The following is a 60,340-nucleotide window of genomic DNA, read 5'->3' as shown; positions in this document are numbered from 1 at the left end:
ATAGGTGGATAAATTGATCAAGTGTCAATTTTGTCTATAAATCGAAAGTAAAACAACTACACAATGTCAATTTCATTGTTATTTTTTTTTCAAGTAAATAAATTAAATGTTTAGATGATCAAGTAGAATGATTAAGGCCCAATTATTTGACTTTTTGTTTTTTTTTTTTTTTTGAAAATTAAGTTTCTTTTATATATCTATTTTTACAACGATTTGCATCTTTTATAAATATAATGGTTAAATTTTTAATCAAATTCCTAAAAAAAACAACTTTTTGAAACTATTTATTTAGTTCTCAAAATTTGGCTTGGTTTTTTTAAACCATTAGTGAAAAGTAGATAATAATGAAAGAAATTTGGAGGTAGAAGCAATGTACATAGGCTTAATTTTAAAAAATAAACTAATTATCAAACGGGACCTAAATTATTACAAGTTTTAAAGTATATAAACTAAATTGTTGCTATAGAAACAAAGATCTTTTTTTTAAAAAAAAAATTATGCATATAAACACTCACCCCGTTCCTAAAATATTGTTTTTGTTTTAGAAATTTTACTGGGAATTTTATCCTTGTATTTAAGAAATATACAAATTATTTAAGAAAGATATAGGAAATAGAATTAATCCAAAAAATCAAAAACAAAAAATAAAATGGTTACCAAATATCTAAATTACTGGGTAATTATTTTAAATGATAAAAATACTGAAAATATTTTAACTTTCATCATTGAGTAATAGAAGTCTATGATACTATTACTAATAGATAATAACATTTGACTATATTCATAAATAAGTTAGATTCGTTTTTTTTTTTTAATGGGAGAATGACTATAAATTGTTAGGCAAAATGGTTTTTAACTAAATTGAAGACGCATAAAAAGAAAAGATAAAAGCGTAGGGATAGGAAGGCATTGGCGATGGGGTTTGGTGGCTCGAAAAAGAGGACACAATTTGGTATTGGTATTGGCTTTTTCTTTCTCACAAACAAAAGATCAGAGAAACGAAAACGACATTCCATCCTTTAAAATCTCTACTCTCTGAATTACTGATTACCTTTCATAATTTTCTACAAACATCCAAATAAATGCAATTTTGTTGTAATTTTATTGTATTCAGATTTGAGAGATCAGCTTAGAATCGAAAACGAAATGAAGAAGGAATAATGTTACAGATATATACATATATATATATATATAGAGAGAGAGAGAGAGAGAGATTCAGACAAGTGTAATTAGGGTTTCTGAATATATTCTGAGCTGAGATTTATAATAATAATAATCATCATTCACAAAAAGCCTTCTTCAAAGCTCACACACTGCTGGAATTCAATTCACAGGCTTTCTCTGCTCCACCCCAACATGCAGCAGTTGAACCAGAACGCTTCCGCTGCCGCCTGCCGCCTACATTATCCGATGCCCACGGCGGATTAACCTGGAGATATGCGATTTTGGATTTAATTAAAAATCGAAGCGAAATTTTGGGATTTGAGGGATGTGGAGCCCTTTTTGTGAAGGGTTAATTAGGGTTTCAAAAAGTAAGCACGTGGTAGGCACGTGGAGTGTGTGAGACGCTGAGATGTCATTTTCTATCCTCTGCTTTACTCTACTCTACTATTCTTTCCCCATTAGCCTCCAACCATAACCTCCTCACTAATTATTACTCTTTTTACTTTGCTCTTTCTTCCGCTCTTTATCATTATTTGTTTTTTTCACCCAACTGGTGATGTATTTTAAAATTAAATCGTAATGTTTCATATTTATGGTATAAATCATATTCATATATAAAAATATACATCACTTCGACTCGAATAATTATAACAAAGTAAATGATGTGATTTTCCGTTTTAATAATTATAACAAAGTAAATGATGTGATTTTCCGTTTTAACATCTTTCTAGATTATGATATTTTTATATCCAAATCATGCACCCCTTATATGAAAGAATATAATACTTCAACCTGAATAGTTGTTGCGAGACAAATGATGTAACCATCATTTCAAAAATATTTCCACCATTAGATCATAATATTTTATATATTTATAGTTTAGATCACACCCGTATACAAAAAATACATCACCACCAGTTGTAATAAATGATAAAATAAGTATTTGTTAAAAAATGTAAGAACAAAAAATATATATATACATTTCTGTGGAGTTACCGTAGTTTACAAATAATGTATGTGCGTGAAATTTTCAGTCACGAAATAGCATGCATGTGACTACCTTTATGATTTTTGGTCGTTGAACTCCTCTTCATTATTTATTATTATTATTATTTACATCCTTTAAGTTTAGGCCTTCACATTTCGCTATCAGTTGTATTGTATGTAATTTTTTATTAAAAAATATTTAATTTACGTGCCTTCAGAATCGAGTAAATATATGTAGTTTCTGATTATTAGGAAAAAAAAAATTATGACTTTAGTCATCTTCGGCACCTTTGAAACCGTTTGTTCGCACGAAGCTTTTAGAATAACATATTCCGTGGTGTTGAATTTTAGTTTAGGTTGATTTATGCGGACCTATTTCAATTTATAATACTCGAACATCGGATTCCCTCTATTGAATGTACATACTTAATTTGAGAAGCGAAACGTAAGACTAATATCTTTAACAAGTGTTCATCTTCTTATTGTTAGAAAAATTCTGTCTAAATTATTTGGAGCCTTAAGTTTCTAAACCTTTCAAATATTTGTAGAATTCTCGTATGAACATGACCTTTGGGCCCAACTAATTGAATTTTGGGTTTGGTTGCATATAAGCTAGATGAAGTCTATTTGGGCTCAATTGAACTTATACCTAAATATTTGACAAAATTAGTTTATTCAATCTAATTGTCATGAAGAAAACATGCAGGGACTTTATCAACTCGTGGCTTCAATTTCAAATTGGGACTTACATCCACTTTTAATTAATCTCAATTTTGATAATTTATAATTTGGTTATCAATGACAATTTGTAGTTAGTCTAAAATTTTTCGAATAGAATCATAAACATTAAAAGTTGTCTAACAAATTTTTAAATTTTTAAATGTGTTTTTAATAGATTCCAAATTTAAAAGTAGACCTAAAACTTACAAATGTTTATTGTTTAATAAGTTTTTACATTTTTAAATTCATGACTCATAAGTCTTGAACCTATTTTGAGATTTTTTTTTTTAAAAAAATGTTCACTATTGATTTCTTGTTCGAGATCATGTTTTAAATTATTCATTAAGGAAGTATTTAACCCCCAACTACAAGTAAGTTAGTTATAATAGTTGGTATTTCTAGTTGTTATTACCTACGGTAACCTACAATATCACTATTTCAATTTGTTTTTGTTACAATATTTACTATTTTCTACTCATTCCCGTTAGAAATTAATAAGCTAGATACATTATGGATAACACATTCTTAGATACATTTCTAATTTCAAGATACATGCATTTCTAGATACATGTAATTGTTCAAGTACATGAATGGTTTGTATACACGTACTTCATTTATTTTGTGTCTTTTAGGAAGTGTCTCTTGAGTACTATATAAAGAGTTCATTTCCCACATTTGTATGCAAGAGAAAAGAATCAAAATCAATAGAAGCAAATTGAAGTTTATAAAGAAACTGAGTTTTAAGAGAACAATATTCTTCTCTTGTGCATTCTTGAATTTTGTAAGAGAACAAGTTTCTTCTCTTAAAAGTTTGTGAAATTTAGAGTGAATTTAGAGTGGGCTCGTCAATGCTTTCAACAAAGTGGTGTCAGAGCAAAAGGATTGAAAGATGTCATATAACATGTTGCAGCCTCAACTTCCTCACTTTGAGGTAGAGACGATGGAGCCAACAAATGAAGGTTCTTTATGGATCTCAAGATCTTTGGGATATTGTTGACAGAGGATATTCAGAGTCAGAAAGTGAGGATGGTCTTTCACCACAACAACTCGATGAGTTGAGAGATACTAGAAAAAAGATAAGAAGACATTATTTTTCATCTACCAAGTCGTGGATGAAAATATTTTTGAAAGAATATCAGGAGTCTCTACTGCTAAAGCAGCATAGGATGCATTGCAAAATTTGTACGAAGGAGAAGAAAAGGTAAAATTGGTTTGATTGCAAACACTTCGAGCTGAATTTGATACCATTCGAATGAAAGATGCTGAAACTATTGAAGATTTTTTCAACCGTGTTCTACTAATTGTTAATCAATTGAGATCAAATGGAGAAACAATCAAAAATCAAAGGGTGGTTGAAAAGATCCTTAGAAGCATGACTAGAAGATATGAGCATATTGTTGTAGCAATTGAAGAATCCAAAGATTTGTCAACTCTATCTATCAATAGCTTAGTGGGATCTCTTCAATCTCATGAGCTCAGATTGAAGTTGTTTGATTCTACTCCTTCAGAATAAGCTTTTCATATGCAATCCTCCTCTAGAGGGCGATCTGGTGGAAGAAAAGGTGGATGTGGCGATAAAGGCAATGGATGAGCCAACGTCGTAACAAATTTAGAGTCAGAGAGTAGAGACAATCAATCTTTTTCAAATAGAGGAAGAAGAAGAAGTTCAAATAGAGGAAGAAGCAAAAGTGGTGGTCATGGATATTTTCTCACATACAATGTTTCAATTGTAGACGTTATAGACATTTTCAAGCAGACTGATGATCTAAGAAGGCTAATTCTAATCAAACAAAAACCACTCTAATGCATGAGCAATAGGATAATGATCAAGGTCTTCTCTTCCTCGCATTCAACGTCCAAGAAACAAGCACTGAAGAAATATGGTATCTTGATAATAGTTGCTGTAACCACATGACAGGGAAAAAGGATATTTTTATATCTTTAGATGAATCTCATCAAAATGTAGTGAAGACTGGTGACAATAGGAAGCTTGAGGTCAAAGTCAAAGGAGATATTCTTGTCAAGATAAAAAGGGAGCAAAAAGAATTACCGATGTGTATTATGTTTCAGGTCTCAAACACAATCTTTTAAGTGTTGGGAAACTTCTCCTAAGAGGACATGATGTTATCTTTAAAGATAACATATGTGAGATTATAACCAAGAATGGAGGTCTCTTTAAAGATAACATATACGCATGACTTACAACAAAATGTTTCCAATTAAAATATGTTATGAGAAACCTGTTTGTTTTGAGAGTTTAGTAAATGACTCTTCATGGTTGTGGCATTGTCGATTCGGACACCTAAATTTTGACACTTTGTCTCACATGTGTCAACAACATATGGTGAGAGGAATGCTAAATATTAAAAAGGAAGATGAACTTTGTGAAGCATGTGTTTTCGGAAAGCATCATCGAACTTCATTGCCGACAGGAGATTCTTGGAGAGCACCAAAACCTCTTGAACTTGTCCAACAGACTTGTGTGGACCCATGAGAACCACTACACATGGAGGTAACCGTTATTTTCTCACATTTATTGATGACTACAGTCGAAAAACGTGGATTTATCTGCTAAAAGAAAAGAGCTTTACTTTCGAATGTTTCAAGATATTCAAAGCAATGGTGGAAAATGAAAGTAACTTGAAATTGAAAGTATTGTGTTCGGATCATGGAGAAGAATATATAGTCTTTGCAGACTTCTTGAAGGAAAATGGAATCAAGCATCAGAAGACTGTTTGAAGAACTCCTCAACAAAATGGAGTTGCATAGAGGAAAAACAAAATAATAATGGAAATTGCAAGAAGTATGTTGAAGGCCAAGAAGCTTCCAGATCAATTTTGGGGAGATGTTGTAACTTGTGCTGTTTATCTCCTAAATCGAGCTTCAACTAAAAGTGTGCAAGGTGTTACTCCTCAAGAAGCACGGAGCGGATTGAAACCGTATGTTAGTCACCTAAGAATGTTTGGGTGTATTGCTTACTCTCATATTTCATATGAGAAAAGAGGTAAACTAGATGTAAATTAGAAAAATGCATTTTTGTTGGGTACAGTGAGAACTCCAAGTCTTACAGATTATACAACCCTGTAAGTAAGAAAGTTATTATTAGTCGAGATGTTAAGTTCGATGAAACAAAATTCTGGCAATGGGATGCATCAAATAAAGACCAGAATCCATTACTTGTTGACATGAATGACAAAGAAGATGCTCGAGACTTGGAGCTTGAAGAGATTCAACCATTGACTTCACCTTCTTTATCACATTCTACAAGTGATAAAGAAACTACTCCAAGGAAGACAAGAAATATTCAAGAGATCTATAATACTTAAAGAAGAATACAAGATGATGAACATGCTGATTTTGCTTTATTTACATATGTTGATCCTATATACTTTGAAGAGGCAATTCAAGATGAGAAATGGAAAGATTCAATGGATCAAGAGATTGATGCAATCAGAAGAAACGAGACATGGGAGTTAGTCAAATTACCAGAGAATAGAAAAGCTCTTGGAGTCAAAAGAATCTATAGAACAAAACTGAAGCAAAATGGAGAAGTGCAAAAATACAAGGCCAAACTTGTAGTAAAAGGTTACAAACAAAAGTTTGGTGTGGATTATGAAGAAGGTTTTGCACCAGTAACTCGCTCAGAGACCGTTCGTTTGATGCCAGCCCTTGCAGCACGAGATAACTGGAAAGTTTATCAAATGGATGTCAAGTCAGCATTTCTAAATGGGTATTTAGAGGACAAAATTTATGTTGAGCAGCCCCTTGGTTATGCCAAAATTGGAGAAGAAAATAAGGTGTGTCGATTGAAGAAAGCATTGTATGGGCTAAAGCAAGTACCAAGAGCCTGGTACAAACGTATCGATGATTTTCTCTTGAAGGATGGTTTCAGAAGATGTCCATATGAACATGCTCTCTACACCAAAAAAGATGAAAATGGTAATTTCTTGATGATTTGTCTATATGTTGATGATTTAAATCTTTACGGAAAATTCAAACATGATGATTGACGAGTTCAAAGAGAAGTTCAAAATAGAGAATGTTTATCCTGTTAGTACTCCTATGGACGTAGGTTTAAAGTTAAGCAAGCATGATGATAGTGAAGCTTTTGATGCCACCATCTATAGAAGTCTTGTTGGAAGTTTAATGTATTTAACTACAACTAGACCTGATCTTATGTTCTCAATAAGTTTGTTGAGTAGATTTATGGCATCACCAAAGAGAAGTCATTGGGACGTTGGAAAGATAGTTCTTAGATATATTCTTGGAACTGTTGATCATGGAATCCACTATAAAAGGAATGTGGATAATGTTCTTGTTAGCTACAGTGATAGTGATTAGGGAGGAAATATTGATGATTTCAAAAGTACTTCTGGGTATGTATTTAATATTGGTTTTGGAGCAGTTTCGTGGGTTCAAAGAAACAGGATATTGTAGCATTGTCAACAATGGAAGCTGAATGCATTTCTTTGTTTGCAGCTAGTTGTCAAGCACTTTGGCTTAGAAAGGTACTACATGAATTGAAGTGTCCTCAAGAGAAAGGGACTGTCATGTTCTGTGATAATAAATCATCTATTTCACTTTCGAAGAATCCAGTTTTTTATGAAAGAAGCAAACACATACAGATCAAGTATCATTTCATCAGATAATTGATCAAAGATGGTGAAGTATATATCAAGTATTGCAAGACACAAGATCAAGTTGTAGACATGGTCATAAATGCGTTAAAGACAGACTTATTCTTGAAAATGAAAGAGAAGCTCGGAGTCAGGGAAGTCTAGCTTAAGGGGGCATGTTAGAAATTAATAAGCTAGATACATTATGGATAACACATTCCTAGATACACTTCCAATTTCAAGATACATGCATTTATAGATACATGTAATTGTTCAAGTACATAAATGGTATGTATACATGTACTTCATTTATTTTGTGTCTTTTAGGAAGTGTCTCTTGAGTACTATATAAAGAGTTCATTTCCCTCATTTGTATGCAAGAGAAGAGAATCAGAATCAATAGAAGCAAACTGAAGTTTATAAAGAAACTGAGTTTTAAGAGAACAATATTCTTCTCTTGTGCATTCTTGAGTTTTGTAAGAGAACAAGTTTCTTCTCTTAAAAGTTTGTGAAATTTAGGTTAATGCTTTCAACAATTCTCTCATTCTCTTTTTGTTGCAATGTTTACTATTTTCCACCAAGACTAAAATAGTTTGCATCTTAAAGACAGACTATTATAACCTAAACTAAAGTAGTTTGCATCCTAAACACATACTATCATAACCTAAACTAAAGTAGTTTGCATCCTAAACACATACTATTATAACATAGAAACTACTATTTTTTCTTTTTTGAAAAATATACGAATGTGTATCAGTAGTTACACCGAGATATCTCAACTAGGTTAACACATTATTAGCAATCTCATCATATCCCACTGTCATTCCTATTAATAATTAATAAGTACAAAAGGCAAAACTAGGCCAATGCAAAGCAAGAAAGGGAGCTAGAGAGAAGCCCAACAACAAAAGGCAAAATCGAATATTGCATAAAAGCCGATAAATTAAGGGAGATGGTGGCAGGTTGTAGTCTTTGAAGAGCTTCAATCGATTAGACCAACAGCCCCTCAAGTAGCAAATATTTTCCAAATTTTGGCAGTACTTTTTGATGTGTTGTTAAAAGTGCAATTTTTCCTCTCTAACCAAATAGACCAACTAATGACAATAGAGGAGTTGAATATGGTCATGTTTTTGCAAGTTGGAGAGCTCATTCTGCAAAAGCTTTTGCAATGTGTGGCAATGTCCGAATCGTTACTAAGGATGGTCTCCAACATACAATATAATGTCCTTCAAAGCAATATAGCCAAATTGCATCGCAAAAAGAGATGATCCATGGTTTCCTCGGGATAATGACAATTAGGGCACCCGTTTGGATTTAGGGTAATCTTTGGCAATCTTTTCCGTAGAATGTCGACACTATTGAAGCTTTTGTGGAGATGAAAGCCCTCTATGATGGTGGAGATGTGGAAAGAGGCATTGGTGCTTAGTTTCCATCTAGGTTGATCTTTTCCCCTATCAGCTCATAAGGAACCTCCCCATACTATAATAACCTAAGACTATTATAAGTCACATACTATGATAACAATTGATTATAATAACAAACTTAGCGTCCCAAACACCCTTTAAATTTTATATCACACTAAAGATGTCCATGGAGTTGGGTGGGATTGGGATGGCTTCCTCGACCCAATCTTCGTGAAATTCTCCATAGGGTCAGGTTGGGAATTCCCATGGGAATTTTTTCCTTGTTTTTTAAATAATTAACTCAAATTACTATGACTTTTTTATTATTATTAAATAGTTAAATTTCTCATGACAAAAATATAATTGAAATGTTTAATTTTCAAAATATCTAAAAATTAAAATGGAAAATTTTTACTGTTAGAAAAAAATGTAAAACTATTTACAGAAATTATATAAAAAAAAAAACATTGATAGTAAATTTCTCTTCTATCCGCCTCTGTAAAAAAGAATTAAATTATACTATTTTGTATAAATAATTTTTCTTTTTCTATTTTTAAAAATCTTCCCATTAAAACTTAAATATTACAACATTTTATAGTCTTGACTGAATATATTTATAAACTAATAGTGAGTTATATAACTCACATAAACTCTTACCGCGAGTATGAGTTTGATATATAAACTCCATGTGTTATATATAAAAACTCACAGTGGATGCATATATATAGGACGTGGATCGAGGCAGGAAATATAATCTTCATTATCATCTCCGTTTAGTCAATGAGAAAAGAATATTCCTTCTTCTTCCCCTATTTCTCATCTAATCGGAGATAGGAGTGTTCAAAAAAATCAATTACCCAAAAAACTCAATCAACCCAACCCAATTTATACAATTCGGATCGGGTTGGATTCAAATAAATGAAATATTACGGGTTGGTTTGGTTCATAGGTTCATTTAAGATAACCTGAACCAACTCGAGTTTAGTATTAATTTCAAAAAAATATGTTTTTTTTTTTTTTTACTTCTGATACGATTAATTTTATTTCATGATTTTTTTAAATCCATTCTCCAACAACTTCTAAAATTAATTTTTTAACACTATAAAAAGAAAACTTTCATAATGTAAATGAAATTGAGTTGTTAGTCTTAATTCAATAGATTAAAATAATTAAATAAATTTTTTATGAATTAATATTTTACTTCTTTTTAGAACACAAATTTAATTAAATGACTCGAATAACCTAAACCAATCCAACCTAATTGTTTTGTAGTTGAGTTGGGTTGGGTCCATTATTTAACAAATGTTATTTGGATTAAAGAAACTTACAACCCAAACAATTGTGTTGGGCTTAAAAGATGCTTCAACCCAAATCAACCCAACTTACAAATGCTCCTAATCGGAGATTGAGATTCATTCTGATCGTGGAAGGCCACTAAATAGACATTTTTAGATCACACCATTATGAACCTAACTATCTACTAACATAATATGCATCCATTAAAAGATTGACACAAAGGACTGACTTCAAACTAGTGGGACTGAATCAAAATAATAACTATAAGCCTCTTGGTTGTTGATAGGGATTTGGCTTTTTTAAAAAATCAAGATTACAAAATATGATTTCTCTCCTTTTCTTTTTTTTTTTTTTTATTCACTTTTCGTTAATATTTTCAAAAATCAAGTCAAATATTAAAAAAGCTACCATTTGTTTTTAAAATTTCACTAAAATTTTAGATGTTTATATAAGAAGTGTGAGAATTGTAATAAAGAAATTGAGAGAGAATAAACTTAAATTAAAACAAAAATAAAAACGAAAACTAAGTATTATTTAATTTTTAATGGATATATAGGTTTCTAGTGTTGGTCAAAAGATACATTGATGTAAAAGCTAGAATTAGGATTCACATTAACGGAGACATACTCAATTTAAACTATTTGTTGGTAATTTGTAACTATTTTAATTTGATTTTTTAAAATCAACTTAGATCGTAATAATAAAATTATTTATCCTAAAATCTTAAAAAACTAGCAAAGTAAAAACTAATTACATGATCCTTTATAAACGAGTCAGGAAAATAGGAGAAGATAAGAAGATGATTGACCATTCATATTAGTGAAAAACTGGTTCTATTCTTTCGATTCGAGCCATTTTTTTATAATATAATATTATATTAATCTATACATTTAAATAGGTCTTATACACGTGTAAAAATCATGTGTATTAACGAGGTTAAAACATATCTTCTAAAAGATAATTCAAAACGGAATTTAGAAGCTAATTGATTGATCCATTTGTAATATATTAGAATTTTAATACAAATATTTTGGGTGATACACCCGAAATTTAAATTGACATTCATCTAAAATTGTAAAATGATAGTGATTAGGTCAGACAAATTTATACTCTAAATATTAGAGTATAATATCCTAATAAAGTTAACACTTTCGGCTAATCATATGCAATAATACAAATACTTGTTTAAAACTTATTGATGCATATCTTGTTTAGGCACAATTAGAAATGACAATAATTCCAAACAAAAACATAACTCAACCGATTAAACTGGCACATAAATGGGTCTTTATTATCGATGGAAGAATATATATAGATACGTAAATTCAAAATGACATCGACTTTTAACCAAAACATAACTCAACTAATTAAATTAATATTATTATTTATTATTAACTATCAAATGTTATTTGAATTCCCATTTGTTAAACGAGAAATTTTGGATCAATCGCAAATTGTCACGTCATTTATTAATTAATGACGAAATTCCAAATAATTGAATTTGAGACTAATTAGAAGTTTACATGTATCCCAAATTGAGGTTGAAGACATAAATTGGTGAATTCCGATAATGCCACGTGTTTTTCTTTGGAATGAATAAAATTAATTTGGTCCAAATTTGATATTATTATTTGGGTTAAAGTCCAATTGAGTCCAAAAATAGGTTTAATATTACCAAATATCGAATAAGGTCCAAATCCATTTAGTTGGGCCTAAAGGCTAGGTTCATGAACTAATCAAGCCAAGCCCAAGCCCATGAAACTCACCTGAGAATTCAGGAGTTCTCTCCATTTGCGGGGGTCAACAATTCTACCCTGCAGATAACTCAAAAGGAATTCTCTACCATCACAAAACTCCCTGAAGCTGACCATGCTTGAAGACTAAAATCCTTTGGAGATACAAGCATTCTGAAGACCGAAGTCCCTTGAAGATACAAGTATTCTAACCACGCTTGAAGACTGAAGTCCTTTGAAGATATAGACATTTTGAAGACGGAAGTCCTTTGAAGATAGAAGCATTCTGGCCACAATTGAAGACTGAAGTATTTTGAAGATACAAGCATTCTTCCAAGACCCCAAGCTCAAGAATATCCACATGCTCTGCTTCTATACATCAAGTGTACACATTTAACCGAGAGATCGAACCACATCTTATCAAATCAACATCAACATCAACACCAACTGAGATCAACAAACCCAAAGGCCGATCGTCCAAGAAAATCAACAAGCCTAAAGGCCGATTGTCCAAGAAGATCAACAAGCCCAGAGTTCGATCGTCCAAGAAGATCATCAAGCCCAGAGGTCGATAAGATCATTGAGCCCAGAGGCCGATCATCCAAGAAGATCATCGAGTCTAGAGACGATCGTCCAAGAAGATCAACAAGCCCAAAGGTTGATCATCTAAGAAGATCAACCAACTTAAAGACTATAATTTATATTGAAAGCATAAAAAATATTATGTATTAGATATTATACTCACTTTCCATAAAATTAATACAAATACAAAGTTCAAGTTTCTCAGGAAACCTCGTGCAAACTTCATTCTCCATATCGTGTCGAACTAAAGAAAAGAAGGAAAAAATACACTGAATGTATAAAGTTAAGAATGATCACATGTTTGAAATTTCATTCTGGATTTGTTTATATACTTTTTATAATTTACGAAGTTAAAAAATAAGCAAAAATAAACATAGTTGAATTGGTAGTGATAACTTTATCCATGCCCAAATGTGTTTTTTGTCTCTTCAATTTATTAAAAATTTACTTCTCTATTTACTGGACTTTGAAGCTTACGTCCAATTAGTGCATAAACCTTTAATTTAATATCTAAGATATCACAATAAATTAAAAACTTTTAAAACATTAATTGATTAATTATATATAAGTTTAAATTCGATGTAAGATAATTTGAAACTTTCAATTTTGCATTTAGTAAATAAATTAGTTTTAAAGAAAATAAGATGTTTAGATCCCATTTAGTTACCTTTTTTGTTTTTGAAAATTAAGCTTATTTTCTCTTCATTTTATTACCATGATTTACATATTTCTTAAATATAATAGTTGGATTATTAGTTACATTAAAAAAACAAAAAAAATTTTTAAAAGCTATTTTTTAAAATTTTCAAAGTTTCTCGAAATTTTTTAAATTATCAGTAAAAACTAAATAACAAAGGAAGAAATTTGAATGTGAAAATCTATATATTTAATTGAAAGGAAAAAAAATCGAAATAATTAACCAATCAAATCTTAAAAGATTAAAATTATAATTTAAAAAATTTAAGGACTATGTAGTTGAAAAAGTTAATCGACTAAAATTATAATTTAACGGAAAAGAATTGGATAAGTGTGGCGATAGCGATGGCGAGGCCATTTGGGTTATCCACAGATACATTCCACGGCGATTGGAGCAGTTTCTTAGACAGTTTTCTGTAGTCGCGAATGATTTTTGTATAATAAAACTCACACGCATCACAAGAAGAAGCGCTTTTCTTCAATTTCCTGCTACTTTCGCTTGACAAGTCGCTCCACATAACCCCACCTTCTCAATCACAGCTTCCCCAACCAAAACCCTACTCTCTTTTTCCCTCAGATTTGTTTCTGGGTCGGAGGTTATGGCTTCCGAGAGTAGTTCCAGATCCAGTTCAGCGGCCGATTCATATATTGGAAGCTTGATAAGCTTAACTTCCAAGAGTGAGATTAGATATGAAGGTGTTCTTTACAACATCAACACCGAAGAGTCCAGTATCGGACTGAGAAATGGTAACTTTCTCTTCTGGGCTCTCTAATTTTCCTTTTTTTCTCTTTCTGGGCAGACGAGGGTTTCATTTGTTTCCCATCGAATCCAATCCCTCTTTGTTAGCTGGGCCTGATGTTTTTTATTAGATCGGTGAAGTTTTTTGACGAATCCTAGGTTTAGACTTTTGGTTTCTGATTATGAATTTCGACTCTTTTCACTTGTTAGTTGGCGATTCCGACTCCTGAGACCACATCCTGGCTGGTAAACGCCCTCCTGTTATTGCGAACTCGAATTGCCCGTAGAGTTTGCCGATGGCAGTGCCACATTTGTTTGCCCTTTCTCCATTCTGCGTCTTCTGTTTAATGTCTTGTGTCATTTTTAACTCTTTGGTTGCTGAAACTTGGTTTGTAACCTGGGGTTACATATGGAGCACTGCTCACTATTTGGCTGGCAACCCCTTTGCTCAACGCTTTTGAAGTTGGAAGAATTTTTACGCGTTTGTTTCCACCAAATATTCTCGTCTGCCTCTCAGTGTCAACTATATAAGTACTTCGCGTTCTTTATTATGTAGGGTTCATTAGGATTTTTATTAGGTCGTTTTAGGAAGATTACGATGAATGGAGTTTTAGCCTCTGTGCTTGTTTCAAAGTTAGCCGGAGAGCTTTTTGTATTTGCAATTCATTAGAGTTGCATGCCAAGAACGTTCAAGTGGGATTGATCATCCTTCTATTCGAATCTTGGACTAGGGAACTTGTTCTTTGTTTTAAGATATTTGATCTTAAGGCAATTCGTGTCTAATCCAATCCTTAGGGTTGAAGTCATATTGATTTGATGGTTTTAATGATTGAAAATTAGGGGTTCTCGTCCAAAAGAGTTTCTAATTCCAATTCGCTAGGGATTTCGTATCATATCCGTATCTGATATCGATTCGTTGCACAATTAGAATTATCTGTGCTTCCTAGATCTTGAATATGGTGGGGTGTTATTCATGTTGTTAAATAGTTTTTACATTGGGTTACGCATCTCTTCTTTGGTGGTGGGGGATCAAAAGGGAAATAATGGCTTCATTTAGCTGCTAAATTGAACGGATTAAACTTTTTAGGTCCATTAACTATTAGCATGGGTGGAAATTTTATGACATGTTCAGGGGAATAGGAATGTTGCCTTTGTGCTGTGGATCATAATGAATTACTCGGTGGGTTAAGGTCGGCATTGTATTAACTTACCTTGGCCCATAATTGTGAAGTTATAGGTTGGGCTTGAGGTAGGTTTTGTCCTGAAATCTTTTCAAATGCTGACTCCGTATCCTCATGTTTGTAGAAGTCATCATCTGCATCCATGGGGTGACAAACAGTTGTTGAAATTCTCATTGTATTGCATTAAGCCATTTTCAAGGTGCCAGGGAATTCATGCTAATGTGATATTCTTATATTTCTCTTCAGTACGTTCATTTGGAACAGAAGGGAGAAAGAAGGATGGACCGCAAGTCCCACCAAGTGACAAAGTTTTTGAATACATCTTGTTCCGTGGAAGTGATATCAAGGTAACTTTGCTAGAGATTTTGACTTTATAATGTGGTAGTGGCAGTATGCTGAATTACATGATTATTGATTACTATGTGACAGCAAGATACCCTACGTGTGGATACCAATGAACCTTGTGGCGTACTTGGCATTTTGTAAATTATAACATAGCTTCTATATTTGGTTGTATTAGTTAATGCATGCAATTTTTTTTTTTTATTAATATAAAAATTCCATTTGAAGTAGTATCGCTCTTTTCTTATTTTATTTTTGATGTAATACAGCTTTTATAATGCTTGAAAAACATAAATTTTAATAACAACATGAATATGACTACTAATAACAATATCCGTAACTTAGTTTTGAGTAAAAACAACTTAATTTATTAATCTAAATAAATTTTAAAAATTTCGTAACTTACAGAAATATTCATTGATATCGATATATCCTTAAAATTGGAATATAGATATCGATCTCGAGATCGGTATTTTACTCCTTGGTCATGATATTGCAGTCTGAGGGAGGACTGCTGCAATTGCCGATCTTCAGTTTCATGATGTTATGGTGTTTAAATTAAACCACCACTATATATATATATATATGTATGTATGTATATTTATAACTGATCTATTGAGTAGATCAGTAGATGGCGTGCATTGAGGATATATATAATTAGTTTTGTTTTGTTGGTGCTTTCTGCAGGATCTACAGGTAAAATCTTCTCCACCTGTTCAGACTACATCCTTGATAAACAATGATCCAGCTATTATTCAGGTAAAATGAAATCCTACCCTTGCCCCTCTTCCCGTCCTTCCCAATTTATTATTGCATAAAATGAAGGTGAACTTACAATGTATTTGGTGAAATTTCTCTTGCAGTCTCACTATCCTCGTCCAGCATCGACTTCTTCCAGCTTACCTCCTCCTGTTAGTGGGCCTCTGCCTGATATTAATTCTCAGGCCATGCCAATGGGAATTCCTGGATCTAATTTCCAGGGTGGGTTGCCTTTGTATCAACCTGGAGGAAATGTTGGATCTTGGGGAGCTTCTCCTACGCCACCTCCCCCAAATCCAAGTGGTGGTGGGCTTGCTTTGCCAGTGTACTGGCAAGGGTACTATGGCCCTCCTAATGGACTTACTCACATGCATCAACAATCATTACTTCGTCCACCACCTGGTCTGTCATTGCCTTCATCCTTGCAGCAGCCACTGCAATATCCTAATCTTAATGCTTCTTTACCCACTGGCGCACCAAATTTATTAGAAGTTCCATCTTCTTTATTTTCTGCTAATCCTACCACTCCTAGTTTATCATCCACAGCAATGCCACCTGTAACTGTATCTTCAACACTTCCATCTGTGCTTTCGGCTCCACAGACCTCTGAGATAGCATCAAGCTCAATGGCCAACAAGACAGTAAATTCTGCTCTTCCTCAAGCTCCTCTAAGTACCAACTTGCCATCGCTCTCTCCTTTGACGGCAAGTTCAGATGTCAGTCCTGTTGTGCCTCCAACTACTAACAAAACTACTACAGTTTCTGGTCCAGCATTGTCTTATCAAACTGTCTCTCAATCTACATCCTCTGTTGTTGGAACATCGAACTCTGTTCTCACAGGTGCACCTACACCTACTCTTGTGACACCAGGCCAGCTGTTGCAAACTTCTGTAGCCTCTTCATCTTTGCAAACAGTTCAAAAGGACGTTGAAGTGGTTCAAACATCTTCCTCATTAGCAGCTGAACAAACTGTTCCAGCAGCAGATACTCAGCCACCATTATTACCATTACCGGCGTCTTCACAAGCTATCCATAAGGTGCTCTCTCACGGCCACATGTACTATATATACTTATGCAATCTTTGTTTGGTTTGGGGAAGTTCATATTGGTGACAATACGGTTATATGTCCTTATAGGAATAAATATTCTGGCCTTTTTTCTGGGGCAACATTTAGGTTGTCCTGAGGAAGTTATGATCTTGTTAGAAGCTGATTGCTATTACTTGTGGGTAGAAATTAGAGTCATTTGCATATTTTTCATATCTCATGTGCAAGGAATAGACTATTTGTTTGCCTTATGTACTTTTTGTGCTGTCAAGGGTTCTGACATTTTAACATCTTGTATTTTCTACAGCCAAATGGTTCAACTTCACAAACTCGGTACATCTACAGGGGACGTGGTAGAGGAAAACGATTTGGGGTAATGTGTACAGAACTTAGGTTGTTTAATAAATAGGAATGCCTCCGGTACCTATTGTATGGTAATAGGAGGTTCGGGATCAAACTACACTGGGTTTTGATAACCTATGTAGTAAATTCCACATTTACTGTTCCGATCCTTCATTTTGCCTCAATATGAGCTTGATGGGATTCTAAAATAAACATGTGTGCTAGTTTTTTGTGAATTAAATATTTTTAGTGCCTTAGATGACTCTATACATGGTTCCGTATTCCAAAAGAATAACAATATCCTCAGTGATCATTTATGATTTTCTGTTTGCAGAACTCGCATCAAACAGAAAGATTTACAGAAGATTTTGACTTCATGGCAATGAATGAGAAATTTAACAAGGATGAAGTCTGGGGTCATCTTGGCAAGAATACCAAATCTCATCCAAAGTACAGTGACGGGGATGAAAAGTTCAGTGATGAAGATGATGTCTATGATGAAGATGATGGTGAATCGTCGAAGTTAGAGATCAAGGTCTCAGATACTTTCAATGCCATACACTAGAAGATTTGTATTTTAAAGAAATTCTTGTTTACCTGCCCACATATAAAACTGATTCACTTTATATCTACAGCCTGTGTACAATAAGGACGACTTTTTTGATACTCTCTCGTGCAACAATCATCCTGACAATGAAGCTCAAAATGGGAGGAGGACCAGATACTACGAACAAATCAAGTTGGACACTGAGGTACGTTATGCGAGTTGGTTATTTTGTTTGTCTTTTTATAACTGTTTGTCATTGTATTGGATGTTTGCCAATGCAGACATTTGGCGAATTTGCAAGATTCCGAGGTGGTCGTGGTGGTTATGCTTCTGGACGTGGTGGCCGTCGTGGTGGTTATTATGGGAGAGGATATAGCCACGTTGGAAGGGGTCGAGGCCGGGGAATGCATAACTATAATCCGTAGGTACCTGTGAGTAAGTTCGAATGTTATAGACAAATGAGAGCAACTAAATCTCCCGATGATCTGCTATAACTTTTCTTTTTTGAGTTTTATACTGTTGTGCAGAAAATAAATAGTAGAATATGTGGGTTCTCATTTTACGTCAGAGGCTTTGTTTTGGGCTTTTCTTTGTTATAAAAGTGCAGACGTAGTTTTAAGAAGAATTGGTGCTGTAGGCTCTCTGTCGACCCATAAGATGTACTAAAGGAGTTCTAGTCCTTTAAGTCATCCTTGGTACTTTTCTCTTTTGTAATTAACTGTCAACCTGCGTCATATTCCATACTTGGCTTTTGAGGCCTGACTGGTAATATCATTATTTATCACTTTATGTTTTGTTAACTTTGGTGTTTTCTTGTCATATCGTTACTTTTCATTTTAGGGTATAAGTTTTCCAATTAATTTAAACAAACAATAAAACCGATGCACTTTTTTGCCCATTTATTGTCCTTTTTATGATGGGAGGGAGGGAGAACTCGAAGGAAAGTGAGAAACATTTGAGGAAAGAATCTCATATTTATAAGAAGTAAAAGGTAATATCTTTATTCAGACTTTGGAATATTCCATCAATATCAAGACTTGAAAATGACTTGTAGAACTCTGTAATTCTTGATTAAGATGGTTTTCCATGACTTGTTCCACTTCGCATAACTTATAATCTGAGGAACTACCACTACCCTTTTCTAAACTTCTTTTGCTCGATATACAGGGTTGACAACGGGGCGGGGTCGGGGATACACCTCCCGTCCTTGTCTTCGTGGGGATTTGTAGTCCCTTTCCCCGCCTCATTTCCCGTTTTGGGGAGTTGGGGTCGTCGTTCGGGGATCGGGTTCTTGCGGAAAAAAATTCTTCGTTTATATTTTATATATTTAATTATTTATTTATCTAAAATTAATTAAATTTTGATCTTTATATTGAAATTGTAAATATTTTAGATAATAAAGTATTATTATTATTATTTTATTTATTTAAATAACTAATTAAAAATAGTTTTTTTAATTGTAAATTTAATATAAAGTTAAAAGTTAATTATATTATAAAGTAAAAAAATAAAATAAAATAAAACAGTTGCTAGCTACCGCTTTCTTTTATATATATATACATATAAGTTAATTACGTTATATATATTAAAAAAAAATAAAAAGTAATATATATGTGTATTTTTAAAATTATTAATAAAATATATTTGGGGTAAGGTCAGGGAGGGTATCCTCGCTCCATTTCCGATTGGGGATCCGATTTGTATCCCCAATGACTTTGGTCAACCCTATTGATATAGCACAATGGATTGGAGAAAATTTCATATTCTTCCTTTGTTGAGCCTTGTATCAGGAGGAGGCAAGGGGAATGTGCGTCTCAAAAGGGAAAAGTTAGCATTTCGAGACTTGGCCGACCAGTTGAGCTGATAAATATGTATCAATCGAGAAATAGTTGAGTTGTGTTCGGTTTGACACGTTGTAACATCGATATGGAAAAAAAACCTAGCATCACACGCTTGAACTATACAAGCATCACACGCTTGAACTATACAAGCATCACACGCTTGAGCTATACACTTCTTATTAAGAGTGTACATAAGTTGGGTTAAGGGTATTTTTTGGACCTACCAAAAAATTCTGGTTTGTTGAGTTGGCAGCCCAAAAAACCCGAATAAAATCTCCAACCCAATCCAACCTAACTCTTAAAATTTGGGTTGAATTGGGTTGTGAATTATAACTTGTTTTTTCTTTTTAATTAAAAATATGTAAATTTATATATAACACAAGATTAATAACAAGAATCCATAAAATTCAAATGCTAATTGTCAAATATCTATGATATTTATTGCAAACTTCAAACAAAGACAAATATCATAACAATTTTAAAAGAAAAATATTAAAAATTCACAAATTAATCAATATATATATATATATATATTACAAACATATATAAAATTCGGGTTGAGTCTGGTCAACCCAATTTTTTTTTTTGCTAATTCACGACTCAATCTAACCCAAGAACACAACTAGCCCGACCCCAATCCTTACATTTTTGGTTGAGTAGTCAAAGTTTTTCGCATTGTCGGGTTATTTGAACACCCCTACTTCTTGTATTTAGGGGTCTCGTAGTGTGTTAAAGTTTGACACCACTTCAGTGCGAGAATTTCTTACACCAGTCAGTTCGAAAAGGGAGAATAGATCGAAAGAAGTGGGCCGAAGGTCAAGTACATGAGAGGGCTGTAACAATAGTGGACATAGATGAAACTGAGTGCCAACACCGTTTCAAATTTTCCTTTGAAATTTAGGTCATGTTTACCCCACTGAAAAACATAATAGACAATGAGAATAAAAAAAAAGTGGGCCCCATTTGATTAGTTTTGGTGTTGTTTAATTGTGCTCTATATTTGTAGAGACACATGGATCCACGTCTAAATCTGTAATGAAATAATGCAATTTGATTGATGAATAAAGAATACTCAATCCGATTGCATACGAGAATTATGTCATATTGTTACCGTTATCGCTATAGTTACCGTTGCAGCTACCATTATTGTTACCGTTATAGCTAAAAATTTATCAATTTTAACATATTTACGGTTACCGTTTTTGTTACGCTTGACCCTCAAAGATAGAGGTGGAGGTAGAGACAGCTATAATAGTAAATTTAATAAAATTCACAATTTTAAGTAAATGCGATCAAAATCAATCAAATTACAGTTATATCCATTCTCATTACAGGTTTGTTAAAGGTGATCTTAGTATAGGGATATTTTATTCTTTCGTTGACTTCATCTAAAGCCCATTAACTCCTCCAACCTCATGTACATCCGTGCAACTTCCATACGTATTTCCTCAAAATCAATGGTTGAAACTTTAAAAATTAAAACGATATGATTTTGTGAAGTCCCAGATGAAAAAGATTGATTCTTTTTTCTCTAAAATTGGCTCCAACAACAGTTCCCCAGATAAGTTTCCAGTTTTGGTTTTCATTTTCTAATGCAATTCCGTGTACTCAACAGCAGAGGCACAGCCACAAATTAAAGTAGACCCACAGTTTCATTGTCGGCGGTTTTCACAGCCTCCCTACCACTGTACTCTTGCCCGAGCCAAGATCGTTTAGCTGCAGGCCGCCTTTCTCTGTCCCATGGCCGCAGCATTGCCCTCATTGACCCCATTACTCATCTTTGCCAGAATCTTCGGTCTGCTTGTTGCCGTTCTGGTCTTCGTTTGGGCTTTTGTATTCAGTTCCAGCTTCGGTCATCGCTCCCCTGCCCGTGATGACCATCTCTTCGACGTACTGCACTTTCCCTTTTGCATTTTTTATTTCGTTCGGACCCATTTACTTATCGATGCAAGATCTATTTTCTGCGTGTTAAAGGATTTTGGGTTTTGCTTTGCAGGTTCTGCATCCTTTATTCATGGTAATCGGTCTCATTCTCCTCAGCGGAGAAGGTGAGTTGGAACCAAAATGCTGATGCAGTATGTTGATTTGTGTGATGGGCATCATGTATTTGTTCTTTTGTTGTGATTTTCAGCAATTTTGGTCCACAGCTGGTTGCCTGGTTCGAGAAATTTGAGGAAATCTGTTCATCTGAGTCTTCAAGGGCTGGCTTTGGCTTCTGGGATTTCCGGAATTTGGACCAAGTTTCATTGGGATCGTGGCTTTTTGGCTAATTTCCACAGTTTACATTCTTGGATGGGTTTGATTGTTGTCACTTTGTTCGGAGCTCAGGTTTTCTTTTCACTTCACCCCTTTTACTCTTCTCTTTCATACCTTATCAAAACGTTAATCACCTTCAAAACTAAATTTGATGAATGGAACTGAGAGTTAGAAAGATCCTTGTAGAATGTTATGTTGCAGAACCAGAATCCTTATTCATTTTCACTTTTCAGATGCCTCATTCTAGAGAAATGCTTGGAATTAATGCCATGTGAATTCTTCTTGAGATCTGACATTGACAAATTTCTCGAATATATTGAATCTATGGTGGTCATCTACCTATGATTTAACATCCAACGAATTTCTTTGATACTCAAATGTTGTAGGGTCAAACGGGTTGTCCTATGAGATTAGTCGACAGCGAGTAAGCTAGCTTGAATACTCATATATATATATATATATATATAAACATATTGAATAGTCCACACAATCACTGTCAGACCAAATAGTGGTATTGAAGTATCACAACCAACCCTTTTACTCTTTCAGTATTTAGGAATCCCTTTGCCCATCTTAATGGGCACTGTCAAGGAGTCATCTATTGCTGGTTTCTTATATTCCAACTTGGCTGTGATCCTCTACCCTTCATTTATTATTGTAGTCTTGTAAGATATTCAATGCCCAAGTTCAAATTGATCATATTGTAAAAATTTTGAAACCAAAACCAGTTTCACTTCTTATGACATAAAAACATTCTAATTGAACGAACGAAAGATTAAACATGTGGTGTTTGAATGCAGTGGATGATGGGGTTTCTGAGCTTCTGGCATTGGAGGGAGGTAAGGGCAACAAGAGAAAGAGTGCTGCCATGGCATGTATTCCTTGGGTTATACAGTTATGCATTAGCAATGGTAACAGCAGAAACAGGGCTTCTTGAGAAGTTGACATTATTGCAAACCAAGAGAAATGTCCCTAGGAAGGGTCATGAAGCCATGGTTGTAAACAGTCTAGGCTTGGCACTGGCTTTGCTTACTGGAGTTGTGATGCTCACTGCTATATCTCCTAAATATCCTCCTTCCCTCCCTACCACGAAACAACAACCATTTTTCTCTAATCCAAAGCCCTTATCTTCTTAACATTGTTGCCCCTTCTGCCATTTTTCTCCTTGTGCATTAGCTAAACCTTGTTTGTTTGTAGGCTCTCTCTTTGAATGGTGTGTAGTAAAGTAAATAAGATTTCTCTCCTTTTCTCCCTTCATGGTGAGTGGTGTATAAGAAATGATTTCTCTTAGTATTGAAGGCCTGTTTATGAGAAATTTTTCCAGAGGACTAGAACATTATGGCTAGCAGTTAATCAGTTATATAATAGTGAGATCTAGGTTAAATTATGTAATGAAGGGTTTATAAGGAAACAATTTTATCAAAATGCCAACGAAATTATTGATGTCAATGATATTTCTTGAAAAATGATAAATATAAATAATTCCAAAAAAAAAAAAAAAACAATTTAAATCAACAAGCAAACATTTTACTCTTTTTAAATAGATTTAAATGTTTATTGTTTATATTTTATTCACATTAGTGATATATTTTTGTTTATGTTTTATGTTTCATGAATTTTTTCATGATATGATAGAAATGTTGATTCATTATTCATATTGATGTTGAACCTTTTATGTAATGTGAAAATATAGATGAAAATATCAATATGTCAAAAATAAATAAATTAATATCTTAATTATAAGTACAAACCAAAATGTTCATAAATTATATATTTTTAGATGTGTAACAATTTAATACTTGAGCTAGTATTCAACAATCTAATCCATATATCCTAAAACTTGTAAAAAATCAGTTCTATCATGATAAATCTCATCAAAATTAAGTGTCAATTTTTAGTTTCATCAATTTTATGGTATACATACGTAAAAGTTTTTAGGCACAATAGAGAATAAATTGTAATTTAAAGAAAAAGATTTTTTCGTTGCAACTGAAAGTTTAGAGAACTAACTTATTACTTTTATGAAAATTTATGTTTTTTTTAACAAATTTATAAGTAATCAACTAGAGTGTATCTTTATTTTAGTACAATGGAGTAGGAGAATTTAAACTATAGATTTTTTTTAATCGTTACTATATTTATATCCTAATTAAACTATCCGATTCAAATTACAAACTTTCTTGATTACTAACATGGGTGGGACATTTAAGTCAAAAGAGTCAAAGTACTAAAGTAAGTTAATTTTCTCCAATAAATAAATAAATTAAAATCCTAAAATATGGAATAAGGATTTAAAAAAATATATAAAGCAAAGGGAAAATTCCTGGTAAAAAAAGTTCTCACCTTTCACGCTGCCAGTTCCACAGCGGTCCACTGGTGAGGTAGACCTCATCTTTGCATCAACGCTGCGCGCTCTGCCTCTGCCTCTGCCTCTGGGATTCTACAGTCGTCAATCATACTCTCTGGAAAAACCCTAACTTTCTTAGTAATGTGCTCTTCTTCTTCTTTTGCATCTACCTTCTCTTTATTCCTTACCAAGTCGCCGTCGATTTCACGACGACGGAATGTCATTTCCCCCAATTCGCATCTATTCCTCGGCCATCTCAGGCCCACTAACTCTACATTTCGTATTACTGCCTCAATTACTGAAAGAGACCTTGAGCTCTCGTCTTGGTTTAATCCCGACCAACCCAACGGCGATGACACCTATGGTGGCTGGATATTTCTCAACTCTCCCACCAGCGTCGCAAAAACTGAGAAACAAGGTCAATTTTACTCCATTGTCATAATTTTCCCTTGATTATCTATAATTGGGTTTGTATTTACGGTATTGTCTTTTGCAGGGCTGCCTCGTTTTTTAATAGGGGTGGTTGGGACCTCGCTTGTTGTTTTGTTCGCCGTTATTGCTCAGATTTCACTATCTAGAAGAGGTCGGTTTGATATCTTAATTCCGTTTTCACAGAATTGGGAATCTTATATTAACTAGTGATTATATTTTTGTAATTGTTGGTTGAACTTTTCTTTCATTTCTCTTGAGTATGAGTTACAAGTCGGGGTTTTGTTAATGCATTATAATTGCATGTAGAAAATTGAAAAAATTGTTTATTTTGGTAGAGTATGTTTCATTTTACAGGGTTTAAGTTTCAGTGGCGTCGTACTCCCTTGAGATCATTAGAAGGGGTATTTAGTCGTATGGAAAATGTAAGTGATGAAGGAAAAACAGTGGAGGATACTTTAACCAATGACGACCTACCGATTGAATCTGGTGCTGAGTCTATACCTGATTCTAAGATTGATGACTCTGTTACTTCAGGTATGCAATTCGAATATTGATTTTTAAAATTTAAAATTTTAATTTTTATAATTATTATTTTAATGAAATCCTTGATCAGGACGTATAATTACATTAATCTGCTTCTTACTACTGGAATTTGAGTTGGGTTCTTCTCTTTTAAGCTTGAAGATGGGAAGATGTTAATCATGTAGAGTAGAATTTTACCTCTCAGTACTATTATATTTAATCTTGTAAAAGCTGATCATGAACAATAGTTTCTCTCTTTTTGAACTTTGTTATACTCCTTCACCTTATGCAAGAAAGTGTGTCTTGGTACATAGTAATGTTTGGTTGCATGGTGTAATTTAAAATGAAAAAAGTTTTGAAGTTGTGCATTTGGGGTTCCGCGAGTGCATAGTGAGATGCAAAATCCCATTCCCGTGCCTGATAAGGAGGTTTTTTGGATGGAAGAATGAAACTGAACATACATAATATGCACAGCTTCCATAGACTCGTCCGCTGCTCTGAAAGAATTACCTTCACATCACAAGATACAGTCTGTGATTATGTTAATAAGTAATAAGTAATAAGTAAGTCCCTGATATGAAAAGCGAGATTGGTGCACTCAATACCTTCAACTTCTCATTTTACCCTTTTCTAACTAGCATTAAGATCATGGGAAGTCAAAGGGGTTGGAATGGCTAAGAGTTCATGTTGTCTTCCCCGCACTAAGATGGAATATTGCAAGTAACTCCCCAGCATAATACTTCTCATTCTCTTGATTTTTTCATCGATAAAGCTTATGATTTGTTTGGTATTTATTGAATAATTATTCTTGATAGCTGTTGATATTTGGAGTGTATTGTCAATATATATCTATTTGTGGTGACTGTCAATGATTCATATCTCGTCCTTGCGCGGTTTAGATATCTCAATTTCATACAACCAAGATGATCATACATTTCCCTCTTATTTTTATGTATTTCAGATTCTGGGAATAAGCTTGAACGAGTTATACTCACCGTTCCTGTCGATTCTGCTCAAGACGAAGCTTTATCAATTTTGAAGAAACTTAAGGTCTGCTCAGGAAAAAAGTTTTTGTAGATTTGTAAGAAACACAAGTTTGATCAAATATGAGACAACTCTTAAGTTGGACCATGACATGAATCTTTTGGAACTTAAGTTTTACTTCCAACTATGTGTTGTAGATGCCTACATGTTGCTAAAGATTTCTACCACTTTTTGGAATTTAATTCTAAAATGATAACTTTTGAGAATTTCTTAAAATTTTGTTTATTTATAATGCCCATGATGAACAATTACGGAATGGACTGATGACATTGATTCTCATCAAGCATACATGTTTCAAAACCCATCCTTTTCTTATTCAAGCGAACTGTTGAGTACAGATTCCCCAATATTCTTATTTTCATATTCATATTCTGGTGTCTGGTTTTGTATTGTTTCCAGATTATTTATCCTCAAGTTCATTGAGAAATTAGATTTTAGGTACAAATGCGAGCATGAACATCTCAAAGACTTAGGATATGTATGCAGGTTATGGAAGATGATATTAATGCTGGAGAGTTGTGTAGTAGAAGGGAATATGCAAGGTGGCTAGTTCGTATGTATTCGTCATTGGAAAGGTAGAAATTAGCAAAGTTCCTTTATGAGTTAACACTTAACACATTCACTTTTTTTTAAACCTTTTCCCCCATTCTCCAATATAGGAATCCAAAACACCATATTATTCCATCTGTTTCGCTTTCTGGGTCAACAGTTGCTGCTTTTGATGATATAAGTTTTGAAGATCCTGATTTTGAGTCCATTCAAGGTTGAGGTTTTCTCATATTATTTCTTGTTTTAGAGAAGGTGTTTAATCGGTTGTAGCATTATATGTATTAGTCCTGGATTTTTTTTTCAGCTCTAGCAGAAGCGGGTATCGTACCCAGCAAGTTATCACCAAACTATGGATATGATGGCTTGGGTGATCGAGAGAAAACTTATTTTTTTCCTGAGAGGTATGGCATGTGCATAAAATTTTGGATCTATTTGAATTCCATTGATTGTATCTGTAATGCTGCAGATTTGTATCTCGCCAGACTTTAATAGACTGGAAAGCTCAGTTAGATTACGAGTTTGCTTCTGGAATGCTAGAACAGGTACAGAATTTCTTATTTAATCCATTATTGTTCAATTGATTTGGAATTGTTTCCTCTTTAAACTACATATAACCAATGATTATCAGTGTGTCATTGCTTTTGACTTTTTCTACAGTCCAGATATCAAGTACAAAGGTGGATTTTATGGACTTGAAGGAGATCAGTTCAGAAGCATCGCCACAACTGTTCATGGATATTTTAGCTGGGGAGAGAAGCATTCTCAGAAAAGTTTTTGGTATTCCTTTTATCCTAGTTATTTTGTGTCTACTCAAGAAGTTATTAGTAGATAAACTAAAAGTCCTTTAGGTTTTATTTATTTTATTTTATAATAATGTCTCATATGGAAAATGTACAAAGGTGGGGGGAAAAACTGACAGTTATGTACATTTAATATTGGCTCTAAAAATTTATATCTGCTGTTCACAGGTCGAATCAAACGGTTTCAACCAAACAAGCCTTCAACAAAAGCACAAGTAGCAGTCACACTGGCAAGTGGCAGAATGACAGAAGCAATCTCTGCTGAATTATCAAGACTGGAATCCGAGAGTTCTGCTAGAAAAGCTGAGATAGAAGATATCAAGTTGGAATTGGTAGAAAGAGGAGACATACAAAGGTATTGGGATAAGAAGCTAACTGAGGAGAAAAAACGCCTTATGAAGGTGGAGGAACTTTATCTTGCTGCTGTCAATGATTTGGGAGAGGAGAAGATAGTTCAAGAGAAGTTCTTTTCCGAGTATTTAAAGGAGAAGACATCTATAGACTGTCAGAGGCAATTGCTTCTCAGCCTCAAGGAAGAGGTTGATGGGATGACAGAAAAGCTTCTTTCTGAGAGATCTGTATGTGAGACAGAGCAGAGTGACCTACACAATATGCACGCCGATTTACAGAACCAGCTTGAAGGGATGCTTGATACGAAAGCTGTGCTTGAAGCTGAGAAAGAAGCTCTCCGTATTCTTAGGTAATTAACTTAAAGCTCATCATGTCCCAGCTTCTTTCTTTTCGATTTATGAAATACTTCTGTTTGCTGTTGTTTAATTTTTTTTTTCCTGTATTAGTTATTCCACGTGTAGAATAATGTTGCAAGAGATCCTCTATGTATGGCTCTATAATTGTCACCAAAAAAAGAAAAACCTCTGGCTCTATTATTGAATTTATATACTACTGGTAGTCATGATTATTGAACTATTTTTTAATCTTTTACTCAAACTATATACCTTTTGGATAAGTCTTAACTGACGGTAAAAAATATCTTTCGATGTATAAATTGATCCAGCTAAAACCAATCACTTGTGTCCTCAAATTCTAACGTGGTCTTGAAATGAAAATTTCATGCCGTTGAGTTTGAATAGTTTCCTTCGGTGTAGTATGTCGTGAGCAATGGTGTATTTTTAATGCATCGAACCTAGTAATAAGGAAAAAAGATGTTAGAATGGATAAAACGAGAAGTTGTGCAAGTGGCAAGTCTGCTGGCTCTTTAGGAACCTGAACCTGCAAATACCTTGACCAATATCCTTCATTAAATGGTCAATAGTATAAATTATATTTGCTTGTATATTCTATAAGTCGTTGTAGCCTTCTGGTTTTCAATATGAAATTGTTTATTTAGTGCGACATTGAAAAATAACCTATATCTGTATGCTAAAGGCCAGGTTGGAAACTCAGCAATCTTTTATTTCTGTAAACGTTGAATGCAGATCTTGGGTAGAAGATGAAGCAAGGAAAAGCCAAGCTCGTGCTAAGGTTCTTGAGGAGGTTGGACGAAGGTGGAAATGGGATGATCAAGCTTGAATTTTTCCCAAACACTGCGATGTAAAGTTGCCCCCAAGTTCATTCATAAATTATCAACTTGAGGTATCGGCAGTAAGAAGAGTTCATGATGTATTTTTGCAAATATAATTGCAAGTCGAATCAAAGGATTTCATTACAATATCTTGCTGTCGTAACAGACTTGATCAGAAATTAATCCAGATTGAGAATTCAAGCTTTAACTTTATTTTCACCGAGAATGTAAAAATTTTGCTTATACTGTTGAATCTATTGCTCCTCGATTTGATCCCAGGTCTTGTATATATCAAGCCATTCTTTTTCCTATCTTTGATCGTAACTTCTAGGCACGATCTTGACCAATTTCAGCCTGCAATCTTATGCAACGTTTTTAATGATTAAAGCTGAAATTTACTGGGAAACATGCGTTGTTCTCTCTACTACTGCCAATGCCGGCCAAACTTCCACGGGGACCAACAAGGTCCATGTCCACAAATACAGCGCTCTTGGATGACATATATTGGCTGCTACTGTCTTGTCCGGGTTCTCGTATTTATGGTTCCGAAAGCAACCTCTCCCAGCATTCTCAAAGTTTGGCTCACTAATATTCTCAAGTTACCGAAACCTCAGTTCTCAAATTTCTCATCCAAGTGCGACCTTTCCGAAGTTGAAGAACACTTTTTTTTTGCGTATTTAGAAGTCTTTCCAAATCGACTTTAGTTTACATTTAAGTCAAAACCGTTTAATATGGGCTTAAAATTTTACACACTAAAGTTTTTGAACGATGAAAGCGGCTGACAGAAGAAAACAAGAAGTCCGAGAGACATGCCAAAAAGAGTAAAGGTCATTTGTTGGGCGCTTGACAGCATGGTTCCACATGCACCGGTCCATTGCAGCAAACCGGCTAAGAATTAAATTTTCAGCCTTTCTTTTGCTTCACAAACCTACCCTTTTACGCATCGTGTCCATCTTCTTTCACACTCGTTCTGTGGTAAGCTTTAACTCACCATTTCTTAATCTAATTTAAGCTTAGGCCCAACCACCCTTGTGAATAGTTTCCTCTAGATGGTGCGTATCGATGTCAAAAAAACAATTTGAACCTTTCCTCTACCCCCATATTGTCTGCCCTTTTCCTCTTCTGCTTCTGTTTCTGTTTTGTCTTAATCTTTTGGGTTTTCTCTGTGCAGGGTGGTAGCTTTTGAGCTTAGTGATTTTCTCTTGTTAACAACTCTAAGCAGGGGATTATTAGAGACCCATTAACTCATCTAAATACTGGATGACTTTGGTTCATTGATTAGGCTGGAAGCTGTCGAAACTAAAGAGTGACAAATACCCACCAATTAGGTAGCCAAAAGCCAGCAGGAACATTTGTATTTATTGGGACAAGTGAAAGTTTGTTATCTTCTTTGCTCGCAATTTTTCTTTTAATTTATAGATATATACATTACTCGGATAAGAAAGGGAGTTCACCGGTCGGAAGTTTTCCTTCAAATTTAACAGTCACCACGGTCTCTTTCAGCTTTGTTTTTTGGTGTTATTACTGTTTGCTCAATCCTTTGAACGAGTGGTGTAACTTGTTAAATGCCCACAAATTCATGGGACGTAATCCTTTAGGAGAAAGGTTGGCCACTAGTTATTGGTGGTTACCATGGCTCTTAGCAAGTTAGCATCAGAATTTGTCTTAAACTTCTAGTCGTTGAAAATTCTCTGCATACAAAGCTAAGTCTGCTATTTGTAGGATCCAAAAACGTGAGAAGATGATAAGGGTGATGGCTCTAAGAATGTTGATGGAAGTATGGCCACTGAAATTGCGCATTAATTGAAAAAACCAGCCTGGTTTCTGGTTAGAATCTTCATTAGGATTGTATTTTTTCAATTCGTTCAGCTTGTTCTGCATTTTAGAAGCTCCCCAATGGTTTGAAATGATAGTCATGGAGGTGGGGAGGAATGGACAATACAGTTTTGAAGAACGGGGTTATCTCAAATGGGAAGTTGAAATCTCTATGGAAGTTTTTGCTTGATGGTACTCAGGCTAGGGCTTGTGGTTGCTGCTTCAATTGCAGCCTATGCAGTAAGGCAGCTCAATGTTAAAAACTCAAACTCCGTCGCCTCCGTCGACAAGCTCACCGGTATTCATATATTTGAACAACAGTTGTTTAGCGTTCAACTCTTCTTTGATAATTTTGTCATATACCTTGTTTCTACCTTCTATTTTTTTATCAGTTTGATGTAGAAAAAATTCTCGTTGATTTTTTCTTCAGCTTTTATCTCATTTATATTGCTGGATAAGTTTTATTATATTGTCTGATATCTTGAAATTATTCCTTTTTGTTACTTAGAAAATGGTGAAGAGAAGGAGGAGGTTAAACATTCTAACCATGACTTCAAAGATAATTATGTAAGTAGATGTTCAGAACATTCCAGAATTTGTAAGTTTTCTAATATTGAAATCATATTTTTTAATTTAAAGAGCTTTCTTTTATTTTAGGGGGAGGAAGAGGAGGAAGAAGAAGTCAAATTAATTAGTAGCGTATTCGATCAAGTTCCTGTTTATATAACTGAAGATGAAGACATTTTACCTGAATTTGAAGACCTTCTATCTGGGGAGATCGAATTCCCATTACCTGAAATTGATGACAGTAAAGCTGAGAAGGATAGAGTATATGAAACTGAGATGGCAAACAATGCAAGTGAACTGGAGAGATTGCGCAACTTAGTAAAGGAATTGGAGGAGAGGGAAGTAAAGCTTGAAGGTGAATTGCTTGAATACTATGGATTGAAAGAACAGGAATCTGACATTGTAGAGTTACAGAGGCAGCTCAAGATCAAGGCAGTAGAGATTGATATGCTTAATATTACCATCAGCTCTTTGCAGGCGGAAAGGAAGAAGCTTCAAGAAGAGATTGCACAAGATGCTGCAGTGAAGAAGGAGTTGGAATTTGCAAGGAATAAGATCAAAGAGCTGCAGAGGCAGATTCAGCTTGATGCTAACCAAACAAAAGGCCAGCTATTATTACTCAAGCAACAGGTTTCTGGTCTACAGGCAAAGGAGCAGGAAACTATAAAGAAAGATGCTGAACTAGAAAAGAAGTTGAAAGCTGTAAGGGAACTGGAGGTTGAAGTTATGGAACTCAAGCGGAAGAACAAAGAGCTTCAAATTGAAAAGCGGGAGTTGACTATTAAACTGGATGCTGCTGAAAATAAAATCTCGACTCTGTCCAACATGACAGAAGTAAGAATTAGAAATAGCTCTTGCAAATCCTTCTTCTTTATCCAGTTCTACTTTTTTTTTCTTAAATTTAATTTTTATTTAACCAAAAGTATAGGATAAAGATAATAAGTTAAGGGCTGTTGGGTGTTATTCTACATATTTTTTTTTTCCGATATTGTTTTCAAAACTAAATTCTACTTGCAGGCCCTTGATTTTGGAGTTAGAATAATGCTGAAAAACATTATTTTATCTTATTTCTCTTAGGAGGAAAGAGTTTCTTAAATAGAAGAAATATCCAATTACAAATAAGAAAAGAATAAAAAACAGCAAATATAATACAATAAATACAATAGAGAATTTTACAATAAAGGAAATAATTGACACTCCCCCTCAAGCTGGTTTGAAGATATCATTCATGGTCAGCTTGTCAATCAACTTGTTGAATTGCCATTTTGGAAGACCTTTAATTAACACATTTGCAATTTGCTCTATTGTCGGAAGAAAGGGAATGCATATTATTCCTGCATCAATCTTCTCCTTTATGAAGTGTTTATCAACTTCAATATGTTCAGTCCTATCATAAAGGACTGAGTTATGAGCAATGGAAATTACTGACTTGTTATCACAATAAATGCATATGGGCATTGTCTGAGAGAGATTCCATTCTTCCAATAGTCTTCTTATCCATATGCCCTCACAAATACCATGGGCTAATACCCTAAATTCTGCTTCAGAACTATTTCTTCCAACCATACTTTGTTTCTTACTTCGCCAAGTAACCAAATTTTTCCAACAGAAGAGCAATAACCCGAAGTGGATCTTCTATTAGTCGTGCTACCTACCCAATCAGCATCAGTGTAAATCTCAACATTTGGGTGGTCAAGCTTTTTGAATAATATACCTTTTCCTGGAGTAGCTTTCAAATATCTCAAGATTCTATAAACGGCTTCAAAGTGAACTGACCCAGGAGCATGCATGAACTGACTTACCACACTAACCGTGAAAGCAGTATCAGGAATGTTGATGGGAATTTCGCTCACCTTGCTTAGAACTTTTCCAATTTGCAAGTTTTCCATGAGGTTTCCAACAAGTTTCACGTGTATGTCGAGGTTTATTACAATGGTTGCACCAGACACGAGACTTTTCATCTGGCTTGTTGGATTGATCAGAAGCCTTCATTGCAGTTTTTTTCAGTCACCAATGCAAAACATTCAATTGAATCAATAGGTTTCTTGCAAATCATAACACATTCCTGCGACTTTCTTCCTTGCGAACTTCAGAAAAAACATCATTAATAGTTGGAAGAGTAGTTTTTCCAAGTATTCTACCTCTAACTTCATCAAACTCAACATTGAGGCCGACAAGGAATTTATAAATACGGCCATCTTCAACAGTTTTCCTATAGTGCTTTTGGTCCTCTGTAGATTTCTACTCATACATATCAAAAAGGTCGAGGGTCTTGCCAAATCCTTTTTAAGGAGTGAAAGTATTGTGTAACTGAGTTAGTTCCTTGTCGTATATCACTCAATTTCAAGTTCAACTCAAACACTTGTGACGGGTTACCAAATCAGAATAGAGTTACACTATCCCATAATTCCTTGGCAGTAGAGTAACACATGTAGTTACAATCGATGTATTCAACCATGGAATTGACAAGCCCAGTCATAGCCATGGAGTTTTCAGCGTCCCACCTAGCGAATGAAGGGTCATTTGGACTAGGGACGGTTTTTTCTCCCGTGATGTAACTAATCTTCCCTTGTCCACGAATATACATTCGAACACTTTGAGACCAATGAAGAAAATTATCCCCATTAAGTCGAATGGTAGTTATTTGGACAGTGGGACCGGTTGAATGGACACGATTGTTACAAACTCGAGTGATGGGTGCCTTAGTGTTCAACATATCGTTGAGAAACAAAGACCCAAAAAATAAAACCAATAGATATGGAAAAAAAAAAAAAAAACCAAACAGAGGCTTGAACAAACTTGCAACTTGATGAGACAACCGGCAGACTGGCGACAAGCAGCAATGAGCAGTAAAACGGCGGTCGGCTACGTAGACAAGGTCGTACGGCGAAGACAACCAACAGATGAGCGTTAAAACTGAAAAAACGGGACAAAGAATGCAACCAAAAAACGCGACCAAAGCACGTTCGGTGAAGATGCGATGTTCAGTGGCAATGCTTCAGGTGACCAACGGCGGCGGCGGCGACAGAAAGTAGGGGTTTTTTTAGGTTTTTAAATAAAATTAGCGTTTTTTGGGTTTTTAGGGTTTCAAAACCTTTGAAGCTCTGATACCATGCTGAAAAATATTATTTCTCTTAGGAGGAAAGGGTTTCTTAAATAAAAGAAATACCCAATTACAAATAAGGAAGGAATAAAAAACAGAAAATATAATACAATAAATACAATAGAGAATTTCACAATAAAGGAAATAATCAACAAATAACTTAAGTTGTTCGAATAAATAAATCCCCATGTTGAAGATATCTTTTTAGAAAAGAGTGACTCAAATATGTTGTCACCGAATTTTCTTCCCTAAAATTCAAATAATTCTTTCCATCTGTTTAAATAAGCCAGTCGTGTGGGATAGCAGTTAGTGTAAACTGGGAACGTCAAGCAATATAATCTGATGGTCTTGTCTGATGGGACAAAGTATGATGCAAGTGAAATACTAATACAAAGATATAATGTATGTTTTTGCATTCATGTTCTTTAGATATTAGCTCAAGGAAGTGTGGTGTATATTAAAAAACCAGAGGATAGAAATGCTATTAGTTTCATCTCATGAAGTTTTGATTTTGTATTGGCAAAAGTTCTTCCACAAGCATGCATAAATAGTTTTTGATTTTGTATGGGAAAATAGGAAAATTTTCATATGTAATTCATCTACAAAGATAAGACATTAATGATGAACCAAATCAAGTGTCCAGTTACAAATAGTTTTTGGTATGATCAAAACAGGCAAGTAATTAATGTTTGAAAAATGTCCGTGTACCTGAATGCTTATTTTTCTTACTGCACCTTACTCTGTGGCAGAGTGAATTGGTATCCCAGACTAGAGAGCAAGTCAATAATTTAAGGCATGCAAATGAGGACTTAATAAAGCAAGTTGAAGGACTTCAGATGAACAGGTTCAGTGAAGTTGAAGAATTAGTATACCTTCGATGGGTCAATGCATGCTTAAGATACGAACTTCGCAATTACCAGGCTCCTACAGGAAAAGTATCAGCTCGTGATCTCAACAAGAATTTGAGCCCAAAATCCCAAGAGAAAGCTAAGCAACTCATGTTGGAGTATGCAGGATCGGAACGTGGACAAGGGGACACAGATCTTGAAAGCAACTACTCCCAGCCATCTTCTCCTGGAAGTGAGGATTTTGACAATGCTTCAATTGATAGTTCCTTTAGTAGATATAGTAGTCTCAGTAAGAAACCTAGCTTGATCCAGAAGTTGAAGAAATGGGGTGGTAGAAGCAAAGATGATTCTAGTGCTTTTTCATCACCAGCCAGATCCTTTTCCGGGGGTTCTCCAAGCAGGATGAGCATGAGCCAAAAGCCGAGGGGTCCATTAGAATCGTTGATGCTTAGAAATGCAAGTGATAGTGTTGCAATCACCACCTTTGGTACGATGGAACAGGAAATTCCCGACTCTCCAGGCACTCCAAATCTCCCAAGTATCAGAACTCAAACTCCTAACGACTCCTTGAATTCTGTAGCATCATCATTCCAACTAATGTCTAAATCCATTGAAGGAGTGTTAGATGAGAAATATCCAGCATACAAAGACCGACATAAGTTGGCATTAGCGAGAGAGAAGCAAATTAAGGAAAGGGCGGATCAGGCAAGAGCAGAGAGGTTTGGCAATATTTCAAATTCAAACTTGAACTCTGAATTTAAAGGTAAGACTGAGAGAGATAGACCTATAACTTTGCCGCCAAAACTTACTCAAATAAAGGAAAAACCAGTTGTATCTAGTGTTGCTACTGATGCATCTGATGAAAATAAAACGACGGAGTCTCCAGCTATCAGCAGGATGAAGCTAGCAGAGATTGAGAAGCGGCCTCCACGGACACCTAAGCCACCACCGAGACCATCAGCAGGTGCTTCGGTAACCACAAATCCCAATCCTCAGGGTGGTGTACCAGCTGCTCCACCTCTACCACCTCCACCTCCTGGTGCCCCACCACCTCCCCCAACTGGTGGACCACCTCGTCCACCTCCTCCTCCAGGAAGCTTGTCTAAAGGTGTAGGTGGTGATAAGGTTCATAGAGCTCCTGAGTTAGTTGAGTTTTATCAAACATTGATGAAACGAGAAGCAAAGAAGGATACTCCTTTACTTTCTTCTGCGTCATCTAATGTGTCTGATGCTAGAAGTAACATGATTGGGGAGATTGAAAATAGGTCATCATTCCTCATAGCTGTGAGTAGATCATCCTTTTGCTTTTGTATTCTCTTCTCACATTCACCATTAATATTGTATTGGTATTATAATGGTAGTAATTTGACAGTAGGCAACTTTGTTTACTAAATCCAGGTAAAAGCAGATGTGGAAACTCAAGGTGATTTTGTCATGTCATTGGCAGCTGAAGTTCGAGCAGCTACATTCTCTAATATAGAGGATGTTGTGGCCTTCGTAAATTGGTTAGATGAAGAGCTATCATTCTTGGTACGGCATTCATTATATTTACTTGAACAGGATCTATTCTATATGTTGTACATCTGTGTTCTTGAGTTCTAAGGAGATCAAGTAGATAAGGACTGGCTATATTATGAAGAGGATGCAAATAAATTGAAAGAACTGGCATTTTGTTGTGTAATTTTATTATCCAGCTAGTCATCAAGTCTGGACTCTTCATGTTATTATCACTCTACTTTATCTATCTCCTTGTTTACTGATGTACTTTCTTTCGTCCTTGATCAAGGTTGATGAAAGGGCAGTCCTGAAGCATTTCGATTGGCCAGAAGGAAAAGCAGATGCATTGAGAGAGGCATCCTTTGAATACCAGGACCTTATGAAGTTGGAGAAGCGGGTCACCACGTTTGTTGATGACCCTAAACTCTCATGTGAAGCAGCTTTAAAGAAAATGTACTCCTTGCTGGAGAAGTAAGTATTCCTTACAACGACATGGTTCTTACTAGAGAACTTGTGACTAAACAAGTCAACTGATGAACATGCCATTTGGAAATCTACATCTTTGCCACTCGAAGTATTTAATATGATAACTGTTTAAAAATCACTGTTTTTTTTTGTTTTTTTTTTCGTTCTCGTCTTTTGGAAGGGTTGAGCAGAGTGTCTATGCACTCCTACGCACAAGAGACATGGCTATCTCGCGATATAGAGAGTTTGGAATCCCAGTTGATTGGTTGTCTGATACAGGAGTTGTTGGAAAGGTATAACTTTGAGAAGTTTAATCTTTTCTTCGTTGAGAAATTTGGATCTTCAGTTTAGTTAGCATTTTAGCTAAAGTATTGCAACTTGACAAAAATATTGAAATGCTAATTAGTATTGAACCGTCTCTTTTGTTACTCCTAACTACAGTTACAAACCATACACTCGAAATAACAAAGAGATTCAATTTCTAAATTTTACCTTGCCTTATCGTTGGGAACTATCACAATTGAAGCCGCAAGTGTCATTAAAACATCAGCATCAGCATCAGCATCTTAGACTATGTTTACATTTACTTCAGTTGTGTGAAGGAATATGTTTCACTGTCTGTTAGAAGAAGAATATGTTTATATGAGGCCATTAACGTCTCAAAATGTTTAATGTAATTCATAATTTTACAAGCGCAGATTAAGCTCTCATCTGTACAATTAGCAAGGAAATACATGAAGCGTGTAGCATCAGAACTTGATGCAATGAGTGAACCAGAGAAGGAGCCAAACAGAGAATTCTTGGTCTTGCAAGGCGTGCGTTTTGCTTTCCGCGTTCATCAGGTATATTTTACAACCATTCTTCAAAAAGAAAAAGTTGGAAAAAATTACGTGCCATCACCATTCATGGCCAGTTGATCAATGTTGCACCATTCATGGCCAGTTGATCATTGTTGCATTTCAAATTTGAATATAATGTTGTTTCCTATCAAGTTCTAACAGATGAACAAAGCCTTCAACCTGAAGAACCTCTCTAGTATTTGAAAACATTACAAGTGTATCTGACATTGGATTCGATATGTTTGTAGTTTGCGGGAGGCTTTGACGCAGAGAGCATGAAGGCTTTCGAAGAGTTGAGGAGCCGAGTTCATACAACACAGATAGGAAATGACAATAAGCAAGAAGCCTGAATTTTTCATTCAAGTTAATCATTAGCCGAATTCAATTTCAGCAATCATATAATACTTGTAACTCAACGCTACAACAGATGTCATTTACATTTGGACAGTGTATATTTACCAATCCACTGGAAAGATGCGAGAGATTATGGTCTCAGTTAGCTTTTGTGCGCTGTACAGTATGGGATCAAAAAGTAAGAAAATACTGAATTCAATTTGAGAATGGATGAGCAAATAGATAATAATTGGAAATACGAAGTTATCTCTTGATGCTTCAGTTAAAACCAAATCTGGTCAAATTGCAAATTCCAACCCCCCACCTCCATTGATGAGATAGTGTTGAAAAGAAATGCTTCTTGCAGAAACTGAGCGATAAATCAGAAGCAAATTTTATATCTGGTGCCTTTTGGCAGATTATAAACATTGTTGTACATTTGCCCTGGTGACCCTTGAACAGATACTTGGTTAATTGACAATTACTATGATTTGAATAACATCAAAATGACATCTGAAATGGAAGCCAGGTGAATTTTTGTGATTGATTACATCAACGCATTGTGATAACAAGACATCTGTCCGTCAACTTGGCACCACCAACCTTCCCTTGAATTTCTTTAGGCAATGAAATTACACGCCTCTGATCCCCAGCTTCCACTAACAGCTCAGATCCTCCCCTATACTGCATCTTAAAATGATAGAACAAATGATTGCATGATCGCAAAAGTGATTCTGCTACAAATCTAGTGTCTCAGAAACATGCCTCGTTCATAGGCAAAATTGCAATGAGTTGAGAATCAAAATGCGTACTTAAGCATCAACTAAGTCATGCATACTCAATGGAACACTATTTGATACTAAATAGATAAGCCATTCCAAATTTCCTACCGCATGATATTTTCTCTTCTAATTTTAGGAATATGAAAAGCATATGTATCAATTTTTTATGCAAGTTTTCCATGGAAATCCTCAGACGGATGGAAGAACATTCAAGAGCATTCATGAAGTAGGGAATGAACCCATTAATAGAGAGCATGAACGTGCCTGGTAAAGCTTGATTTCTGACTTCCCGAAGCCTGGCATGAGAAGTGTAACCGATTTGTTTCCAGGATCGAATTTTACAGGTGATAGCAGACTGCTGGTGACGCTTTTTGACAAAGAAAGAAGGTCCCTTGGGCCTTTACTTGATGCATCACGCAGAACTGTGTTCCAATCTACTGAGGAACCAGTTGAGAACTGTGGCATAAAGGCCAAAGACAAGGGTGAAAATTTCTCCTTCAAACTAGCAGTAGATTCTGCACTCAAGTGTGAAGAAATGAAAGCAAGTGCACCAGATATTTGTCCACCAGCTTGAATAGTACAACCCCAGTACCGTAATGCAGACTGAACAGAAGCAGGACTAGTAGGATCCATCACTATAAAGCAGCTAAATTTTCTTGGCTCTGCAAATGCAGAAGACCCTTTCTGCACCATGAATGACCATTAAACAATTTTCCCAAAATTTCATTCATATTGTTCGACAAGAGTGCAAACCAAATTACCTCTAACACGTGTTCCAGTGCCTCCCATATATCAGTACTGGTTCTAACACTAAGATGGGAGCCTGGCCTGCTTATACTCATGGCTTCATCAACAAGCCTCAGAATTGAAGGAGTAGCCAACCTCCCCAGATCAGTTTTTTCAGCAATGCTCCTCAGATATTTTAAGTACAACCTATTCAAAGTTCTTTTAGTAATACAGATTTTCTTTTTCCAATTTGTGCAGGGGTGGGGGGACTATAAAGAGAGACCATCTCAAACCTTGCTTTACTGGTTGCTCCAATCATCCTTATTGTTTCTTCAGTGCAGATACCGTCATATATTACCATATCATATTTGTCTTTTTGGTCCCGTTGGCCCATAATACCTGAGAACCCAAGGAATCTCTCAAGCTGAAGCATCGAAAAGATAGAATCCGTTCCTGGAAGTACCCCAAGCTCTTCTCCAACAACCTATTAAAACATTAAGATACATAAAAAAAACCCTCCAAAAATAGAAATACTGAAACACAATCTAGCATTTTATGATGCATCATATTCTAAAGTTCACATACCTACCCCTTCAAGAATTCCTTGTGTCATATTAAGACGAGAATCAGCTTGCTTTAGCCGTTTGAGAGGTTCAAGAAGCATCTGTTATCATTGACAAGATAAGTCTGAAATCCAAAGCAAAACCTTGATAACAGAAAGAGAGGTGAACGGATAAACACACTTGAGTGGTTTCCAACCTAACAGCTGAGAGGTTGCGACTGCATTCAACGGGAGAGTTTCCAATTTTGCAATCAAGAAGATACTCAGGAGTAGGATCTTGATTATGTATCACCAGGCATGTGCGCAGTCCAGACAATGCAAAATGCTGAAAACGCATCAAATAATTTAGAAAAAAAAAATACATAAATGGGAAGTAATCGATCCCAGATACATAATACATCCATCAAGTAGCTTAAGAATGGAATCCCATCGACATGAATCATTATGGGTTCATAAAATCCTTTCCCATACTCAGTGGTTCATGTTCAAATCAGGGATGCGAGCAATCGAACATAGAGATCTCTAATTTACAAGCACAAAAGCTGGTGCTAGAACAAAAAGTAGTAAAATGCCCAGAACAAATAACACAGAGATGCACGTACCTGAGCGGCGAATACCGCGGAAGTGGTCTTTCCGGAGCCGCCTTTGCCAAGAAAAGTGAGCATCCGGGTTGGGTTTTGAGAAGAAACGTCCGTAATCTCTTTTGAAGCCTGAAGGGCAATAAATCTTGTCCTACATGGAGCTGTTCTTGTTCGGATTGAAATGGGAATCGGGTTCCCGAAGAAAGAAGCAGAGAAGTGCAGAGACGAAGCCATAGAGCAATAATGTTGGCGTAGGTGGGTGGAATTTGTGGATGAGTTTATATCGGCATTACCAAACATAAGCATGTGAAGTAGCTAACGCTCTAGAATTAGGCTCTGCCAAAAATCTGGCAACTCCATTTCCCCATTTCCGGCTCTGCCGCTGCCGTCTAACCAAAAGTAGTGTTTTTTCCTCTCCTCTTCTTTTTCTTTTACCACTCTTTCCACCGTCGTTAGCATCTTATCCAATTTTTAGCCGAGTAATATTTGGTGCATCGAGTACTATGTGTATATATATATATATATTTCCACAAGAGAAATTTAGAGAATTTATCGCAATCAAATTATGATCAGACAATTTAATGGAATATACGAAGATATGTATTACAAAAAAAATGCATCTAAGTGTTTTACTTTTTAGTTTCTTTAGTACAACCATAATAGAATGGGAGTATGATTCATCCTCAAATTCGTCAATTATTGCTAAGCTAAATTTTCTTCAACTAATTCATTTTTAGTTGGAAAACTAGAAATCAAGAAGGTGCATTTTGCTTTAATTCAGTTATTTTTTTTCCATCCAAAAGTACTATATTTCACTTCACTCTAGCATATTTCTCCGATGTGGTCTCACTTTTCAAGTTGACTTACATAAGAGATACTTGTACTGATGTGATACCAAGTATGCCTTACTCCAATATCTAAGTTAATTCGAGGAATATATATTTCAACTAAGTACATAAGGATTAAAGTCATGACTTTCATTTGAAGATTACTTAGTCTCTCCCTGTGAGAGCCAATGAATGGGATATTTATAGGCTCTTTCACGATCACTCATCTCTAGTTACGTGTAATGTTGACGATGTCAAAGTTATTTCTAGCACTTGAAGTTGTAGAGTGCTAGACCAAGTGAAGCTCGATTATTTCCTGATTGGTATATATTTATTGACTCGATTGATTGGTCCAAACCTTAGCACTAAATTTCCCTTTGAGAAGAGCCAATGAATGGGATATTTATAGGCTCTTTCCGAATTATGTTGGGTTGGTTAAACTTCTATTTTTTATGTAAGTAAAAATACAAAAACCATTCAAATTTATATGAACATATTTCTATGTACTCACATACAAAAATCAAACAAAAATTATACAAGTGTTCATTATGGAAAAAAAAATGCATTATGTGTTCACTGTAGCCAAAGAAAGTCTCCAAATAGTGATGACTATAGCTAAATAGGATTCCCAAATGATGAAGTATATCAGCAAGCAGCGGAAGCAATGATGATCAATAAGTACTCTAATTCATTAATTTTGGCAGTAACTAAAGCATGCTCATACTAAAACAAGAGGGTTTTAAGCCATACCTTTGTAAAACTTCTTCAAATCTTGATTCTCAGTTGCAAACTTCTCCAATCTTGCTATAGACCACCTCAAGATCTTCTCCACTATTCTTTTGAAGCTTTAGATTGAGTCGTAGAACTCAAAATAAGCTTGAATGAAGGGAATTTGGAGAAGATCTCGCTGTTATAACCCACTTGAAGAACCACTTCTTCAACACGAATTTTTCAGCAAAAATTCTATAAATGCATGCCTCAATTCTACTCCAATCTTCTCAATATATTGCAGTGCTATCATGCAAAGAAGATGGTTGCATGAGATGCAGTTTAGGGTTGGCAAAATTCCCCGTGGGACCCCGCCCCGATCGGGGCAGGGAATCCCCGGTTTGATCGGGGATGGGGTCAAACTGGAAAATTTTTTCGGGGCCCCGTCCGGGAACGGGGCGAGCATCCCCGACCCCGATTTTATATAGTTATATTTTAAATATTTTATAAATATATATTTATAATATATAAAATAACTTATTTATATGCATGTTTATAATGTATACTATAGATTTATAGTGTTGTAAGCCCAATATTGAATATATAAATTCTAAATTTAAGCCCAAAAGTCAAGCCTAAACTTAAAAAATTAAAAAAAAATTGGAAAATCCCCGCGAGGATCTAATAGGGGAATCCCTAGGGAATTAGTAGAGGAATGGGGCCCTGCGGGGACCCGTTTCCCACACGGGGAATCCCCACCCCCGTCCCCGCCTTCAAATAGCGGGGATGGGGGCAGGGATGGGGGGGGGGAATTTCCCCCACGGGGCAGGGGACGGGGACCCTCCTCCGCCCCAGCCCGGCCCCGTTGCCAACCCTAATGCAGTTCATGCTTGGATTTATTGAAGCCAAAATAAATGGGTTTGGTGTGAGCTAGTTGAAGGCTTAATGGAAAAAATCAAATTTCCATTTAGTGTTGTTTTTCCAGTTTTCCATTTTTTTTCAATTGATTTCATAAATCAATTTTATTTCAAAAATTGAAAATTTTATTAATTTTGCAAAATTAATCTCATAAATTACTTTTCTAATAAAATTAATAAATAGTTATTTAAACAATTTAATTAATTATAATTAATTTAATATCAAATATTAAATTAATTTTATACAAATTCACCTTCATATATTTAAATCATATGTAAATATTTATTCTCCTATTCCGTTTAATTCTTAAAATTAAACGTGTAATTATATCTCATATAATTACTAATTCCCTTAATTCTAATTTGAACGTTTCAAATTAACTTATCAAACTAGCTAATCCATTTACGACCTAGTAGGGGGATCTCATGGACCTACAGATCATAGGCTCCAACTTGGCTAAACTCATTACACCGAATTAACCCGTTAACTAATGGGTCACTTCACTAAAGCCCATAGTTGAACTCCTTCACTGTAGATTTATTATGTCCGCATGATTTAACCATAATTAGTAAGTCGATCTTTCACAGGTTGTTCGTAATAACGGCTGGATCAAATGTCTGTTTTACCCTCGAGATTACGTCTTGTTTCTTAAGTTTCTACTGATCCTCTAATAAACAAATGATTTGTGATCCAGTCACTAAACCAAATCTCTCTCAGTCCAATGAGAGGGTGGGGCCCCTTGTTCAAGACCTGGATTCAGTACTTGAGAACAACCTTTCTCCTATCCCTAAATCGGGTAGGCGTGAATACCGTCATACACCCTATGTCCCCAGCTATCTATTCGGTCTTACCCTCAAAATTGGAGGCTTATTGAGCCAGCACTGTTGAGCTAACCCTCACCTATGAAAATCTAAGGATAACCCCGAATAAACAGGAGTTCATAGTTAGCTCAGGATTAAAATCGAGTTACCTAGGTCATCGCTTTGAAATAGTCAGTCTTATACAGTAAACAACGTTATAAAGTTGACTTATTTCTTGATCCGATCTTATGAAAATTCATTGCATAGGACACCCCCACTCCTCATGTCATAACATGTACAAATTAGGATCACTTCGTTTGTAGCACTTTACAACTCTTTGTAACAGCTACAGAGTAGGTCGCATCCAATAGTATTACTAGAATAAGGTACCCAACCTTAATCATATACTATAGATCATTTTTGCTATTTACTCGAACTTGATCCATCTTTATGTCTCTACATAAAGTTCAAGTATTCATATAATAGTCATGGATCTTAGTTTATTGGATTTAGACTTTTATGTATGCAATTTATAAAATCAATAACAAGTTTATTGACTATAGAATATTATTATCTTATTACAAAATGTGAGTTTTATGACATAAAACCCAACACCAAATAGTCTTCAATGTAGCTAATTGTAGGTCAAACCAATTATAAACTTCAACTGTAATAATAGAAAGGGTAATTGTCTTAAATAACATGTTTAAGTTTTCACCTTACAAAACTATCATGCTTTTTGAAAACTCGTTAGAATAGATTTTTTTTTCTATCTCGCTTGAGATCAACCACCTAGATTTTGTTTAAAAAAAAAAAAAATCTAACATATCAATTGTTTTAGGTACATCTCGTCATAATTACACACCAAAATTTGCTAATTTTTCCAAATGTTATGTAATCTTCCCAAATCTTTCCAAATTTTAAAAATCACACTACCAAATACTATACAATTTAGAGAAATTTGAAAAGATAATCAGTAAATTAATTTATAAATTCGTGTAATTATGTGGATCTCGGTATTAATACTGGACAAATAACACCAAGATTCTATATATTTGAGCTCTCTATGTGAAACTCGAGCATAATTAACACGAAATTCAATATATTTAAGTTTTCTTAGTGGAATCTCGGACATGATTAACAATGAGATTCAATATATGTCCCAAATCTTAATTTTTTTTTTTTTTTTTTTTTTTTTTTTTTGCAAAAATTGATCTTTCCCAAAATATAAAATGGTGCAATCATCTTGAATCAATTGAAAAATCTATTTTGATAATAGGAAAGCCCATTTGGAACTATTTGAGAAATTATGAAATAATTGTTGGAATACAGAAATATGTAGCGGAAGAAAACAAGATCATTAAGCATTTTAATTCCTTAATTTTGACATAAAATAAGCATGTTCATAGGGTATTAAGAGGGTTTCAACACATACCTTTGAAGATTCTCTTCAAACACAAATTTGAGTTGCAATCTTCTCAAATTGAAGTCAAGAACCACGAAGAGATCTTCTCTACTATTCTCAACCTTGAATTTGAGTAGTGGAACTCACAATTGGGCTGAATTTGAGAAGGTTTTGTGTGGGTTTGAAGAAAGGGAAAAACAGTTTCTGCAAAAACTAGTTTTTAGCAGCTTCCTTCCTTCCATCTCCAAATTGAAGAGTTTTATCATTCCCTTTCATGTCTGCACTCAAGAGACCAGCTGAAGCCACTTCAAAATGCATGGAATCAATGGGCAAGGTGTGTTAATTTAGGAGAAACACCTTCTTACTTCACCTAAATGTGGAAAAATTCACTATCAAGTTCAAAATTCCAATTTCTATTTTCAATCTTTAATTTTAATTAATTCAAAATTAATTAAAATCAGAACTAATATTTCAATTTCTGAAATTGAAATAAAAAAGAAAATTGATTTTGATTTTTAATTAATTAAAAAGTAATTTAATATCAAATATTAAATTAATCACATACCTAATTTTAAACATGAATCTTATTCATGTAATTAATATTTAAATTAATATTTAAATATTATAAACTCTCCAATTTCATTTAATTACGATAAATTAAACGTTAATTAATGATATCAAATATAATTATACAAACCCTAATTTGAATTTGAACTATTCAAATTCAAACCCTAAATTCAATTTGAATATTTCAAATTGAAATCCAATTTGAACACTTCAAATTGATATCATTCCAAATTCATTCAATTTACTAATTCAAGGTGTTCATGTTTTACAAACTAGTAGAGGGACTTTATGGACCTACAGATTATGAGCTCCAACGATTTGAGATTAATTGGCTAAAACTCTTTAGACCGAATTAATCAATATTCGTTAACTATTGAGTCACACCACTATATCTCGATAGTTGCACTTTCCTCACTATAGATATATTTGTGTCCACTTGATTTAACTATAATCAGTGAGTTGACCTTTCACAGGCTATTCGTAATAACGGCTGGGTCAAATGTTGTTTTAACCTCAAAATTATGTTTTGCTCCTTAAGTTCCATTGATCCTTTAATGAACAACCGGTTTGTGATCCAATCAGTAAATCAGATCCCTCTCGGGCCAATGAGAGGATGGGGCACCTTATTCAAGACCTGGATTCAGCACTTAAAAGAACAACCTTCCTCCCATCCCTAAATCGGTTAGGCGTGAATTCCATCTTGCACCCTATGTTCCCAACTATCTATTTGGTCTTACCCTTGAAATGGGAGACTTATTGAGTCGCTGCTGTTGAACCAACCCTCACCCATGAAAATCTAAGGATAATCCCGAATAAACAGGAGTTCATAGTTAGCTCAGGATTAATGTCAAGTTACCTAGGCCATCTAAGTGAAATAATCAGTCTTAAACAGTAAATAGCATTATAAAGTAAGAGTGACTTATTTCTTGGTCCAATCTTATGCAAACTCATTGCACAGGATGGCTCCACTCCTCATGTCACCACATGAACGAATCAGGATCACTTCGTTTGTAGTACTTTACAATAGATTGTAACAACTACAGAGTAGACCACATCCGATAGTGTTACCAGAATAAGGTACCCAACCTTATTCATATACTATAGAACATTTTGACTATTTACTCGAACTTGATCCATCTTTATGTCTCCACATAAAGTTCAAGTATTCATATAATAGCCATGAATCTTAGTTTATTGGATTTAGTCTTTACAAGTGCAATTTACAAATTCAATAATAACTTTATTGAAGAAATGTTGAATAATATTTTTATTGATAATAAAAATGTTTTTAACTCTACAAACTGTGAGTTTTAGGACATACAACCCAACAAACTTCCACTTGGACTAAAACTCCAGTGGATAAATATATACAATGTTGAGTTCCATTTGAGAAAACAAAAGGAATTAATATAATAAACTAGGGTATCAGATACCCATTATTTCTCCAACTTGCCCTAGTTCTAAGTATTTCATAGTCCTAGTCCCACTAGGTGACCCTCGAACACTTTAGCCAATAGGGCCTTTGTAAATGGATCAGCTAAGTTGTCTTGTGAGGCTATCTGCGTGACAATCTCGTCTTCTCTATGTACAATCTCCCTGATGAGATGGTACTTCGTTCGATGTTCTTTCCACGTTTATGGCTTCTAGGTTCCTTTGAGTTTGCAACTGCTCCACTGTTATCACAATATAGGGTGACCGGTAAATGCATATTTGGAACCACTTCAAAATCAGTCAGGAACTTTCTGAGTCGTACTGCTTTTTTGCTGCTTCATTTGCAGCTACATACTCAGCTTCCATTGTGGAGTTAGCAATACAACTTTGCTTAATACTTCTCCATACTACTACTCCCCCATTAAGAGTGAATACTAACCCCAAAATTGATTTTCTTGAATCAATATCATTATGGAAGTTAGAATCAGTATATCCAGTAAGGATCAGATCCTTAGTACCATACACGAGCATATAATTCCTCGTTCTCCGAAGACACTTGAGGATGTACTTAACGACAGTCCAATGACCAGATCTAGGATTGGACTGAAATCTTTTGACCACTCCAACTACATAGCATATGTCGGGATGAGTACACAACATTGCATACATTAAGCTCCCTACTGCTAATGCATATGGAACCTCAACCTCTTTAGGTGTCTTAGGACTTTGTTCCTTAGACAGATGAATTCCATGTCTGAAAAGCAACATTCCTTCCTTGGAATTTTACATTTTATATCTAGACAACATCTTGTCTATATAAGATGTCTGAGATAATGCTAAAGTTCTGTTCTTTCGATTTCGAACTGTTTGGATCCCAAGAACATATTCTGCTTCATCCAAATATTTCATTTGGAATTGCGTAGTAAGCCATCTCTTGACGTCAGCCATAAATTGTACTTCATTTCCTATGAGTAGAATATCATCAACATACAGAACCAGAAAAGTGACAGTTTTGTTAACAATTTTCTCGTAAACACAAGGTTCGTTAACATTTTGGTCAAAGCCATAAAATTTGATCACAATGTAAAATATTATATTCCAGGATCGAGACACTTGTTTCAATCTATAAATGGATTAATTAAGCTTGTAAACCTTTTCCTCTTGACCCCATTCAATAAATCCTTATGATTGAGACATATAGATACTCTCCTCAAGATAGCCATTTAGGAAGGTTGTCTTGACATCCATTTTTCATATTTTATAATCATAAAATGCAGTTATGAATTCAGTATTCTAATAGACTTTATCATGGCAACCGGAAAGAAAGTTTCTTCATAGTCCATCCCCTCTCTTTGGGTAAACCATTTTGCCATAAGCCTAGCTTTTTAGGTTTGTACCTTTCCAACTTGGTCTCGTTTTTTCTTGTAGATCCACTTACAACCGATGGATTTTACCCCTTCTAGTTGATCTACAATAACTCAAACTGAATTGAAGTACATTGACTCTATTTCAAGGTCCATGGCTTTAACCCACTGTTCTTTATCCACATCTTCCATTATTTCTTTGAAAGTTAATGGGTCCTCTAAGCCATCGTCTGGTATGTTGACTTGAGTTTCAGCTAAACCCATGTACCGATCAGGCTGTTGCACAACCCTCCCACTGTTGGAAGATATCAACATGCAGTGGAAGCAACAAGGGTCAATAAGCATTCTAATTCATTAATTTTGGCTATAATAAAGCATGCTCATAAACTAATAAGAGGGTTTCTAAGACATACCTTTGCAGAACTACTTGAAACTCGAATTCAGCTGCAAATCTTCTCCAAATCTTCTCGTAAACCACCTCAAGGCCTTCCCCACTATTTTCTTGGAGCCTAAGATTGAATTGTGGGACTCAAAATAAGCTTGAATAAAGGGAAAAGAAGCTCATTGATGCACCTTGAAGAACACCTTTTTCAACATCTCAAGTTTTCAGCAAAAAACCAACAAGTACATCAGTTTGCATGCTCGATTCTCAGCCTAATCTCCTCTATTTATTGTAGGACTATCATGCAATGAAGATTGCTACATGAGAAGCAACTCATGCTTGGAGATTGACTCAATTAAAAGAGTGGAAAATGAGTAAGCTCCTTGGTAGGTAAGTGGAAATTTCCCACTTTTTCATATTTTGTGTTTTCAATCCTTTTTTCAATTTTGTTTTATAAATTGATTTCCAAAATCAATTTTGTTTTTTCAAAATTGAAAACTTTATTAATTTTACAAAATTAATTCATTAATTAATTTTCTAAGTGAATTAATTTTGTAAAATTAATAAAAAAAAATTAATTAATTCTAATTAATTCAATATCAAATATTAACTTAATTTTAACACAAAACCCACCATCATGAATCCATATTCATGAATTTAATATTTAAATTATATTTAAATATTAATTGATTCTCCAATTTCGTTTAATTCTAAAATTAAATGTGTAATTATATCACATATAATTACTAATTCCCTTAATTCTAATTTGAACATTTCAAATTAACTTATCACGCTACTTTAAGGCTAATCCATTTACGAGCTAGTAGGGCACCTCGTCGACCTATAAATCATGGGCTCCAACGATCCGAGATTAATTGGCTAAACTTTTTAAACCGAATTAACTCCCATTCGTTAACTAATGGGTCACTCCACTAAAGCTCATAGTTGCACTCCCCTCACTGTAGATATATTATGTCCACTCGATATAATTTTGATTAGTAAGTTAACCCTTCATAGGTTGTTTGTAATAACGACTGGGTCAAATGTCTGTTTTACTCCCGAGATTACCTCTTGTTCCTTAAGTCCCATTGATCTTCTAATGAACAATTGGTTTGTGATTCGATCAATAAACCAAGTCCCTCTCGAGCCAATGAGAGGGTGGGGCCCTTTGTTCAAGACCCAGAGTCAGCACTTAAGGGAACAACCTCTCTACTATCCCTGGTAGCGGGTAGGAGTGAATTCCATCTTGCATCCTATGTCCCCAGCTATCTACCCGTTCTTACCCATGACATTGAGTTTATTGAGTCGGCGCTGTTGAGCCAACCTTCACCTAAGTAAATCTAAGGATAATCCCGAATAAACGGGAGTTCATAGTTAGCTCAAGATTAAGGTCAAGTTACCTAAGTCATCGCTTTGAAATAGTCAGTCTTAAATAGTAAACAAGATTATAAAGTAAGAATGAATAATTTTGTGGTCTGATCGTGTACAAACTCATTGCATAGGATGCCCTCACTCCTCATGTCATAACATGTACGAATTAGGATCACATCGTCTGTAGCACTTTACAACTTCTTTGTAAAAACTACAGAGTGGAATAGTGTTACTAGAATAAAACACTCAACCTCATTCATATACTATAGATCATTTTGACTATTTACTTGAACCTGATCCACTTTTATGTCTCCACATTGAAGAAACTCTTATTCAAGAGAACTGGTGAGTGGAAGCAACATCTTTTCAAGCCCATTGTGAAAGAATAAACGCATTCACAGACGTACAAGAATAGTTATGCATCTTAAAGACAATTACAACATGCTTTCTTAATCAAATACAAAAGGATTTGAGAGATATACCTTTGAAGAACTCTTCTTCTGGAAATCTCTCGCTCTCGTGAAAAATCGTCTAGCAATCACGAATTGTCTGATCTACGAACAGCAACCCCTCGACACTACCACTCGGCAACTTTGATATTCTCGGAGTGAGAATCCAAGAGGTGTGGGCTCTGTGTAAATTTGGTAGAGGGAAGGAGGAAGAAAACGATCGAACTACATGATCAAGTAAGTGGGAGAAAGATTTTGTCTATCGCATAGACTGAGAGTACTTGATCGTTTAGTAATCTCTTGCTCTCATGAGAATCGTCTAGCCAATCATTTAGTAGTATCTCGCTTTCGTAAGCAATCGTCTAGTCAATCATCTAGCAAATATCGCTCGATTATTTAGTTTCTCACTCACTCATTTAGAGTCGATCGTCTAGTAAATCTCGCATGATTGTTTAGTCTCTCACTCGATCGTTTAGTCTCTTGTGAGCGCTATCGTATAGTCTATCGTGAGCGATCGATTAGCAATTCACTAAATGAAGCGATCTTTCATAAAATGAAAACTCTTTTTCATTTTATTTTTCAGTTATTAAAACTGAAATATACCTCTCACTTGCACGGTTAAAAGAGAAAATAAATAACCAACTAAACAATTATCTTATAATTATTTATATTATAAATAAATATAATAACCAACTTATCATATTATATTTATAACCTATAGTTTTAATATCACATCATATGTAATATTTAAACCATAGTTCTTTTCTCCTTTATTTAATATAAATCATATTTATATCAATTCCTCCAATTAATATATCTAATACATCAAATCAATTATGTCACATATAATTGAACCAATTTAATTATATCATATACAATAAAATTTCCTCTTGTTAATTTGAACACTTCAAACTAACCTAAAAACTGGTTCTCAACTTGAATCCATTGAGCTACCAAGGGGACCTTATGGACCTGTAGCTTGAAGCTCGAATAACTGACTAAACTCTTTAATCATGAAATCCACCATCCGTTAACTATCGGGCACTCCACTAAAGACTCACAGTTGCACTCTTCTCACTACAGATATATTTCTGTGTTCATTGAATATAACCAATCAACAGTACGATAATCCTTCACAGATCGCTCGTAAGTATAACTGAGTCAATTTACCATTTTGTTCCTGTAGTTACATCTAATTTCTTAAGTACCACTGATTCCTCTAATGAACAATACATCATAGTCTTACTATGTGTGAACACCTCTCGGGCCATGAGAAAGTGTGTGGCGCCACATCGTTCAAGCTCGGAATCAGCCCTTAAGGGAGCAATCTATCTATTTACCCCTACTTCGGGGAAGGAGTGAATTCCATCTTGTGTAGTTGAGTTCCCAGCTCCTCGATCAGACGAATCCCCAAAGTGGTAGGTTTGAGTCGATAATCTAGCCACTCGCACCCATGCAAATCAAAAGACCGCCCTCATAAGCAGGAGTTCCTATTCACTCAGGATTAAGGTCATGTTACCTATGGTCATCCTAGTGAAATGAAAGTCTCTGTCATGAACGACGTTATATAACGAGACTAAACATTTCGTGGTCCGGTCTTATATAAACTCCTTTGTATAGGACATCCCCGCTCACATGTCTCCACATGAATGATCAGGATCATACCATCTATAGCACTTTACAACAATTGTAACATCTATAAAGCGGGTCATATCCGTAGTGTCACCAGAATAAGGTTTCCCTCCTTTATCCATATACTACAGACCATTTAGGTTATCACTTAAGGCATGATCTACTTATATGTCTCCACATACATGCTTAAGTTACAACGATAACCAGATATCTTAGTTTATTGGTTTGTGGTTAATGCAACTAAAATATCCTATATTTCATAGACAATAGTGAAGAAAATATCTCATATTATTATATAACAAGTGTTTGTTCATATAGGTGTTTACAAACTACAGGACTCTACGACAGTTTATGGCATCAACCCCAACACACATAAAGTTCAAGTCTCATGTAATAGTCATGGATCTTTTAGTTTATTGGATTTATTTCTGAAACAAAATAAGCAATTTATATATTCAATAACAACTTATTGAATTTTCAGAATAAGTTTTATTGTTTACAAACCACGATTTTTAGGACATAAAACCCAACACCTACTACGTCGAGGCACACTCAACTCTTGAGAAGGATGTGAAGTACCAGTTTCATCAACAACTTTTGCTGATGGACCTGCGCAATCAACAACTCTTGTCGATGCATCTGTGGTTTCTATGGTCATTTCTGAAGGATCCCAAATTGAAGGGAACCTTGAGTGGAAGAAAGATTGTCCCAATTCCCATTTTTCGTTGAATGTACAGTAAATTAAGAAAGAGATATGCATTTACATAAATTACAACATACTTTAACAAAAGAAAAACTTAGGGTTTTAGAAACCCTTACCTTTGAAGACTTTATTTAAGTATCCCTTGATCAAGATCTGAACACTACCACGAAGGCTTCCTCGGTATTCTCAGGCAAAGAACCCAGGAGTGGTTGGCTCAACTATTTTGGAATGAGGGAAAATAGGCGAGTGGAGAAGAGGAAGTTTGAAGATCGTTCATCAACAATCTAAAACTTCCAGATCTCTTTCTCACACTGTATTTTTCGATCAAACCATATGATGAATGAGGAGCAGACTCTCTCCTATCTTTCAAAAGCCAAATACAACAACCATCCACTTACGTCAGTGGAGAGAAAAGAGCAACTCCCTCCCTCATTTTTATTTAAAATAAAAAATGACATTTAATACATATAAATATAAATATGATAACTAATTTATCATATTATATATATTAAATTATATGTTATATCAAATATAACATATAGTTTATAGTTTTTAATATTGTATCATATACAATACAACCTATAGTTTCTTTTCTCTCTTATATGGTATTCAACATAAATCACATTTATATTAAATTTAACAATTATGAATCCAATTCATATTAATAATATTTGAATCTTATTCAAATATTTTTTTTCCTCTCAATTAAGCTATAATGTATTAAATACATTATAATAATTATATCAAATATAATTAAAATAACTTAATTATATCATATATAATTAAATCCCACAATTAATTTGAACAATTCAAATTAATCCAAAAACTGATTCTCATTCAATCCTATTGAGCTACCAAGGGGACCTCATGAACCTGTAGCTTGAAGCTCCAACAATACATGAATAATTAATCAAACTCATTAATTAAATTATTCACCACCCGTTAACCGTCGAACACTCCACTAAAGATCGACAGCTGCACTCTTCGCACTATAGATTTATTTCTGTGTCCATAGGATATAACCAATCAACAGTGATGATCCTTCACAAATTGCTCATAAGTATAGCTGGGCCAAAATTATCGTTTTGCCCCTATAGTTACATCTAACTCTTTAAGTACCACTGATCCCTCTAATGAACAATAGATCATAGTCCAACTATGACTAAACCCCTCTCAGGCCAGAAGAGGGTGTGGCGCCACATTGTTTAAGCCCCAAAATCAGTCTTTAAGGAAGCAATTTATCTACTTACCCTTATCTCGGGGAATGAATTCCTTCTTGTGTAGGTATGTTCCCAGCTCCTCAATTTAAAGAATCCTCAAATTGGTAGGCACGTTGAGTCGACGATCTGACCACTCTCACCCTACAAATCAAATGACCGCCCTCATAGGTAGGAGCTCACAACTCACTCAGAATTTAGGTCATGCTACCTATGCTAATCCTGGTGAAATGTAAGTTTTTATTATGAACGGTGTTATATAATGAGACTAAACATTTCGTGTCCAGTCTTATACAAACCCTTTTATATAGAATATCCCCTCTCACATGTCTATATATGAATGATCGGGATCATATCATTTGTAGCACTTTACAACAATTGTAATGTTGGGTTGTATGTCCTAAAACTCGCAGTTTGTAAAGTTAAACATATTCTAATATCAATAAAGATGTTATTCAACATTTTTTCAATAAAGTTGTTATTGAATCTTTAAATTACATTCGTAAAGTCTAAATACAATAAACTAAGATCCATGGCTATTACATGAATACTTGAACTTTATGTAGAGACATAAAAATGGATCAAGTTCGAGTAGATAGCCAAAAAAGGTCTATAGTATATGAATAAAGTTAGGTGCCTTATTCTGGTAACACTATTGGATGCGGCCTACTTTGTAGTTGTTACAAGTTGATGTAAAGGTACAACAAACGAAGTGATCCTGATTTGTTCATGTATTGCCATGAGGAGTGGGGGCGTCATATGCAATGAGTTTGCATAAGATTGGACCTAGAAATAAGTCACTTTTACTTTATAACGTTGTTTACTGTTTAAGATTGACTATTTCGCTTAGATGACTTAGCTAACTCGATCTTAATCCTGAGCTAACTATGAGCTCCTATTTATTCGGGATTGTCCTTATATTTTCATAGATGAGGGTCGGCTCAATGGCATTAGCTCAATAAGCCTCCCATTTTAGGAGTAAGACCGGGTAGATAGCTGGAGACATAGGGTGTAAGATAGAATTCATGCCTACCTGATTTAGGGATAGGAGAAATGTTGTTCTCTTAAGTACTGAATCCAGGTCTTGAACAAGAGCCCCACCCTCTCTTTGGCCTAAGAGGGATCTAATTTAGTGATTGGATAATAAACTAATTGTTCATTAAAGAATCAGTAGAAACTTAAGAAGCAAGACGTAATATTGGGGTAAAACAACATATTTGATCCAACCGTTATTACGAACAACCTGTGAAGGGTCGACTTACTGGTTATGGTTAAATCATATAGACACAAATATATCTACAGTCGGGAGAGTGCAACTATCGAGCTATAGTGGTGTGACTTGATAGTTATCGAATACTGATTAATTTGTCTAAAGAGTTTTAGCCAATTAATCTTAAATCGTTGGAGCTCATGATCTGTAGGTCCATAAGGTCCCTCTACTAGCTCGTAAAACACGAACACCTTGAATTATCAAACTGAGTAAATTTGGATTGATATCAATTTGAATTGTTCAAATTGAAATTAGGGTTTGGATTTGAATAAGTTCAAAATCAAATTAGGATTTTTATAATTATATTCAATATAATTAATGTTTAATTTGTTGAAATTAAATGGAATTTGAGAGTTTATAATATTTAATATTGATTTAAATATCAATTACATGAATAATATTCATGTTTTAAATTTAGTGTGTGATTAATTTGATATTTGATATTAAATTATTTAATTAATGAAAAATCAAATTAAATTCCAATTTTAAATTCAATTTGAGAAATTGAATATTGAATTTGATTAATTATGAAACTAAATCAAATTGGATTTGATTAATTTATAATTAATTGAAAAAATTAGAAATTTTGAAAAGTAGAGCTTTAGTGGGGTTTTCCCACTTTCACCAAGTGTGAGGTGTTGCTCTTCTAATTACACACAAACCCCATTAAATTTTTGAATCAGCTGTTGGCCTTGAATGGGGTTGGAGTGCCTGCATGTTGAAAAATAATAAAACCTCAAAAATTGAAAGAAGAAACGAGGTTGAATAAGCTGGAAAATTATTTTCTGCATCTTCTTCTTCTTCCACACAAAACCCATATTTTTACTTCACAAATTCACTCAAATTCGAGTTCCACCACTTAAATTCAAGGCTAAGAATAGTAGAGAAGATCTCTTGGTGGTTCATTGATGATTTGGAGCTAAATTAACGTGAAGAGCAACTTGGATTTAGAAGGATTCATCAAAGGTATGTTGAAATTGAAACCCTCTTCATTTTTCTGGTAAAGCATGCTTTTAGAACTCAAATTAAATGTGATTAGAGTGCTTATTGATTCTGTTTGCTTCCATTGCATGCTAATATATCCTTTCATGTAACACTTACAAAGCGGGCCATACTCGTAGTGTCATAGGATAAGGTATCCAAACTTATCCATCTACTACAGACCATTTAGGTTATCACTTAAACGACGATCCACCCATATATCTCTACATACATGTTTAAATTACTAGATAACCTTGGATGTTTGTTTATTGGTTTGCAGATAATGCAAATAAAATATGTAGATAATGCAAATATATCATATATTTTATTAAATAGACAATGAGTTTGAATAAAATATCATATATTTTATAAAATAAACAATGAGTTGTTCAATATATTTACAAACTATAGACCCTACAAGATTTAGGGCATCAATTCTGACAATTTCATCTATTAATAGCCTACTTCGAGGTTGGTGATTCTTTATGTAGTTTTCCTCTAGGAAAATTGCATTTGTCGATACAAATACCTTATCTTCCTGAGGATCATAAAAGAAACCACCTTTTGTCTCTTTAGGGTAACCTATAAATAGGCATACCTTTGAACGATGTTCCTACTTCTTAGGATTTTGCACCAACGCATGTGTTGGGCATCCCCAAATTCTAAAGTGATGTAAACTATCTTTACGTCCTCTCCATAGCTCGTAAGGTGTTTCAGAAACACTCTTCGAGGGAACCATGTTCAATATATACACCGTAGTCTCAATTGCGTGTCCTTAAAAAGAATTTGGCGACTGGGCATAACTCATCATAGAACGAACAATGTCTAACAAGGTTCTATTTCTCCTTTCTGCCACATCATTTTGTTGAGGTGTGCCAAGTGCTATGAGTTGTGACTGGATTCTGTGTTCTATCAAATAGTCCTAGAATTTTAAGTCCATATACTCACCACCTCGATCTGATCGAAGTGTTTTAAGCTTTTTACCTAATTGGTTCTCAACCTATGCGTTATATTCCTTGAATTTTTCAAGTGTATCGGACTTATGATGTATTAGGTAAATGTGCCTATATCTTGAATAGTCATCGACAAAGCTGATGAAATATTCATACCCTCATCTAGCTTTAACATTCATTAAACCACAAAGGTCAAAATGTACTAGCTTCAAAAGTTCTTTTGGCTCTAATATTTTTCCAAAAAAAGATCATTTAGTCATTTTACCCTCAAGACAAGATTCACACGGCAGAAATGAACTGTCTTCTAACTAATTTAGATGACCGTTCTTCACCAATCTCTTAATCCTGTTGAGATTTATGTGACCAAGTCTCAAGTGCCAAAGATAGGCATTTGGAGAAACTTTCCTTTTCTTATTTTGAGTCTCAACTGTTTTAAACATCTCTATATTCAAAACGAGTTTTACCTCAGTCGGTTTTAACATGTACAAGTTATTTTCTAATTTTGTGGAACAAATATTAATATCTTTCGAAGTAATGAATACTGCATTATTTTCAAAAGAAATTTTGTAATTTCGTTCTAGCAAACATGAGACAGATATTAAATTCCTTTTTATAGAAGGAATGCAATAAACATTTATGTACCTATCTCCTATAAATAACTTCATATCTCCCACTACTTTAGCTGAAACAACCTCCCCAGTCCCTACCTTAAAGGTTGCTTCGCCTTCTGTAAGTTGTCTCCAGGAACTTATTTCTTAAGAGAAAATACAGATATGATTAGCGGCACCTGAATCTATTATCTAGGTCTTTTTATCGTTTTCCACTAAGCATGTTTTGATGATTAGTAAATCGCATTTACTTTATTGTTTGAATTTTGCATTCTCATCTATATTGTTCAAAACTTTATTTGAGTTGGAAGATAGAGGACAATCCTCTGTTAAAACTTGTTTTGAATCATCATTTACTAGTAATTTGCATGTTGAATTGTTCTTACCGTTAATTAAAGTGGAAGCGAGTATTTTAGAAGAATTCGACATGCTGAAATTTTAAACATATTCTTATTAGTAAATTGTAACTAAATCCAAATTAAGTTTTAGAAAAAAATAATAATGTAACCAAAATCATCATTTATTTGTAACGATACTATAGTGAGTCAGAATAAGTGCTACCAAGGGCAGTCAAACACTCCTTCACTAAAGCAAAACATTCTCGACTAAATACTATCTCCAGAATAACTCATATTTCGATAGTTATTTAGCTATCGTTTTTGGTCAAGAACTACTAACACTTAGTATTTTCACAAGTGTAACCCTCCATTTTCAGACCTCAAAGGTCGGCCCCAACAATGTTACTGAATTGGAAAGTCAAGGTTGGAAAACTACCTAAGAAATCCTATCCATTTCTGGAGTTTGAGTTGTTTCGAATCCTATGTTACAACTCTCCGTGGGGACAGCCGTCATTAAAAGACTAGCAAGGGCCGTCTAAAGCTAACCAGCAGGCGCAACATAGGAATCTCACGGTCCAAATAAATGGAAGAGACTGCAGGATGTGTTGACACATATCCTTCACCCACTTACTATAAACTACTTCCCATATTCACCTTGATCTTGACCTATACAAACACTTCCCGAATGAAGGTCACTCCCAGGGTGACACGAAACGTCGTATGAATCTCACGGTGTGAACTTTCTAGGGACATGAGAGTTAAAATCAATATATCGTATATTTGATTTTACATCGAACAACTTCCCCTCATTCACCTTGATATTGACTCATGC

The 60,340-nt window shown here is 34.7% G+C and overlaps 5 protein-coding genes across 6 annotated transcripts; 4 read left to right on the top strand and 1 right to left on the bottom strand.

Annotated features, from left to right (window-relative positions):
• The first annotated feature begins 13,501 nt into the window (after positions 1-13,501).
• On the top strand, positions 13,502-18,953 carry DCP5 (decapping 5). Its single transcript, XM_039036669.2, has 8 exons — positions 13,502-13,944; positions 15,364-15,464; positions 16,147-16,218; positions 16,323-17,255; positions 17,572-17,637; positions 17,941-18,141; positions 18,242-18,358; positions 18,435-18,953. Exons 1-8 carry the CDS (start codon positions 13,797-13,799, stop codon positions 18,576-18,578), a joined length of 1,782 nt encoding a protein of 593 aa, XP_038892597.1. The 5' UTR covers positions 13,502-13,796; the 3' UTR covers positions 18,579-18,953.
• A 2,410-nt stretch (positions 18,954-21,363) lies between these two features.
• LOC120080844 (Cytochrome b561/ferric reductase transmembrane protein family) lies at positions 21,364-23,565 on the top strand. The gene is made up of 4 exons (XM_039035497.2): positions 21,364-21,884; positions 21,991-22,042; positions 22,126-22,322; positions 23,051-23,565. Exons 1-4 carry the CDS (start codon positions 21,735-21,737, stop codon positions 23,384-23,386), a joined length of 735 nt encoding a protein of 244 aa, XP_038891425.1. The 5' UTR covers positions 21,364-21,734; the 3' UTR covers positions 23,387-23,565.
• Positions 23,566-24,581: 1,016 nt separating this feature from the next.
• Positions 24,582-29,744, top strand: LOC120080842 (SLH domain protein). Its single transcript, XM_039035495.2, has 11 exons — positions 24,582-25,015; positions 25,094-25,180; positions 25,384-25,563; positions 26,513-26,601; positions 27,082-27,170; positions 27,255-27,358; positions 27,449-27,545; positions 27,611-27,686; positions 27,807-27,921; positions 28,113-28,644; positions 29,381-29,744. Exons 1-11 carry the CDS (start codon positions 24,739-24,741, stop codon positions 29,472-29,474), a joined length of 1,740 nt encoding a protein of 579 aa, XP_038891423.1. The 5' UTR covers positions 24,582-24,738; the 3' UTR covers positions 29,475-29,744.
• Positions 29,745-30,217: 473 nt separating this feature from the next.
• CHUP1 (Hydroxyproline-rich glycoprotein family protein) lies at positions 30,218-39,095 on the top strand. Of its 2 annotated transcripts, none has more exons than XM_039035494.2 (10): positions 30,218-30,441; positions 30,638-31,579; positions 31,790-31,848; positions 31,939-32,682; positions 35,701-37,083; positions 37,198-37,329; positions 37,586-37,767; positions 37,943-38,054; positions 38,460-38,603; positions 38,849-39,095. In XM_039035494.2, the coding sequence occupies exons 2-10, from the start codon at positions 31,471-31,473 to the stop codon at positions 38,948-38,950; spliced, it is 2,967 nt and encodes a 988-aa protein (XP_038891422.1). In that variant the 5' UTR covers positions 30,218-30,441; positions 30,638-31,470; the 3' UTR covers positions 38,951-39,095. The 2 variants fall into 2 exon arrangements, with proteins under 2 accessions (XP_038891422.1, XP_090171629.1); XM_090315503.1 differs by having other exon boundaries at positions 30,343-30,518.
• Positions 39,096-39,304: 209 nt separating this feature from the next.
• Positions 39,305-42,077, bottom strand: LOC120080843 (P-loop containing nucleoside triphosphate hydrolases superfamily protein). The gene is made up of 7 exons (XM_039035496.2): positions 41,606-42,077; positions 41,185-41,328; positions 41,031-41,105; positions 40,735-40,925; positions 40,477-40,648; positions 39,980-40,399; positions 39,305-39,617 (listed from the first exon to the last, which is right to left on the bottom strand). Exons 1-7 carry the CDS (start codon positions 41,888-41,890, stop codon positions 39,486-39,488), a joined length of 1,419 nt encoding a protein of 472 aa, XP_038891424.1. The 5' UTR covers positions 41,891-42,077; the 3' UTR covers positions 39,305-39,485.
• Between the last annotated feature and the right edge of the window lie 18,263 nt (positions 42,078-60,340).

The sequence above is a fragment of the Benincasa hispida genome, chromosome 7 (genome assembly GCF_027475165.1).
Source record: "Benincasa hispida cultivar pf3 chromosome 7, pf3_genome.v1.1, whole genome shotgun sequence".
NCBI classification, from domain to species: domain Eukaryota; kingdom Viridiplantae; phylum Streptophyta; class Magnoliopsida; order Cucurbitales; family Cucurbitaceae; genus Benincasa; species Benincasa hispida.
This window is presented reverse-complemented; position numbering and strand designations above follow the sequence as displayed.

Bases quoted from the DNA above. Each gene is read 5' to 3' on its own strand.
- DCP5 (XM_039036669.2), top strand. From the start codon at position 13,797: ATGGCTTCCGAGAGTAGTTCCAGATCCAGTTCAGCGGCCGATTCATAT. The intron at 17,638-17,940 runs GTAATGTGTACA...TTCTGTTTGCAG, and splicing joins GTAGAGGAAAACGATTTGGG to AACTCGCATCAAACAGAAAG. The intron at 18,142-18,241 runs GTCTCAGATACT...TTATATCTACAG, and splicing joins CGTCGAAGTTAGAGATCAAG to CCTGTGTACAATAAGGACGA.
- LOC120080844 (XM_039035497.2), top strand. From the start codon at position 21,735: ATGGCCGCAGCATTGCCCTCATTGACCCCATTACTCATCTTTGCCAGA. The intron at 22,043-22,125 runs GTGAGTTGGAAC...TGTGATTTTCAG, and splicing joins CATTCTCCTCAGCGGAGAAG to CAATTTTGGTCCACAGCTGG. The intron at 22,323-23,050 runs GTTTTCTTTTCA...GTTTGAATGCAG, and splicing joins TCACTTTGTTCGGAGCTCAG to TGGATGATGGGGTTTCTGAG.
- LOC120080842 (XM_039035495.2), top strand. From the start codon at position 24,739: ATGTGCTCTTCTTCTTCTTTTGCATCTACCTTCTCTTTATTCCTTACC. The intron at 25,016-25,093 runs GTCAATTTTACT...TGTCTTTTGCAG, and splicing joins CGCAAAAACTGAGAAACAAG to GGCTGCCTCGTTTTTTAATA. The intron at 27,687-27,806 runs GTACAGAATTTC...TCTACAGTCCAG, and splicing joins CTTCTGGAATGCTAGAACAG to ATATCAAGTACAAAGGTGGA.
- CHUP1 (XM_039035494.2), top strand. From the start codon at position 31,471: ATGGTACTCAGGCTAGGGCTTGTGGTTGCTGCTTCAATTGCAGCCTAT. The intron at 37,768-37,942 runs GTAAGTATTCCT...GTCTTTTGGAAG, and splicing joins ATGTACTCCTTGCTGGAGAA to GGTTGAGCAGAGTGTCTATG. The intron at 38,055-38,459 runs GTATAACTTTGA...TTACAAGCGCAG, and splicing joins ATACAGGAGTTGTTGGAAAG to ATTAAGCTCTCATCTGTACA.
- LOC120080843 (XM_039035496.2), bottom strand. From the start codon at position 41,890: ATGCTTATGTTTGGTAATGCCGATATAAACTCATCCACAAATTCCACC. The intron at 41,329-41,605 runs GTACGTGCATCT...ATGCGTTTTCAG, and splicing joins CCGCGGTATTCGCCGCTCAG to CATTTTGCATTGTCTGGACT. The intron at 40,649-40,734 runs GTTTGAGATGGT...AACTTTGAATAG, and splicing joins GGAGCAACCAGTAAAGCAAG to GTTGTACTTAAAATATCTGA.